Source organism: Microcaecilia unicolor, unplaced genomic scaffold (genome assembly GCF_901765095.1).
Source record: "Microcaecilia unicolor unplaced genomic scaffold, aMicUni1.1, whole genome shotgun sequence".
Taxonomy (NCBI): Eukaryota; Metazoa; Chordata; class Amphibia; order Gymnophiona; family Siphonopidae; genus Microcaecilia; species Microcaecilia unicolor.
Genome location: NW_021963605.1, coordinates 6,708 through 72,281, shown reverse-complemented (window position 1 = coordinate 72,281; position 65,574 = coordinate 6,708). Strand labels below are relative to the sequence as shown.

Here is a 65,574-nt window from a genome sequence, read left to right as displayed (position 1 = left end):
AATGATAAACACCATGGGTACTGAACAAACGAATAGGAGTTGAGAGTTAAAAGCAGCTTCAAAAAGGTGGGCTTATAGCCTAGATTTGAAGACAGCCAGAGCTGGAGCTTGATGTACTGACTCAGGAAGCCTTTTCCAGGCCCACGGTGCAGTAAGATAAAAGGACTGGAGGTGGCAGTGGAGGAGAAGGTTACAGATAAGAGATTTACCCGTTGAACAGAGTTCCTGGTGGAGTGTAGGGAGAAATAAGAGTGTAATCATACCAGATTTATGTAACGTGGCAACATAGTAAATGACAGCAGATAAAGACCTGAAGTATAGACTTACTCCAAACCCTTCTCCCCTCTTTGTTGTATTAGTTGCAAGCTTGACGTAAACAGGAAATTGTCACTCCTTGTCATGCTACGCTTATCTAATTGGTACGCTTGATAATCAAACGAACCTTCCAACACCCGTTTCACTAGGAATATGCGTTCATGGTGTACATTTGGTTTGTTTAGGCACTTTCAAAAAAAGCTTGTGCAAAATCAGTTCTACATGCATAAACCACCAATGAAAACATCTACCATCAATTTGCATATATAAAAAAGTTCTTACCTACCTAAATTTAGCGCCTAAATATAAGTGTTATTTGCACTAAAATTACAGAAGACTAGCGTGAATGTTATACTTTTTCTTTTTGTTACATTTGTATCCCCGCCTCCCACCACCGGCTCTGGCAAAGACCGTATAAGTCTGCCCAGCACTATCCCTGCCTCCCAACCTCCAGTCCCGCCTCCCACCACTGGCTCTGGCACAGACCGTATAAGTCTGCCCCGCACTATCCTCGCCTCCCAACCTCCAGCCCCGCCTCCCACTACCGGCTCTGCTATCCAATCTCAGTTAAGGAATGGATCCTCAGGAGCTTAACCGAGATTGGATAGCAGAGCCGGTAGTGGGAGGCGGGGCTGGAGGTTGGGAGGCGGGGATAGTGCGGGGCAGACTTATACGATCTGTGCCAGAACCGGTGGTGGGAGGCGGGGATAGTGCTGGGCAGACTTATATGGTGTGTGCCAGAGCCGGTGGTTGGGAGGCAGGTCTGGTGGTTGGGAGGCGGGGATAGTGCTGGGCAGACTTATACAGTCTGTGTCCTGAAGAGCATAGGTACAAATCAAAGTAGGGTATACACAAAAAGTACCACACATGAGTTGTCTTGTTGGGCAGACTGGATGGACCGTGCAGGTCTTTTTCTGCCGTCAACTGCTATGTTACCCCGCACTTTCCCACTCATGGCAGGCTCAATGCGGCTTACATGGGGCAATGGAGGGTTAAGTGACTTGCCCAGAGTCACAAGGAGCTGCCTGTGCCTGAAGTGGGAATCGAACTCAGTTCCTCAGTTCCCCAGGACCAAAGTCCACCACCCTAACCACTAGGCCACTCCTACTTATGTGCTTAATTGATATATGGTCACTAAGTGCAATTCTATAACGGACATACCACTATTACAAAAACCTTTGGTCATAGTGGTTTACAATCAAATCAAATAAAATTGTAAAAGAACGTCATTTAAATACAGGAAAGCACACAATCATACAGGGAAAGAATCTGAGGAGACTGCTTGCTGGAATCCACATGAAAAACAATAGAATTGGGAATCATAAAGCTCTTAATTCAATACTAAAAGCCAAATGAAAAAAATGGGGTTTTAAAAGTAATTTGAATTTGGAAAAAAAATAGTTTCTAAACAAATTTGCAGGGGAAGCTCATGCCACAATTTGGGGGGGCAAGAAAATAAAAAAAACCTGAAGAGCGAGTGGCCTCATAATGAGCCAAACAAGGCGGAGGCATAGGAGCCGACTCTGTGGGTGCTTGAGCACCCCGAATATTGAGAAAATTCCTTGTATGTGTCCAAGGAAGGGCTATTTCCACTGGGCTTAGCACCCCCAATAATTCTGAAAAGTTGGCTCCTATGGGCGGAGGTAAGGTAAGACGGTTAGCATCAAGAGTCCGAAGAGTATAGGGAATAGTCAATGAAGATAGATAAGAAGGAGAGCCCAGATGAAGAGCCTTATGGGTAAGACAAAGTATTTTAAAAGGTGCACAATGTTGAACTGGAAGCCAGTGTAACTGTATTAATAAAGGAGAAGCACGATCAAATCTGCGAGCTCTGAGCAATAATTGAGCGGCTGAACTCTGAAGAGACTGTAAACAGTGAAGAGAAAACTTGAGATACCGCAACAAATGCTATTGCAATAATCTAAGCAAGAAATTAGAAATGCCTGAGTCAAAGTTTGCACGGCAGGAGTAGTTAGGAAAGGATGTGTAGATCGAAGCTTACATAAATTAAGATATCCAAGCTTAATAACTTGCGAAATCTGTAGATCAATTAATAATTTGGAATCAATCAAAATGCCATGATAACAAAAAGTATTTACAGGTGAAATTGGTCTATTAAAGAGCATAGGAATGATAGTTGGCTGAGGATGAAAACCAGATAACTATGATACAACAGTCTTGGATGGATGAATTAAGGACAAGCTGGTGGAAAGCCTGGTGGCCAGGTTATCTAGACAGAATTGGAGCTGTGAGATGGACAGGCTCAAATGGGATGTAGGATAAATTAGCAAAAGATCAGCTGTATAAAAGAAAAATGAATATTATGATCCTGGATGAGTGTAGCTAATGGACTTCAGTAAATGTTAAATGTAAAGGGCCCTGAGGAACCCCAGAAACTAAAGAATGTTATACAGAAAGTGAATTAGAAGTTTTAACAACAATGTGTGATCAGAGAGATAAGTAGCAAACCATACTAGAACAGAATCAGAAAGACTTATTTCAGAAAGACCAGAAAGAAGATCATAGTTCACTAAATCATACACTGCAGATAAGTTTAAAGACACAACTAGGGCAATCTGACCACGATCAAGGATGAAATGAAGTTCACTAAGAAGGGCAGTGACCTATGAAGAGAACAACAACCTGTTCGCCAAGGGTGAAAAATAAAGTGTTGTTCACAGTGATCCAGAAGCTGGTCAAGTAGCATTTCACACAAAGTTTATTAACAAAGGGAAGATTGGAGACCGGTTGAAAATTGGCTGGACACAGCAGAACTAAATTTGACTTTTTTTTTAAATAAATATTTTTATTTTTATTTAACTTTAATCATTGTATAGCAAAGAAAAAAAAAGGCAAAAGAATAGGTAGCAATAATAACAAAACCCCTCCCCCCCCCCCAATCGGTAAACAGCTGAAAACATAGTCACTTTTCAGTGTGTGGCTCACAGTGCTAATACCCACCAGACCTCCTCCAACCCAGGGGCGTAGCCAGACAACAGATGTTGGGTGGGCCTAGGCAAGAAGTGGGTGGGCACCAAGTGTTCTCTTCCCCCCCCCCCCCCCCCCACCAAAAATATATCTCAGCTGGCAGGAAAATGTTTCTTTCCACCATGGCAGTCTGCAGCAGGCATGCCCTAAAAACTGAGCATGCACAGGTGCCGGTATCATGGAGAGTAGCGTTTTCATTAATCAGAGGGAAGTCTTCAACTGGCAGAGCTTGAGATCCCCACCAGCTACCGCTAAATATGTGCTACTGTTGGGTGGGCCTGAGCTCTAAGTGGGTGGGCTCTGGCCCACCCAGGCCCACCTGTGGCTACGCCACTCCTCCAACCCAAAATCTCACCCCCATCTCTCCCTTGCCGGCTTCCAGAAGGAACAAGCCGCACCGGGTCAGGTGGAATCTGTTTGGATTGGGGTAATACAGATCAACTAGGGACACCCATTTGATTAAAGCTGCAAGGCGACCTCTCAAGCCAACCTATGTAAGCCTCCCAAACCTTTTGGAACTGAAGCAGATGGCCGTGAGTTTAGACATCAGATATACTTTTAGTTTATGCTGGACCTGAAGGAGGGATGGTACATCCTGCTGCTTCCAAGCAGATGCCAGCACTAGGCAGCCAGCCGTAAATATCTGATGAGCATAATAGTGACTCCGAACCCGACACTCTGCGGGCCCAAAATTAAGCAAACAACTAGAAATCATTGGGGACAACCTAACCCCCAATATCTCGGACACTCAATCAACTATCTATCCCCAATATTGCTGCACTTTTTGACAATACCACCAAATGTGAAGGTAAGTACTAAATTTGACTTTCTAAGAATCAGAGTGATAATTGGTTTCTTCTAGACAGAAGGAACTTTCCCAGTATTATTTTATTTATTTATTTGTTGCATCCAGTGGTGTGCTGAAGCGGGCTCTCACAGGCTCGCAAGTGCCGTTTGTTAAGTTTTTAAGAATTTTGGGAGCTGGTTGTTTAAAGTAGGCCTCCCCATGGCTATTCTAACAACTGACTCCCAAAATGTAGGCTTGGGCCCCCTCCTGAATTCTCTTTTACTTTGCTGGCAGTGATGCTGGCCCCACCAGCCAAGTAAATAGACTGCTGCTCCCCCCTGCTCCTTGTTTCTGACTCTGAGCATCAGGCTGGGACTTTTCATGCAAGCGCAAGAAGGTTCCATCATGCTGCTCAGAGCCAGAAACAAGCAGCAGAGAATGGTGGCAGTCCATTTATTGGCTGATGGGGCTCGGCAAAGGTATGCTTAGCGTGCCCGCACAAGGGAGGGGAGAGAGAGGCATGTATTCCCCCTCCCCCCAAATTTCAGGGCTGGCTATGTCTGGACAGAGAGCCCGTTGTTAAAAATTTACCAGCACACCCCTGGTTGCATCCCACATTTTCCCACCTATTTGCAGGCTCAATGTGGCTTACAATTTCCGTCATGACATATGCCATATCAGAGTACAGATACAATTGGTAATATATATAGAAACATAAATTATATAATGAACAATTAGGTACAAAAGAGGAGAACATGCAACTGGTATTACATATTGAACATGGAATACATAATAAATTAGGTAGTAGACTATAGAGGGAGAAAATAATCTAATTGTTAAGTATATAGTGGAGAATTTTAGTGTTTCCTACATTCCTTTATTCCTTGCTCAGAATGGCCGCCTTTATAAAATCCACTAAAGATTTAGTTGTTTACATACTTGTCACATTATTAATGAATTAAAAGGAATTCAATGCACTAAATATGTTTGTCTTTCTTCCAATCTAACCAGGTTGATATTCTTGTTATGACGGAGCCCTCTACTGGTAGATGGGTGTATTTCGACACAGAGATAACCAACAGCAGTGGTAGAATCTCCTATAGCATACCAAAAGAGAAGAGGCTTGGAGTCGGTGTATATCCTATTAAAATGGTTGTTAGGTAGTTCACATTTTGTTACCTTTTTGCAATTTGAGATATATATTATGTGAAAGCGAAATCAAAATTTCAAATAGGTTTGAAATTCAAATAGTGAAATGTGTGCATAAAGCTAGACCTTATGCTACACACACAGGTGCCTTGATGCATGGATTTTCAGCGGCGCTATAGTGCACTGAAAATTCTTACAGACCTCCCAGGCACTATCCAGATAATGCCAGGACAAAGTATTACAGAGCATGGGTGTTCAGTTAACTCTATTGATAACTGGCAATATTCAGCAACTATAGAGTAAATTCTGTACAGATCACCTAGAGTTAGCCCACTAGGATGCTGCGTGCTAAGTGTGAATTCTGTATTGGCAATTGCACATGTAATTGACTTTATAGAATAATAGTGCAACTCGGCAGATACGCACCAACATTTTAAGTGCAGCTGCTTACACTGTCAGTGGCTGTTGTAAATGTCCATGCATAAATGTGTTCTGCACATAATTTTCAGTATTCTGTAACTTTAATATGCAACATAGTAGATGACGACAGATAAAGACGTGCATAGTCTATCCAGGGTCTGCCGAATATGATAAATTCATGACATATGGTATGATTTGATATAACATATGCATACGTGGTATTGTTCTGTCCTTGCCATTTTCGGGGCACAGACCATAGAAGTCTGGCCAACACTGGCCTTGTTCCCTAACTACTTGAGTTGCCATTGAAGCCCCACTCCAGTCCATCCAGATTTGTCTACTCATAATCAGGACACAGACCGTAGAAGTCTGGCCTTATTTCCCAACTACTGGAGTTGCCATCTAAGCAGCACTAAGTTGGTTTTGCTTCCATTTTCTTTCCATATAGGGATCTTTTGTGTTTATCCCATGCATGTTTGAATTTCGTTACCATTTTCAACTCCTCCACCTCCGACAGGAGGGCATTCCAGGCATCCACCACTCTTTCCATGAAAAAATACTTCCTCATGTTACTCCTAAGATGACCCCCCCCCCCCAACATTAATTCATGTCCTTTAGTCATACTGCTTTCCTGACTCTGGAAAAGGTTTGCATGTATATTAATACTTTAGTTAAGTAATTTGGTATACTGCCATTCAGGAACTATCAAGGTGGTGGACAGTAAGAGAGGTCAGTAGTGCAAAATGACAAATTGGTAATAATTCACTATCCTTGGACAACAGACCAACAAATAGACCCAAAAGGCAAGGGAAAGTATAATAGCACGAGAGTGATTATTCATAAAACAAACACACAATGGAATACAAGATTGGCAGGAGGAAAAAAAACATTACGCCAAAGAAAAACAAAAAAAAAACATAAGAGCAAAGAGATCTCAAAAACCAATTCAGAAAAGGCCTGATGAAATAGTCAAGTTTTTAAAAGTGTCTTAAATTTTGGTAATGAAGGCTCACAACAAATTTCCACTGGAAGCAAATGCCAAAGGGTGGGACCTATACAACAGAAAACAAAATCCTGAGAAAAGGCAAAAACTAATTATCTCAGTGAAGGAACGCTAGTTGATTGGTACCTGAGGAGCACAAAACTCTTTGTGGTTGATGAGGAGCAAGAAGAGAACTGAGATATAAAGGAAGACCAGAGAAGAGTACTTTATGAACAAAAACACTATTTTGTAATTGATTCTATATTGGATATGCAGCCAATCTTGTTCATATAAAAGGGACAACATGTGATCAAAATTTTTAGCATTATGAATTAATTTTACAGTGGTATTTTGAATTAGTTGAAGTATAGAGGCACATCAATAAGTAAGGCATTGTAGTAGTCTAACCGGTTGAGAATTAATGCGTGAATTAGTGTTTTCATTGCATTGGGTTCTAAAAATGGTTTAAGAGATCTAATTTTCCGTAAGGCCACAAATGATTTCTTCACCATTCAAGACTGAGAAAACAACAAGGCAAGCAGTCCACGAAATCCAATATGGAGAACAAAAGAGGAGCAGAACATATGAAAAACAGTCTTTATTTGCAACTTTCAACGCCCAGGTCTAAACAAGGTCACCTGACATGGCCATATTTTGCCAAATGGCTGCCTCAGGAGCAGATAAATACTGTAAGCATACGCACAGTTGTTAGTAAAAAAATTTAAGGGGGGGGGGAACCTAAAGGACATGCTAGTGCCATCCACATTGCCAAGACCTGTTCAGATGTTGATTTGGAGACCCTCAGGTCACTATAACAGTGGTAATTGTTCATTGTGTCAAAACCTTCATCCATCCAAAGGAGAAAAGTATGAACTTACTAAATTTAACAATTGTAAGAGTACTGAGGTTGTCTATATAGTGATGTGCCCATGAAACCTGTTGTATATGGGCAGGGCTTTTTTTGAGGGGGTACTGAGTACCGGCACCTTTTCTATTGTCTGCTAAAATTGACCCATGGACCCCAAGTTTTAATGAAAGAGGTCAAGTTCTACATACCAATTCTGCCTTGTCATAGATTCTGTGACTGGTTGCAGGGGGCCTGGCTATTGTGGGGTGAGTCCCTCAGTGAACACCCCCACCCTTGAAGGGTGGCTTAGCATTTGAGTACCGGCAACTTTTTTGCTAGAAAAAACACACTGTATATAGGCAAGATGAAGAGGCAGTTCAAGAAAAGAATAATGGAGCAAAATTAAAAGATCTGCAGTAGAACAGAAAAGACATTCCTGTGAGGATTTTAGTTTTTTGTGCTCTGTATTCCACACCCATCTTGGAGAGGAGGTGACTTAGATAAATTAGCTTTTCAAACTGAGCACAGGTTTATTTTTAAATTTGATACCATGATCCCCCTGTGGATTGAATCAAGATATTGACTATTCTGTATTCCTTTGATGATTACTCTAAATGCAGTATAAATTGGTGGTGGGAGTGGCTATTCAAACACTTATCTAAGCAGCACTAAGTTGGTTTTGCTTCCATAAATCACAACTCCCACTGCACTGTAAAAAGGGAATGATGTGCTAGCATGCAGTGTTAGCAAAATCTGTGTCACTCGTGACTGATGGGGGGGGGGGGGGGAAGCCTCAAAGTGCCTGGGTCAAAAACGCTACCACAAGCAACCTGTTGATCCGGTTGACCAATCACTTGGTCTTAAGAGGATCCACTCCTCATCATGAGCAAAAAAAACACCCCAGAGTCACAAATGAACAGCAAAGGAGAAATGGTCATTGGGAAACATCCTCATTGATCCTATTGCTCCTAATATAGGTTGCTGCTATATATCAACCAACTCTTCATCTGCATGAATAAAGCTCAAGATGAAGGGCAAAGTACTTAGCTTATATTAGATGGTCTGTTAATGTCCACGGTTGCCACAGCTTCATTTCCCCCGACCACCTTACAAGCTCTAGCTGCTTCAGGGTCCGAGTGGGGAACAGCTGTGAAAAAATGGACAAGCTTGATAATACTTATCAGATCCATCTACATTGTATACATAATCTGTCTCACTTCTTACATTCACAATAGCGTCTCCAGCTTGGCAACACTGAATGTTCTGAAATAAGCTGTATTTAAACCTTCTCAACTTCTGATGTCAGACGCCTTTGGATGACTGAGCCAATCACAAAAAGTGGCTCCATTCTATCTGTGCATTTAAACCATTAGGCTCCATAGTGTTAAGGTGGATAATCCATCTTTGTTCCTTCTGCAGAAGTAGTCTCCTATAGTCACCCCCTCTTTTCTGTGGAAAGACTCGTTGAATAGCCCAGCACCGAAGATAATCAAATCCATGGTTAAATCTTCTGTATTTTTCGAATGCAGCCTCTTTTCCATTTATTTTGTCAGCCACTCATAAGTACATAAGTAGTGCCATACTGGGAAAGACCAAAGGTCCATCTAGCCCAGCATCCTGTCACCGACAGTGGCCAATCCAGGTCAAGGGCACCTGGCACGCTCCCCAAACGTAAAAACATTCCAGACAAGTTGTACCTAAAAATGAGGAATTTTTCCAGTCCATTTAATAGCGGTCTATGGACTTGTCCTTTAGGAATCTATCTAACCCCTTTTTAAACTCCGTCAAGCTAACCGCCCGTACCACGTTCTCCGGCAATGAATTCCAGAGTCTAATTACACGTTGGGTGAAGAAAAATTTTCTCCGATTCGTTTTAAATTTACCACACTGTAGCTTCAACTCATGCCCTCTAGTCCTAGTATTTTTGGATAGCGTGAACAGTCGCTTCACATCCACCCGATCCATTCCACTCATTATTTTATACACTTCTATCATATCTCCCCTCAGCCGTCTCTTCTCCAAGCTGAAAAGCCCTAGCCTTCTCAGCCTCTCTTCATAGGAAAGTTCTCGTTTAGAGAACTATATTGGTTTCTTGTTTATTTTACTTTTCTTATATAAAGATCTGTTGCCATATTTATAGTTGCTTTCAGCTTTGACCACTGTCTTTCCATTTCTCTTATGCCTACCCAACCCATCAACTGCTTTTCATGTACTTCCCTATTCCACTAAAATCAGTATGTCTGAAATCCAGTACTTTGAGTTTTGTGTGTCTACACTCTGCTTTCTCTTGTTTCAAATCATATTGTGTAATGATTACTATTGCCTAGGTAGGCACCCACCCAGTTGTTAGAAACAAGTTTCTCCATTTGTGAGCACTAGATCCAGCGTCACCCCTTCCCTTGTGGGTTCCATCACCATTTGTCTGAGCAAAGCACTTTGGCGGGTATTCACATCTCTCTGATTCTTTCCTATTCTGCCCCGGAACATTCCAATCCACATCAGACAAGTTGAAATCTCCCAGCAACAGTACCACCTCTTTCATTCCCAGCTTATGGATATCTTCAATCATATCCTTGTCTAGCTTCTCCGTTTCTGTAGATGAAACCCATGTAGATATTGCTTTCTCTTTTCTCCAGGTTCTCTGTATTTCAGCTCACTCCACCACTCCTTCAGCCCTTTCTGCTTCTTAGAAAAGATTTTTAACCATGTTTCTGTAATAGCAACAATATCTAAGTCTGCCTCGAACATCAGGGCTTGTAGATTCTGAGATTTTTTTACGTAGACTGTGAGCATTTGAGCTCATTGATTTCAGTTTATTGCTCATGAATGAGTTGCTTTGATGGCTTTTTCTATTTTCTTTAACTTCCCCACTGCTGTCTGGTTTTTACTGGGCACACACCTGACCCGCTCATGCCCTTCCCACATCCACACACCCCTGCAGTTGCGTGCTGTAGAAATTATGCATTAACTTTGTAGAATATCAACTAAATGCAGTCACATGTGAATCTATAAATTATTGCCAATTAATTCCAACTTTCACCAATTATTGGTTATTAGTGCCAATTAGAAGCTAATTTGTCAATTAACTTAAACGCTAAACTGTAGTTATTTTATAACCTAAGTGCACAATTTTCTATGCTATGTATAAAATTCTGTATGCAAGATTTAAAAATGAGGGATATCTGTATAGCTGTACAGTTTAATTTAGGACACTTAAATGGCTGTCTGACATTAAACCGCATAGGTATAGAAGAGTGGCTAAATACTGCCGTATTCTATATGCCTGGTACCAGTCAGCAAGTCTGTACATGTAGCTATGTGGTTTAATTTAGGACAGGAAAATTTTACCTCTTACATTATTACAAAGTGGTCAGTCATGAGACTGGAGTGGCAAGATGTTTGTAGTTGGCTTAAATACATAAGTATGTAAGTACTACTACTACTACTATTTGACATTTCTAAAGCGCTACTAGGGTTACGCAGCGCTGTACAAGTTAACATAGAGGGACAGTCCCTGCTCAAAGAGCTTACAATCTAATGGACAAATGTACAGTCAGTCCAGTAGGGGCAGTCAAATTGGGGCAGTATATATTTCCTGAAAGGTATAAAGGTTAGGTGCCAAAGGCAACATTGAAGAGGTGGGCTTTAAGCAAGGATTTGAAGATGGGTAGGGAGAGGGCTAGGCGTAGGGGCTCAGGAAGTTGATTCCACGCATAGGGTGAGGCAAGGCGGAATGGGCGGAGCCTGGAGTTGGCGGTGGTTGAGAAGGGTACTGAGAGGAGGGATTTGTCCTGAGAGCGGAGGTTCCGGGCGGGAACGTAGGGGGAGATGAGGGTGGAGAGGTAATGAGGGGCTGCAGACTGAGTGCATTTGTAGGTGAGAAGGAGAAGCTTGAACTGTATGCGATATCTGATCGGAAGCCAGTGAAGCGACCTGAGGAGAGGGGTGATATGAGTATATCGGTTCAGGCGGAATATAAGACGTGCAGCAGAGTTCTGAATGGATTGAAGGGGGGATAGATGGCTAAGTGGGAGGCCAGTAAGAATTGCCATACTGGGACAAGACCAAAGGTCCATCAAGCCCAGCATCCTGTTTCCAACAGTGGCCAATCCAGGTTACAAGTACCTGGCAAGATCCCAAAACAGTACAATGCGTTTTATACTGTTTATCCTAGAAAGAAGCAGTGGATTTTCCCCATCTCAATAATGTCTTATGGACTTTTCTTTTAGGAAGCTATCCAAAACTTTTGTAAACCATGCTAACTGCTTTTACCACATTCTCTGGCAACAAATTCCAGAGTTTAATTACAAGTTGAGTGAAGAAATATTTTCTCCGACTTGTTTTAAATTTACTACTTTGTAGCTTCATTATGTGCCCCCTAGTCCTAGTATTTTTGGAAAGAGTAAACAATTCACGTCTACTCATTCCACTCCACTCAGTATTTTATAGACCCCTATCATATCTCCCCTCAGCCATCTTTTCTCCACGCTAAAGAGCCCTAGTCGCTTTAGCCTTTCCTCATAGAGAAGTTGTCCCATCCCCTGTATAATTTTCGTCGCCGTTCTCTGTACCTTTTCTAATTCCAGTGGTCAGAGCACCTTTTTGTATCCTGGATGTGACTGAAACAGGTCTATCTTAGGACTTCCTTCTTTTTAGGCGTGGATGTTTCGACCTGTTTGGTAATTGTTGTTGGATGTCCCAATTTTGGGCCCTACCTAGTCCTTCCTACAACACACCTCCTTGCTATTTGGCCGTACTGCAGTGTTGGACGTCCCTTTTCTGACCTTGCAAAATCGGGATTTGGATGTTCAAGCATATGGACATCCATTTGGACAGCTTGAGGCATCCATGGTATTTCAGAGAAAGTGCATCATCTGCAAAATGCTAATAGCAATTGATTAACTGACGTCCTACATGAATGAACGCATTGATTTACCTCCACGCAATGCTTCCGTGTCATCCAGAGAGTATCTCATTTTACATTTCCCCAGTTACAGAAATGTATCTTACAAAACAATCCACAGTGCTAACTTTTCTTATCAATGCACCAAAATCTGAAATTCTCTTCCTAAACCAATTTGATATTCTAGTGATTAATGGGTTATTTTGTACTTTATTGAAAACTTACTTTTAACTCAAGCTTCAACAATGTTAGAACTCAGTGCTGAATATTATTTATTTTCTTATATTTCACTTCTTCTTGATGCCTCACTGAATTTGCCCCTATCTCTTCCTATAGTCTATTAGATTGTAAGCTCTTTGAGCAGGGACTGTCTTTCTTCTATGTTTGTGCAGCGCTGCGTACGCCTTGTAGCGCTATAGAAATGCTAAATAGTAGTAATAGTAACTCTTTATTTCTTTCTTTTATGTTTATATTATAAGCCACATTGAACCTGAGTTCCACTTGGGCTAATGTGGGACAGAAATGCCATAAATAAAACAAATAAAAGCATGATGCATAGAAAGTGAAATATTTTTGTACTGGTAATCACAAGAAAGAGTTTGTCCTTAGCTGTCTTGTTTCTTGTGCAACATTTGGTGCTAGAAATCAGAAAATGGAAAAATTATTTGTAAGCAGGCTGAGTTCTACCTTGCTTCTTGCATTGTCTACCGTGCCCTTCTAAAAGTCTACTATTCTTTGTCTGACCTCTAGCAGCAGACATGAATCACAGCTTGGCACAATTCTCACAGGCATTTTCAGGTCATGATTAATTCCTTTAGTCAACATGACTTGCAGTATACATTTCAGGTGAAACTATTGAAAAAGGGAAAACAATACCACTGGTATTAAAGCTTCGCTACAAATGTTTTGAAAATGTTGAATTCTACAGAGATTATACTATTAAAAGTGACATGAAATATCTTAGACAGTAGAGCTCATGCTTTTTCTGGATCTTCTTTCCAATCCCACTGTATTGCTGCTGGTACTGCAAAAAGTTTTTAAAGGGGATAACTGCCAGCAGCTTAGACCCTTCCACCACCACCCCCTCCCCCCGGTTGGGTGCCAAGCCTGGCAACATAATAAATCCTGAGGTCTACTTTGAAGGGAACATTATGTCCAGTCAGGTCTGAGTTGTTATCAGTTTAGATGAGGATTTGAAAACAAAAATTTTAAAAATAGATTGGCACCTTAGGAGAAATATCTTAAGCTAGCGCAGATCCACTTTTGTCCAGCAGCAGGAATGCTAATGTATGGCCAGTCACCCATAAAATAGTGGAGGAGACTAGCTAATGTTAAGGAGAGCAGCCCCTGCTGGGCATAAAGAGGGCAATTCTATAACAGGACACCTATTCTAGAAAAAAAAGTAGGTGCCTACTTTCCTTTTATAGATACTAGCATAACAGGTAACATATGCCTATAAATTAGGTGTGAACACATAATTGTACAGCTGGTATAAATTGCCAACACACACAGGTTATAGTATTCCATAATTTACATGCATAACTGTGCACCCTGCTTATGTGTACACCCACCTTCAAGCCACATACCATTGCATTTAAGCACCTTTTTATAGAATAGTGCATAGCTGGAATTTTTGGGGGCAAACATATGTGTGTGTACTAGAGAGTTGCACGGGGACAGAAATCTTACCCATCCCCGCCCGTCCCTGCTGGAATCTTACCCGTCCCCACCCATCCCCACTGGAATCTTACCCATCCCCACCCATCCCCGCAAAAATTTAAACCATCCCAACCCATCCCCACCCGTCCCCACAAGAATTTAACCCATCCCCACCCATCCCCGTAAGAATTTAACCCATCCCCACCCATCCCCGTAAGAATTTAATAGTACATAAAAGAAAGTTCCAGTCAGCTCCCTCAGTCTCTCTCTGGATTTGAGCCACAGCACTGTAGGCAAGGAAGGAACGGAAGTTGGAACTTGGAACACTCTGGTGCGCACATGTAAGATTTGTCTCTGATTCACTGGCAGTGTGTGCTGAGAGGTCGCCACATGCACGCGCCAGTAGGTCAGGTGACATCTGATTCTCGTGCCTGTGTCAGAGCTGAGGTCTGTGCACCAGCCTGGGAGCAAAGAGGATTAATAGTAACATAGTAAGTGACAGCAAATAGACCTGAACGGTCCATCCACTCTGCCCAATAGTCACACTCATGATCAATTCATCATTAAATCAACGAGTGTGATATTATATACTTGATTATGGTCTTTCTTTCGTGTTTCTGGAACAAAGACCACAGAAGTCTATCTGGCCCCAACCTTATGTTCCAACTGCTGGAGTTGCCATCGAAGCCCACTCCAGCCTATTCATGTTCTCATTTGTGGGACACAGACCATAAAAGTCTGTCCAGCACTGTCTTCATGTTCCAGCCACTGAAGTTGCTGTCTAAGCCCTTTCCAACCCATCCTACACCAGATTGCCATGTATGAGACACAGACCATACAAGTCTGCCAGGTATCAGCTCTAGTTCATCACAGCCAGAGTCGCCATCTAAGTGTCACTTGAAATATCCACACACATGCAGCCATTTAAGGTTAGCACGCCTTTTTGAATTCCGTCATCATTTGTGACTCTACCACCTCCTTAATGGAAGACTTTCCACATTTATGCTAGTAAAGCAAGGAAGAAGAGGAGGAGGAGGAGGAGACAGCACTCAAATAAATTGGTATTCGGTAGATGAGAGGCTGGTGCAGGTGCAGCTTACACTTCCACGGGAAGCCCACAGAACTGGTTCCATCCCCGCGGGAACCCCGCAGGAACTGCCTCCGTCCCCACGGGAACCCCGCAGAACAGCTTCCATCCCCGCGGGAACCCCGCAGGAACTGCCTCCGTCCCCGCGGGAATCCCGCGGGTTCCGCGGGATTCCCGCGGGGACGGAAGCCGTGCAGCTCTCTAGTGTGTACCCCAGTATTCTCATGGATGTTGGGAGAAAGGTGGCAAAAAGGAGCATTTCTCTCTTTCATCTCTCCCTCCCCCACACACACACATTTGATAACTGCTTATTGCTGCCTGCTACTGCTGTGATTCCACTCCACCCCCAGATCTAGCACCTCTTTCCCTGACACTGCTCCTCCTGTTTACCAGACTGAGAAGACAACAATACAGTCTACAACAAACAGGAATGTGTATGCCGCATGACCCACTACAGAACCTCTTCCAGCCCTGAGAGCAGTTGAAGTCTGGCATATCCAGCTCCCTCTAATGTAGGGGGCTGGACACATCAGAGAGGGTTTTGTGTGGTGACATTATTTTGTGTGGTGAGTTTTAAGGGGAATTGAAAGCCTATTGATGCTTTTAACGGTTCCTCACATAGATCTACTCAAGCATTCTGAAACATTCTATCCCAGCAGTTTCCAAACCTGGCCTTGGAGGCACCCCAGCTACTCAGGTTTTCAGGATATACACAGTGAATATTCATGAGAGATCTTGCATGCAGATCTCTATATTCACTGTGGATATCCTGAAAACCTGACTGGCTGGGGTGCCTCCAGGACCAGGTTTGGGAACCACTGTTCTATCCTATCTAAGGCAGTTGTCGATGGTGTCACCCTCCCTATTACTACCTGCGCCACAGAAGGAAGAACTCTGTTGGGTAATGCAAAAGAATTACTTCCTCCCTATACCCATGAGTATTCTGGCCATTTACGTGCATACTTGGCACATAAATGTTGGCACCCACTTCATCGAATGAACCTCAAAATGGATAGATTCAGCAACAGAGGAGTTAATGGTTATTTTACCGTTCATTGGCTGGACTCTTACATCTCCCTTTTCACAAGATACAAATGTTGTACCTTAAAATTTGCAATAAAGGTGATAATTTCTTGATGGCTGAATTAACTGTTAGTGGCCAATTTTTAAACCTTGTACAGGACGTCAAGCTTCACCGACCACTGAAACGGGTCTCCGTTCCCATTTGTAGAAATTTTCAGATGGAATTTTTCTACACTTAAACCACTGTTTACCTGTGGAAACCCAGAAACTGTTCTCTTGTTTTAAAGGGGGAATTCCATAGATCATACTCAAAAATAGGCCCCGGGAAAGATCAGCGCTAAGCGATATTCTATAAAGGGCGTGAGGCCTTTATAGAATAGCGCTTGGTGCCGGTTTCTGCATCCAAGTTGGTTGCCGAAACCCAATATTCTTTAACACTGCACTCAACATTTTGGAATGTCCATGACCCTTCCGTGGCCACAGCCCCTGTTGGGTTGTGCACGCACTACATTACAGAATAGTGCGCCTCCAGATGCGCACACAAAACCTAACTGGTATTAATTAACATCAAAAATTAGTAGTTAGCATCCAGTTATTGATGATTAACAACTTGTTAGCCAATTACATTGTGCGCATATCTCGGAAGTCTACCCATAACTTCAAATTGAACAGGGAGCATGATAAGCACAAGAGCCAGAGAGCGTACATTTTAACAAATTCTGTTTCATGTCCTTAAAAGACATAAAAGAGCATCAAGACCTCAGTGAAGTTGGAGGCAGCTGAGAACTTAAATGAGTAGTTCCAGGTACTTGCTTTAGAATAAAAAGTTTGTAGCAATTATGCAGCTCAGATGTCTGAAAGATTCAGCTGCATAATTGCTACAAACCTTTTCTGTTCTAAAGCAAGTTGCTGAAACTACTCATTTAAGTGCTCCAGCTGCCTCCAAATTCATTAAGAGCAGATGAACAGATCATAGGGTTTTCAATTCCATGCATGTCCCGAAACAGTAATAGCAATCCCAGAATTCAAAACTCTGTTGTTGGAACAAATGAATAGTAATGTTTGAGGTACTGGTGTAATTAGATTGTAAGCTCTGTCGAACAGGGACTGTTTCTTCATGTTCAAATGTACAGCGCTGCATACGTCTAGTAGCGCTTTAGAAATGATAAGTAGCAGTAGTAGTAATAATCTCTAGTTTACTATCGGCTATATATTCTCGAAGGTTGTTTGGTAAGGTTTGCTTCTTTACCGATGATACCAAAACCTGCAATAGAGTACATATCAGGAGTGTAGCCAGACTTCAGCGGGAGGGGGGTCCAGAGCCCTAGGTGAGGGGGCACATTTTAGCCCCCCCCCCACCACCATTGCCGCCGCCACCACCAACAACAACAACTTTGCCCCCCCCCCCCGACCCTCTCGACCCCCCCCTTCCACTGCCGCCTCTGTTGCCTACTTTTGTTGGCGGGGGACCCCAACCCCCGCCAGACAAGGTCCTCTTCTTCCTTCGTTCTGTTTCTGTGTCTGACGTTCTGCACGTTGTACGTGCAGGACGTCAGACTCACAGAAACAGAAAAAAGCCTTGCACCGGAAGAAGAGGACCTTGGCTGGTGGGGTTTGGGGTCCCCTGCCAGCAAAGGTAGGCGGGGGAGGGTTGGTGGGGGGAGGGGGGTCGAGAGGGGTGTCAGCAGTGAGTCCAGGGTCAAATCTACGGGGGCCCAGGCCCCGTACGCCACTGGTACATATCCCTAATGGTGTGAATAACGTGTTGCTTTAGGAATGGTCTGGAATTTGGCAACATAAGATCTAGTGCTAAAAAATGCAGGGTCATGCATTTAGGCTGCAAAAACCCGAGCAAACACTACAGTTTAAGGAGTGAAGAACTTTTATGTACGAAAGAGGAGCGGGACTTGAGTGTGATCATATGTGGTGATGTTAAGGTGGCTAAACAGGTAGAAAAGGTGACAGCGAAAGCTAGAAGGATGTTTGGGTGCACAGGGAGATGAAGATGCCCCTGTATAAGACTCTGGTGAGATCTCATTTAGAATATTATATAAATTTCTAGAGATTGCACCTTCAAAAGGATGTAAACAGGATGGAGTCAGTCCAGAAGTTAGCTATTAAAATGGTAAGTAGTCTTCGTCATAAAGTGTATGTTTGCATATATATGTGTGTGTGTGCATTTCTGTGTGTGAATTTGGTAGGCGGTGCTCACAAGGCAAGGTAATGGAAACATTTTGCTCACGTCAACTCAGTCCGTAGAGGGAACATTGGCACTAACTGCCCCTAAACTGTCCAGTTAGTGATGGGGGTGGTCTGAGGGCAGTGCTTGGGCAGAGCCAGTATTTAATCAGTTAGCGGCAATATTCAGACCAATAACTAGTTAAGTGGTTAAAATTAGGCCCAGTGGGAACCAAGGAGGTTGGGCCAGGGTTCTCATTGTTGGGGAGTGGGATTGGGACTGCGGCTCTCTGTCTTCGGGAGGCTGGGGGGTCAGGGACCAGGCACTTGTCAATATTCAGACTGGTACTCAATTAGATCGGTGGCAAAAGTTAGGACAGCCTACTTGCCAAGCTAACTGGACAAAAGTCTGAATATTAATAAGTGCCCAGTCCCTGACCTCCCTCCTCCAGGCCCCATCCCCCTTCCCCTCCACAACAATGAGAGCCCCAATCGGGCTTATCTGTCATCCTTGGTGGTCTAGAGGATCCTAAGGGCAGGAGTGATGCACAGTCTCTCCTGCCTTTTGTGGCTCCTTTCTCCAAATGGCCATCAGGGATGATCAAGGTAGGACTGGGAGGGAAGGCCTGTGGAGGTTGGGGTTCAGGACCGGGGCACTCATCTTCAGGGGTGGAGAATTGGAAAGGCTATATATATGCAGGTCCCAGCAGATATTCAGCTAGTCCCCCCTCAGCTATCTCTCTAGTCAGGACCTCTGTTCTGGTCTCTGAATCTGCAATTTAGAGGACAATGTTGTATCCAATAAGACTTCCAAGTTCTGAATATCAAACAGTGATTAAAAATTCATATTTCAAATATGTCTATTGAGTACATTGCAACTTATCTCTCTATATAAAAGGCAAAACCAACGTTCTATGAAGCCTCCAGCCGGAAGTGTGAAGGGGGCGAGATATCCGGTTTCCCTATGAGTGTTTGCCCCGCCCTCTCTGTAACACAGTCAGTGAAGGAAATCGCTGGCTCTGTAACAGTGAAGGACTCAGAGGGGGGAGGGGAGAGAGGCCAGAGGGCAGGGACACACACACTCCCACATGCACACAGAAGAAAACATTGCTAGCCCCCGTTTCATTTGCATCAGAAACGGGGCTTTTTTACTAGTGTTAAATAAGGAGAATTTTCAAAAGGTGATAGAAGCTATGCTTCTTTGGACTATTGTAATATTTTCTATCTGGGCTTGCCAGTTTTAGGTATACAGACAGTGCAGAACTCTGCTGCCTGTTTGTTGTACAGATTATCGAAATTTGAATATGCATCACCTTTGTTGCAGCATCTGCATTGGCTTCCAGTTGCTCAAAGGATTAATTTAAACCAATGGTTCCCTAACCTGGTCCTGGAGCCAGCCAGTCAGGTTTTCAGGATATCCACAATAAATATTAATGAGAGAGATTTGCATACCAGAGAGACAGTGCATGCAAATCTCTCATGAATATTCATTGTGGATATCCTGAAAATCTGACTGGCTGGGGTGCCTCCAGGACCAGGTTTGGGAATCATTAATTTAAACTATTGTTATAGTTCATCTGGGATTGTATCACGATTCCTCTTATTTGTGGAATGTATTACTATGATATATACTATCAAGGGCGCTGAGGTCAGCCAGCACTTGTGCGATTGTTATACCGAATCTTAAGCACCTGTGTTTGCATAAGACAAGAATTGGTACCTTTTCTGTAGCTGGTCCATTGGAGTGGAATAAGCTGCCTTTAGCACTGAAGTCACAGCACAATGTTACATTGTTTAAGAAGAGTTATCTGTTGGGTTCAACCTGTGGCCTGCAATGATTTTCCTTTCTTTTATTGACTTGATGGTTCCACTGTATTTGTTTATTGGATGTGTGTTGATTTGATTTTAAATTGTGTATGTAGCTTTGTTACCCACCTTGAATAAAGGCGGGCTATAAATATTTAAAACATAAATATAAGTGTCTTATGGAGGTCCTGCGTGGACATTGGTTGGGACCCGCATTATTTATTTAGATTTTGCTCACACCTTTTTCAATAGTAGCTCCAGTTCTATTCAGGTACACTAGGTAGTTCCCTGTCCGGGGTGGGGGCTCACAATCTAACTTTGTACCTGAGGCAATGGAGGGTTAAGTGACTTGCCCAAGGTCACAAGGAGCAGCAGTGGGATTTTAACCAGCCTCCTTTGGCTGTCAAGACCCATGCTCTAAGCACTAGGCCACTCCTCCACTGACAGCTCTGACAGCCAGCATATGCCGAATTAGCCTTGGATATTCAGTGCCGGTGGCCAGATATTGAATATCCAGGGATAATTCTGCCTATGGCAGTCAGTATTTAAAAAACAAACAAACCTCCGATTTCTTGCGGGTTGAATATTGACCAGTCAAAGTTTAAATGATCAAGCGCTTTTAAATAAATTGAAGGAAATTTAATAGGCCCATTAGTTTTCTCGCCCATTACAAGACATGATCCTATTGTAATTGTGAAGTTTGCTCCCTCAGCTTTCTTGCCTTTCTGCAAACATATCAAACTCCACTGGAGTACAGCCTCTAATTTCCTTGTAGATTCTGGCAATACAATCCATAGCTCATTTTGCATTTACCTTGAAGCTGCACAGCTCTGGAAAGCTAGTTAGTTTTGTGTAGCTACATCTGTCACATTCTTAGACATACTTCACACTTGATGACATACAACACGTATTTTGAAGTAATACATTTTCAGCTTTAGCTGATGCCTTTCAGATAGCTATACCAGTTACTTAAAAATAAAAAAAGAACCTTTTTCGTGCAGTTTGGATGAGTTGTAGTGTTTCCTGACTTCATTACTTTTCTCCGTTTTCAACCTGATAAATATTGAATCCCTTATTCTGTTGGGAGGATCAATTGCATTAGAAAGCAGAGAATATTTTGCTCAAATTGAAGTGTTGATTAGAACTAGTGAGGATATTTTCCCCCAGTTGTAAAGCCTGGGTTTTAACAATTCTGTTTTTCTTCCTCAGAGGAGACCAGAGCTATGCGATGAGTTATCTCACTGTGCTTCCTCGTGGGATGGAGTGTGTGGTCTTCAGTATTGATGGGTCGTTTGCAGCGAGCGTATCCATAATGGGTAGTGATCCTAAAGTGCGGGCTGGAGCAGTTGATGTGGTCAGGTAAGAAAGGGCGGTGATGAATTATACAGTGCACTTTAAGATGACTTACTGTTTAGTAGGGATTTCCCCCCTCTCTTCACAATTTTTGAGTGTTTTTGCTGGGTTTAGCTCACACCTTTTCAGTATTTCAAGGTACATTAACATTCAGGTACAAAAGGGTACTTTCTGTTTAGCATGTACCCACGCACCTCAAAAAAGATATGAAGGAATTGGAGAAGGTGCAGAGAAGGGTGACGAAAATGGTAAAAGGGGTGGGAGGACTTCCCTATGAGGAAAGGCTAAGACTGTTAGGGCTCTTCAGCTTGGATAAGAGGCGGCTGAGGGGTGATATGATAGAGGTCTACAAGATAATGAGCGGAGTAGAGCAGACAGATGTGAAGTGTTTGTTTACACTTTCAAACAGTAATAGAACCAGGGGACACAAGATGAAGCTAGAATATGGTAGATTTAAAACAAATAGGAGAAAGTTTTTCTTTACTCAGTGCATAGTTAGACTCTGGAACTCATTACCGGAGAATGTAGTGACAGCAGCTGGCCTTGCTGAGTTTAAAAGGGGTTTGGACAGATTCCTGAAGGAAAAGTCCATTGAACATTATTAATGTAAATTTTTGTTCTCTTTTTGGGTTTTTGCCAGGTTCTTGAGGCCTGGATTGGCCACTGTTGGAGACAGGATGCTGGGCTTGATGGACCCTTGGTCTTTTCCCAGTATGGTGGTGCTTTTGTTATGTTCCCGGAAGGCTTAGTCTAAATTGGTACATTAGGCAATGGAGGGTTAAATGACTTATTCAAGGTCGCAGAAAGTGTCAGTGGGATTTGAACCCAGGCTTCCTTGGGTCTTAATCCACCATCCTAACCACTAGTCTACTTCTCCACTCAAAAAACCTCTTAAGTTACAACCAGTAATGGAAGGAGTCTGCATCAGGGTCTCCCAAGATTCCCCCAGACCTGGCCTCTAAGGGGGGCCCAGCGCTGGCAAGGCTTTCGGTGGCAGTCAGGCAAGCACACAGGCAGAGGATTCTGTCCCCTCAGTCTGTCACTCTCCTGCTCCTGTGTTCCGGGACCTGGGTTATAGTGTTAATGCTCTAACTATGCTTTGCCACCACAGGTCCTTGCTGCCTCCTGTGTGGAGTACTTCCTGTTTCAACATAGGTGGGAAGGTAAGGGGCAGGAAGAAGGACCTGTGGTGGCAGATCTGCATTAATACAATAACCTGGGTCCCAGCACACGGGAGCGGGAGAGTTGGGGAGGGGCCAGCCCTGCACAAGTGTATTAGCATCAGCGGCGTTACCAAGGGCGGGGCGGTCCGCCCTGGGTGCACGCCGCTGGAGGGGTGCAGAGAGCAGCCGCGCGCCTGTCTGCTCCACTGGTTCCCTGCTCCCTCTGCCCCGGAACAGGTTACTTCCTGTTCCGGGGCAGAGGGAGCAGGGAGCCAGCAGAGCCGAGAACCGTGTGGCTGCTCCTAGCAGCTAAGTATGCACCTGTGGGGGGGGGGGGGTCATTGCGCCGGGGGGGTGAGCTGCACCCAGGGGGGGTCATTGCGCTGGGGAGGGGTGTCGTGCTGCACCCGGGGGGGGGTGAGCATTGGCGATCTGCCCCGGGTGGCAGTCGACCTAGGATCGTCACTGATTAGCATGTACCCATATAAGGAGGCATACACATGAGCAGGACATGGGCATGTCTCCCATTTATGCACACATTGCATGTGTCATGTATCACATAGGTACACCCAGTTACATCTACCGTTGACTTGGCATGAGTGCTCCAAACTCTATGCACACAAATGCGGGTTTATGGCACTCCACATCTATGCGCACAGCTGCCATTATAGAATTGGCGATCAGCACACTGTATCAGGGTGCTTAACATGTGGTACCCAGTTATAGAACTGCCCCCTTACACAGTAACTGACTTAAGAATAAAAGGGCCTATTTAGTAAAACGCAGTGAGGATTTGCAGTTAACAACACATAGACATAAAATCAACCATACCAATCACAACAAACAGACATCATTATACTAATCTCCAGAATCTTTGCAAATTCTCTTCACATCCATTACATCAGATTATAAACAGCTTTAATTGCCAGTTTCAATTTCATACTCCTTCGTAAGCTTGCACAAACAGAAATGTTTTGAGTTCTTTCTTAAATTCGTTTAAACTTTGAATTTCTCTCAATTTCAGAGGAAGTGCATTCCAGAGCACAGGACCAGCTATATGAAAAATCATGTTCTTTTCCTCCAACCATATCATTTGATAAGCAGGCACATCTAATAAAAATTTACTTACAGACCTCAGGAAACGTCTAGATTGATAAATGAGAAGATTAGTTGCCAATAGGATTGATGCCTGACCTGTCAGTACCTTAAAAATTATACAAGGAATTTTACATTTTACTCTATAATCATTTGGAAGCCAATGAAGTTTCTTTAAAACTGGAGAAATATGATCATAGCAGTTCCTACCCATTAAAATTCTAGCAACAGCATTCCATGCCACTTGTAATGCCCTAAGCTGGTTCTTCCTTATCCCAACTATTAAGCCATTGCAATAATCAATGCAAAGTATAATAATGCTTTGAATAACCTTTCTAAGGTAACCACATTTTAACAGATCTTTTATCCTTCTTAATAAATGTAACTTGAAAAAAAGTCCTTAATAATCTTCTGAATCTGTCATGGCAACATGCAGATACCGCAGCGAGTGTATCCATACTGTACAGTAACTTTTGAGGGCTTTCCATGGAAGCAATTTTCTTAACATGTATTAGCTGCACTGCAGACAGCTTGGGTACTTAACTGCAGTGGCGTACCTAGGGTAGTTGACACCCGGGGCCGGTCATTTTTGAACACCCCCCCCCCCCCCCAAATCCAGTACTAGGCATGCCGAGAATACAAAACACTCAGGACCTATAGAGCAATTCTACCATACCATAAGCAGTCATTTCTACGAGTCACACAAGGAAAAGGAAAGCATCTTAAACACTACAGTGAGCACTAGAACATCAATTCACCTATTGTAAAACGAAACCAGACAGAATAGTACAGATCGTAGATCCTGCACAGTCAATGCCAACTGAAAGCCATGTCTTTTTCACAAACACAGATACACCCTAATCCACTATAGAATAAGTAATCATAAACTTTCTATTTAGACAAAAATTAAACTGAACCCCCAATGCCAGACTCTGCATACAATGCAACACCACAGAAACAGAAACTGTCCCCTAGTACTGTGCAAAATATAAAGACAGCAGATGTAAATTTGAAAAAACTAACAAGTACCAATCACCACTTTACAAATTAACAAATAGAAATAAAACAAATATAGAAAGTAAAATAATACCATTTTATTGGACTAATACATTTAGCTTTCAGAGGCCAAAACCTCCGTCCTCGGGTCAGTACAGTATAGTGCTGTTACAGTATCCTATCCTGACCTGAGGAAGGGGGTTTTGTTCTCCAAACGTTAGTCAAAATGTATTAAAATTAGTCCAATAAAAAGATTACCTTATTTACATGTTCTATTATAAACATTTAACACATCTACAATACTTTATCCTAAAGCAAAAAAAATATATTTTATTTACAGTTTGTTGTCTCTGGTTTCTGCTTTCCTCATCTTCTTTTCACCGTCTTCCTTCCATCCAGCATCTGTCTTCACTCTCTCTCTCTCTGCCATTCAGTGTCTGCCCTCTCTGCCATCCCTTCCATCCACTGCCTGCCCTTTCTCTCTGCCCCTTCAACCCACCATTTGCCCTCCGTCTCCCATCCATCCAGGGTCTGCCCTCCCTCTCGCTCCCCCTTCCATCTAGGATCTGTCCCCTTTCTCTCTCTCTGCCCCTTTTTTCAGCCCCCAGTTCCAGCCCCCCTCTCCCCTCTGAACACCCCCACCCCAGTCCCCTTCTCCCCTCCCCTGTCTGAGACCCCCACCCCAGTCCCCTTCTCTCCTCTGAACACCCCATCCCAGTCCCCTTCTCCCCTCCCCTTCTCCCCTCTGAGATCCCCACCCCAGTCCCCTTCTCCCCTCCCCTTTTCCCCTCTGAGACCCCCACCCCAGTCCCCTTCTCCCCTCTGAACACCACCACCCCCCCACCCCAGTCCCCTTCTCCCCTCCCCTGTCTGAGACCCCACCCCAGTCCCCTTCTCCCCTCTGAACACCCCCACCCGAGTCCCTTTCGCCCCTCTCCTTCCCCACCTCAGTCCCGTTAAAACCGGCGAAGCAGCGTCGCAGGCAGCGCCTCGTGCCCTGCTTGTAAAAAAAAAAATCAAATCTCCTTCCTTCTCCTCGTCTTGACGTCGACTCGGGCCTTCCAAATTGATTGGAAGGCCCGAGTCGACGTCAAGACGAGGAGGAGAAGGAGGAAGGAGATTTGATATTTTTTTTTTTACAAGCAGGGCACGAGGCGCTGCCTGCGACGCTGCTTCGCCGGTTTTTTAAATGTGCGGCGCCGCGGGAATGGTCACGGGAGGCGGCGGGAGCGGAGCACCCCCCACCCACTGGCACCCGGGGCGGACCACCCCCACCGCCCCCCCCTTGGTACGCCACTGCTTAACTGCACCTATTGGCGATGGGAATGGTGCTACATTAACACAATGTGGTGACCATCTCCATAACTGCACGATGCAGTCCCCTCACATTCTCTCACTCTTTCCATGTTAGCTGTTAATTCAGAGCTTAGCCTGTCTTAACTATTAGCTATCAACATAGTAAATGAGGGCAAAGTGATGCATGTGGGTAAGAGGAACCCGAATTATAGCTACGTCTTGCAAGGTTCCGCGTTAGGAGTTACGGATCAAGAAAGGGATCTGGGTGTCGTCGTCGATGATACGCTGAAACCTTCTGCTCAGTGTGCTGCTGCGGCTAGGAAAGCGAATAGAATGTTGGGTGTTATTAGGAAGGGTATGGAGTCCAGGTGTGCGGATGTTATAATGCCGTTGTATCGCTCCATGGTGCGACCGCACCTGGAGTATTGTGTTCAGTACTGGTCTCCGTATCTCAAAAAAGATATAGTAGAATTGGAAAAGGTACAGCGAAGGGCGACGAAAATGATAGTGGGGATGGGACGACTTTCCTATGAAGAGAGGCTGAGAAGGCTAGGGCTTTTCAGCTTGGAGAAGAGACGGCTGAGGGGAGATATGATAGAAGTGTATAAAATAATGAGTGGAATGGATCGGGTGGATGTGAAGCGACTGTTCACGCTATCCAAAAATACTAGGACTAGAGGGCATGAGTTGAAGCTACAGTGTGGTAAATTTAAAACGAATCGGAGAAAATTTTTCTTCACCCAACGTGTAATTAGACTCTGGAATTCGTTGCCGGAGAACGTGGTACGGGCGGTTAGCTTGATGGAGTTTAAAAAGGGGTTAGATAGATTCCTAAAGGACAAGTCCATAGACCGCTATTAAATGGACTTGGAAAAATTCCGCATTTTTAGGTATAACTTGTCTGGAATGTTTTTACGTTTGGGGAGCGTGCCAGGTGCCCTTGACCTGGATTGGCCACTGTCGGTGACAGGATGCTGGGCTAGATGGACCTTTGGTCTTTCCCAGTATGGCACTACTTATGTACTTATGTACTTATGTACCTGTATGCTATTAATGCATGTTAACTAACAAAGCTTAGTAAATACATCCCAACGTGATATATTGAACTACCTAGACTATTTACTAATCTATATCTTGATTAATACACAGTAGATGTGTGGTTTACCAGGTTCTATAATGTTAAAATTCAAGAAATGTTGATCAGTTATTGGAACAGTCTTTCTGCATTACGCTTAAGTAGAGAGGTGTGGTAGCCGTGTTAGTCCACTCTTAAAGGTTATCAAAAGAAATCAAACAAAATAAAACGAGGAAAAGAAAATAAGATGATACCTTTTTTATTGGACATAACTTAATACATTTCTTGATTAGCTTTTGAAGGTTGCCCTTCTTCCTCAGATCGGAAATAAGCAAATGTGGTAGCATTATGCTTTTAATTATGTTCACTAATGCATAGTTTTACTTTCTGAAAAGGGGGATACCTTATTTATTACCATATTATTTGCCAAAAACATTAATTTAGTTTTGTTTGTTAAAAGTAGTGTTGCTTTTCTTAAACTCCCACAAATTTCTTTACTGTTTGAATTTTATTTATTACTCTTTGTTTCCTAGTAATAATGGTTAGTGCAGCAGCCTTAGAACCTGGGGAAGTGGGATCAGTTCCCACTGCAGCTCTTTGTGACACAGGGCAAGGCACTTGACCCTCCATCGCCCCAGGTACAAAATAAGAACCTGTATATAATATGTAACCACAGAAAGCAGTATATCAAGTCCCATCCCCTTCCCTATATTGAAAACAAAACCACCAGCACCCAATAAGCAGTGAGTCAGGAACATAGCAAGGTGTGCGTGGCTGGTGCATCTGCACAGAGCAAAAGTGAGGTAGGGACATGAAATGTGCACCATGTCTATTGTTAATTGATTTTCATACATGAGTTGAAGCAGTTCACATAGTTACAATTTAAGAAATGATTAAAAACACAGCTTTTTGTTCAAGCATACTAGTGATATCGTGCGGTTTTGGAAGTTATGTTTTGGATTGTTAGTAATATTTTGTTATATTTCTGTTAATTGATAATGTTTTGTTTTACATTGGTATGTATGTTTTTATGGAAACCGCCTAGTTTAAAATAAATTGAATAAAATTACATAGTACAGAAATAGAATGCCGTAATTTGATAGTACATAAAACACACACACTTATATGGTATAAGCAAAATCATCCGCGCAGAAGTTGTTGGTCACACCGAAATTGTCACCCACATCTCGAGTACAGGATCAGCGATTATCTGAAATAGATATGCTTTCAGTGCAGCCTGGAATGAGGTATAAGAGTTGTCTGAGATACTGTGGTAAAGAGTTCCACAGAGCAGAAGCCAAGAAATATACAGCACTTGCTTTCATTTTGACACCCATTTCGCTTTGGAGAGATGAGGCGGCACAAATCTGTTGTCAGAGAGCACAGAGTACGGCATGGAGGAACGACCAATGACGATAGATAATCAGGTTTATTATTATAGAATATTTTGTGCGTCAATATTTTGAATTTTAAAGTCTCTCAGAAGCCAATGCAATTGTTTCAAAAAGGGTGTGACATGGTTGTGCCACTTGGCTCTACATAAGATCCTAGCTGCAGTATTCTAAAGAGTCTGTGTTTTAAATTAGTCTTGGTGATACCTGCATCATAGAACAAAGAATGTCTATATCTAGGTAATTACGGATCGCTCTACGTTTATGTAAAAAGAAAAATAAACTGCAACACAGAGTGCTTCCCTTTCTCCCTGTCTTCCTCCAGTACAGCATCTCACTGCAGAACCCCACTTGCTGCTTGTGTGATACCCAAAAAAACAAAGCCATGTGTCTGTCAGCCTGTCACTCAAGCACCTTGCAAGACATTACTGGGTCCCACCCCCTTTGGTGCGGGTGGGACCAATGTCCCTTGGCTCTTTTAAGCATCATGAGGAAGGTTTGAAAGGGGGGGATTCTTGAGGGGAGAGGGTGAGATTCTGCACCTTTTGTGTGTGTTGGTGGAGGGGGGAACTGGAGGGAGACAGAGAGGTACTCTGTGCTGAAAAGAGAGATGCTGAGGCAATAGAGAGACAGAAGGAGTGATACTGGACAGGGAGAGCACAGAGGTGGAGCTGCTAGACCATATTGGGAGCAGAGGAAAATATTGGACCATTTGGGGGACAGGATTGGTGCTGGGTGCTGAACTAAGTAATGGCCCCTCAAAACCACTTAAATGCTGTATTGTTTAGCTTATTTCTGTTTTTAAATGTACCAAGAACATAGCACTGCAGAATTATCATAAGCTCCCTCCTTTAAATGATTCTTGCTACTTAAATCTGATGATTTAAAAATATCATCCATCCATGGTTGGCTTGGACATAATGGGGACAATTCTATAAAAGGTGCTAAAAAAGTTAGGTGCCAAAACTCTGCTAAAACAGTGTTGTTATAGGACATCTGGGCGCCCAGATTCCATTCTAGAACAGAGCATAAGTTGGCATTTGGGCACTATCACCTATGTCATGTAAAAGTTTTGCATGTGTGGTACCCAGCGGCGTAGCTACGTGGGGCCACGGGGGCCTGGTCCCCCGTAGATTTGGCCCTAGACCCCCCTGCCGATGACCCTCTCGACCCCCCCTCCTGCCGCCAACCTGCTGTCGCCGTCGCCTACCTTTGCTGGCGGGGGACCCCAACCCCCGCCAGCCGAGGTCCTCTTCTTCTGCCACAAGGCTTCATTCTGTTTCTGAGTCTGACAGTTGGTGGTGGTGGTTGCGACGGTGGGGGGCCGCGGCACTGGGGGGGGGGGCTGAAATGTGCCCTCTCACCTCGGGCTCTGGACCCCCCGCCCGCCGAAGACTGGCTACGCCCCTGGTGGTACCCGCCCCGCATGCCCCCCTTGAAGTTATGTGCTAAAGCATTTAGAATAGCCCCTAAGTACAGTTACACCCATAACTGCCATTTACTCCTGTTTTGGCACTTAACTTCCATTTCAGCACCAAAAGTTACACACCAAATTGGCACCTGACATGTGCTGCACGATATAGAGTTAGGGGGATCTGGGTAATTTAAAGAGAACTGCTACTTCTGTTAGAGCCAAGAGAGTTGCCTCTCCAGATCTTAACATTATTACGTGATGGCAATGTTAACAGAACAAAACATATGCACAGCATTTACCATCTGATTTTCTTTAAAGTTATAAATTACATCATCTGATGAGATCAGAAATCAGAATAGCACAAACTGCATTGTTAGAAATAAGATAGTTTCCTTCTACTGGTTCCTGGACATATTTTGCCTGCCAAATTTAGGGGCCCTTTTACAAAGCAGCGGTAAACCCAACGCGGGTAGTTCCAGCCCTAGCGTGCACCATTTCCCTTGCTGAGGGAAACAGAGTTCAATTGTTTTGCGTGATGGTTACCTGGTGGTAATCAGGCAGAGCCATGTGCTATCCGGTTACCGCGAGAGAACTTACTGCCACCTCAGTGGGTGGTAGCAAGTACTCTCCTTGCTTGGCCATATGATGAGAGCTTAGTAAAAGGACTCCTTAGTTTTTATTAATAAACTAGTAGAAAAGGCCCGTTTCAGGCACAAATGAAACGGGCGCTAGCAAGGTTTTCCTCCCCTTGCCCCAGTTCCAGACCCTCCTCCCTCCCGCTCTCCGAGTTCCAGACCCCACCTCCCTGCCTCCCTCTGATTTGCAGAGCCCACCTCCCTGCCTTCCGATTTGTAGACCCCCCTCCCTCTGATTTCCAGACCCCCCCCCCTCGGAGTTCCTGACCCCTGGACCCCCCTGTCGTGACCCTCTCGAGCCCCCCTTCCCGCCTCCAAACCTCCCCCTCCGCCGTCGCGTACCTGTGCTGGCGAGGGACCCCAACCCCCCCCGCCAGCCAAAGTCTCCTCTTCTCGGCCACACGGCGTGGAAGAATGATGTGATCAAGTTTGAATCAGTTTGTGCTCATGCGTCTGACGCATGCACACAAACAGATTCCAACTTGATCACGTCCCCTGAGTTTTCTGCGTAATGCGTCCAGTGACGTCAGCTAGGGCTTCGGAGCCCAAAGCTACGGACACAGGCAGCCAGGCTCAGAACGTTGGAGGTGAGTATTATTATATAGGATATATTCTTGATATCACTTCTTCTTTATTTGCCCTCATTCAATAGTACTCTGTTCTTCACTTTCTTTGATGCCAGTCATCCACACACCTCCTTCATACTAGGCAAGCCACCTGCAAGCTCTGTGTCCTCTCCTTTCTAGCATCTGTTTGGAATTATCTGCTTTCTGATATCTAAGAAGCCGAGCCCTTGGACGACTTCTAGTAAAGACTAAAATGTCAGCTCTTCAAACTTGCTTAATGCCCTTGATATTGTGCTATTTCCATTCTGCTTTTCTTTATTTAACTCTATTGCTTAACGGTTTCATTCCAATACACTCATGGCAAGGTGACATAAAAAATGCAAAACAAATAGATGATCTTTAAGTCATGTTGCAATAATTATAAAAAGGATAATAGATTTAGCTGTTGCAATGTCTTTCATTATTCTTACTGTGGATAATGCGTGCACTTTGTTTCTTCAGACACTGGCAAGACCTGGGATATCTGATAATCTACATCACAGGACGCCCTGACATGCAGAAGCAACGAGTTGTTTCCTGGCTGTCTCAGCACAACTTCCCCCAGGGAATGATATTTTTCTCAGATGGGCTTGTTCATGACCCCCTTCGCCAGAAAACAATTTTCCTCCGGAATCTCATGCAGGAGGTAGGAAAAGACACACAATGTGACCAGCAGAAGAAAGGGGGTGTTGATGCCCCTGTATAAGTCGTTGGTGAGGCCCCACCTGGAGTATTGTGTTCAGTTTTGGAGGCCGTATCTTGTTAAGGATGTAAAAAGAATTGAAGCTGTGCAAAGAAAAGCTACGAAAATGGTATGGGATTTGCGTTACAAGACGTATGAGGAGAGACTTGCTGAACTAAACATGTATACTCTGGAGGAAAGGAGAAACAGGGGTGATACGATACAGACGTTCAAATATTTGAAAGGTATTAATCCGCAAACGAACCTTTTCCGGAGATGGGAAGGTGGTAGAACGAGAGGACATGAAATGAGATTGAAGGGGGGCAGACTCAAGAAAAATGTCAGGAAGTATTTTTTCACGGAGAGAGTGGTGGATGCTTGGAATGCCCTCCCGCGGGAGGTGGTGGGAATGAAAACGGTAACGGAATTCAAACATGCGTGGGATAGGCATAAAGGAATCCTGTGCCGAAGGAATGGATCCTCAGGAGCTTAGTCAAGATCGGGAGGCGGGGCTGGTGGTAGGGAGGCGGGGATAGTGCTGGGAAGACTTATACGGCCTGTGCCAGAGCCAGTGGTTGGGAGGCGGGGATAGTGCTGGGCAGACTTATACGGTCTGTGCCCTGAAGAGCACAGGTACAAATCAAAGTAGGGTATACACAAAAAGTAGCACATATGAGTTATCTTGTTGGGCAGACTGGATGGACCGCGCAGGTCTTTTTCTGCCGTCATCTACTGTGTTACTATGACACAATTTTTTTAACCATTAGAAACATAAGTTTCTAAGAGGCCCCCCCCCTTTTTTTTTTTTTTTTTTTTTACTAAACTGCTTTAGGCAGTGGCACAGCATAAAATGGTGTACTGAAGGACGCGTTCAGGCATCCTCCAAAATGCCATTTATTGCACGCTAATCCACGTGCTAAAAATGTTTTCTATTTTTTTTGGGAGGGGGGGCTTGTCAGGGGGATGTTCTTGCGCTAACCTATTAGTGCAGCAACATGACCGCATGCTTAACTGGTTTGCGCAGGATTACGTGAGCTCTCACTGCTTAGGTAGCAGTAAGTGCCGAATTTGCTTGAGTTTCTTTCCTATCTTATAAATGGTGTTCTATTCAAGCTCTTAATTTAGCCCTTGCACTGCTTTGTCCTGTGAGTCAGAAAAGCAGTATAGAAAGTTTTAATAGATTATAAATTATAATGGTTTCATGCTGGGCCATTAATGTAAAAAATGGAAAATTGGTCAGTTTACAGCTGTGGGAAAAACCCGCTAAAGGCCTGCTATTGCCACAGCTTAGTAAAAGGCCCCTAAATTCTTTGCCCCCCCCCCCCCCTGTAACTTTCAACAGCCTATATAGTTCCAACATAGATGAGTACATCACTGTAGCTAATTTTCAAAAGGGAAATTGTGCAGACAGTTTTCCTTAAAAACTGCCTACAAGGTACAATCTACTTGCAATATCTGCAAGCAAAAAACCCTTCAAACTTGCAGGCATTGGTTTCACTAGCGGAACACCACCTTTTAATATGGCTAAATATATGTAGCTTGTAAAAGGTCATACGTACTTTTAACTACCTAGAGGCAGGTAATTTACCTGCATGAATAACTTTTGAAAATACTCTCCCCATGTATTTGTATGTAGGGGGGGATGGGATTTGAGATATATATAGATGGATATAGATATATAACACCTATGTATGCAGCAGATTCTACCAAAGTATTTATTAGCCATTTTGAATTTTAGTCTCCAGCAAATGATGAAAAAAGAGCAAAATTCACCCACTCCATGGCATTGAATCAATTTAAGCAAAAAAAAAAAAAACCAGAAACCAAACAAACAAAATAAACCCAATAAAGGTTAATTCCAAATGGAGCAGAACAGGTGAATTTGGCTGTTTTTTTTGCATTAATTTTTCTAGCATGAAAAGATGGCAAAATAGTTGCACAATTTTATAGGGAAAGGGGAAGAGATTTGATATACTGCCTTTCTGCGTTTACAATCAATGCAGTTAACATATTATAAACAAGCACTTCCACCCTACCCAAAAATGGTAGAGACTATTATAAAGAACAAAATTATAGAGCATGTTCAAAGGCATGGATTGATGAGACAAGGCCAACATGGATTCAGTGAAGGGAAATCTTGCCTTACCAATCTACTACATTTCTTTGAAGGGGTGAACAAACACGTGGATAAAGGTGAGCCGGTCAATATTGAGTACCTGGATTTTCAAAAGGCATTTGACAAAGTACCTCATGAAAGACTCTAGAGGAAATTAGAGTCATGGGATAGGAGGTAGTGTTCTATTGTGGATTAAAAACTGGTTAAAGGATAGAAAACAGAGAGTAGGGTTATATGGTCAGTATTCTCAATGGAGAAGGGTAGATAGTGGGGTTCTCCAGGGATCTGTGTTGGGACTGTTGCTTTTAGACATATTTATAAATGATCTAGAAATGTGAATAACTAGTGAGGTAATTAAACTCGCTGACGACACAAAGTTATTCCAAGTTGTTAAATCACAAGAGGATTGTGAAAAATTACAAGAGGACCTTACAAGACTAGGCATCCAAATGGCAGATGATGTTTAATGTGAGCAAGTGCAAAGTGATGTATGTGGGAAAGAGGTACCCAGTGCTTTTTTTGTGCCGGTACGCAACGGTACGGTGTACCGGCACCTTTTTTTGCCCGCCTGCCCCCCCCCCCCCCCCCCCCGCGAAACTACGGGCAAGTCCTGCACTTAGTTTTTTTTTTTTAAGACTCAGAACGTGCGAACGATGCAGCCGGCAGCGATTGAAAGAGGCTGTCTGGGCTGGCGTCGGAGCTTCCCTCACCCTCTGCGAGTCCCGCCTTCGTTGTTACAACTTCCTGTTTCGCGGGACTCGCAGAGGGTGAGGGAAGCTCTGACGCAGACGCCAGCCCAGACAGCCTCTTTCAATCGCTGCCGGCTGCATCGTTCGCACGTTCTGAGTCTTAAAAAAAAACAACTAAGTGCAGGACTCGCCCGGAGTGTCGCCGGGGGGGGGGGGAACGATTGGGGAGAGAAAGAGGGAAACCAACAGAGGGAAGGATTGGGGAAAGAGGGAAACCAACAGAGGGAAAGATTGGGGAGAGAGAGGGAAACCAACAGAGGGAAGGATTGGGGAGAGAGAGAAAGAGGGAAAGCAACAGAGGGAAGGATTGGGGAGAGAGAGAAAGAGGGAAACCAACAGAGGGAAGGATTGGGGAGAGAGAGGGAAACCAACAGAGGGAAGGATTGGGGAGAGAGAGAGAAAGAGGGAAACCAACAGAGGGAAGGATTGGGGAGAGAGAGAAAGAGGGAAACCAACAGAGGGAAGGATTGGGGAGAGAAAGAGGGAAACCAACAGAGGGAAGGATTGGGGAGAGAAAGAGGGAAACCAACAGAGGGAAGGATTGGGGAGAGAGAGAAAGAGGGAAACCAACAGAGGGAAGGATTGGGGAGAGAGAGAAAGAGGGAAAACCAATAGAGGGAAGGATTGGGGAGAGAGGGAAAGAGGGAAACCAACAGAGGGAAGGATTGGGGAGAGAGAGAAAGAGGGAAACCAACAGAGGGAAGGATTGGGGAGAGAGGGAAAGAGGGAAACCAACAGAGGGAAGGATTGGGGAGAGAGAGAAAGAGGGAAACCAACAGAGGGAAGGATTGGGGAGAGAGAGGGAAAACACAGATGGAAGGATTGGGGAGAGAGGGAAAAACAGATGGAAGGATGGGGAGAGAGAGGGAAAACAGATGGAAGGATGGGGAGAGAGAGGGGAAAAACAGATGGAAGGATGGGGAGAGAGAGGGGAAAAACAGATGGAAGGATGGGGAGAGAGAGGGGGAAAACGGAAGGATGGGGAGAGAAAGAGGGAAGACGCTGGATGGAAGAATGCAGAAAGAAATAGGGGAGACACTGGCAGGATGGGGAGAGAAAGCAGAGCTGCTGGATGGAAAAGGGGAATAGAGAAAGACTGGAGAATAAGAGGAAGGGGCATGGGGAGAACAAGGGTGAGGAAAAGATGAAAAGCCACAGGTAGATGAAGGAAATTAAAGAATGGATAGTGAGAATGAATTAAATCTGGACAGAGAGAGAGAGCCTGAAAAATATTGAAGAAAGCAAAGAAAAAGGAGACAAAAATGACAAATGGCACAGAAGAGTTAAGCGAAAAGAAAGGAAAGCAGAATCACAGACTGGGACCAATATGGAAAGAAAAACAGTCACCAGACAACAAAGGTAGAAAAAAATCATTTTATTTTCATTTTAGTGTTTGTAATATGTCCAATTTGAGAATTTACATTGGCTGTCTTATTTTGCACTGGGTATACAGGAGCTGTAAGAGCTTACAGAGATTATTTATCATGAAAAAAAATCACGTTATTTTTTTCTCCTATAGTACTATAATATTTTCAATGATGTCTGTTTATATGCGCCATGGCTGGTATAGGGGGTGTGGTTAATGTGGGTGTGGCTATCATAGGGGTGGAGCCATATGTGGTGACCCCGCCCATAATGAGTACCGGCACCTTTTTTTCTACAAAAAAAGCACTGGAGGTACCCAAAATATAGTTACATAATACAAGGTTCCACATTAGGAGTCACCCACCAGGAAAAAGGGATCTAGGTGTCATCGTTGATGATACGTTGAAATCCTCTGTTTGGTGTGCGGCGGTAGCTAAGAAAGCAAGTAGAATGTTAGGTATTATTAGGAAGGAATGGAAAACAAAAATGAGAACGTTATAATGCCTTTATATCGTTCCATGGTGCGACTGCACCACGAATATTGTGTACAATTCTGGTCACCGGATCTCAGAGAAGGGCAACAAAAATGATAAAGGGGATGGGACGACTTCCCTATGAGAAAAGGCTAAAGCAGTTAGGGCTCTTCAGCTTGGAGAAGAGACGGCTGAGGAGAGATATGACAGAGGTCTATAAAATAATGAGTGGAATGGAATGGGTAGACATGAATCAATTGTTTACTCTTTTCAAAAATAGTAGGACTAGGGGGCACGCAATGAAGCCACAAAGTAGTAAATTTAAAACAAAATTGGAGAAAATATTTCTTCACTCAACGTGTAATTAAACTCTGGAATTCGTTGCCAGAGAATGTAGTAAAAGTAGTTAGATTAGTGGGGTTTAAAAAAGGTTTGGATAGCTTCCTAAAAGAAAAGTCCATAAGCCATTATTAAAATGGACTTGGGGAAGATGTATTGTACTATTTTGAGTTGTTGCCAGGTACTTGTGACCTGGGTTGGCCACTGTTGGAAACAGGATGCTGGACTTGATGGAGCTTAGGTCTGTCCCAGTATGGCAATACTTAATGTATTTAATCCTTAAATTCCTACATATACTCCCAATACTCAGCCCAAGTTCTATCATCACCTGGCACTCCTGTTCCATCATCTCTATTAGCCCACTGCCAGTTCCAGTTCCATCAACATTAGCCCTTTTCTAGTGCCAGACACTCATTCAGCCTCTGCATCATTCCCAGTCACTTGAAAATGCTGAGCACAGCAGCAGGAGCTTGTTCCACTGCTCAGCTTGCCTAAAACCATTATTGGGTTGCTTGCACCTGTACATTATTGAAACAGACAAGGCACTTCCTGGTCTTTGAGAAGGCTTTCAGTGTCCTAAAGCTTGGGCGCCCTAAACTAGTGTTTCACTGACCCACCCCTTAATCCAGCTCTGGTGTAGTCAAATCTAGCACCTAGTGTAAGAGAGAATTCTTCTCAAATCAGCACTTTTCCTAATCTAATTACATGATCCTCACCTATACTTTCTTACCCCTCCAGCCAAATAAATGCCCAGATGAATCCAGAGATTTGTGGGTTGTGACCATCTACCAGCAGGTGGGGCTAGAGAGCACAGAACTGAACTGTGCCTTATAGGATGGAATACTCCATGGCCAGCTAGCATTCCGTATCTCCAGTAGGTAGATAGATGGTTTTCCACAGGCTCTTGGCTTCTTCTGACTGCAGCTCCTGTTCTTGTTTTCTAGTTCAGTAGCACTTGGGGCTATTCTGGCGGAATGGTGTCAGCTTTAGGGGGTATGCCTGGTGACACCAGGTCCTCCCCCCCCCCCCCTTTCTGTAGTCGTTTCCCACCTTCTCTTTCCTCACAGAATTGCCACTGCATTAAACAAAAAAAAGGGCAGGCATTCTGCTTTGCTGGGCTCTGGCACGTCCCCAAGTGCTAGAGTGCCAATTCTGGGAGAGGTTGGTTCCAAGTCTGCACACAGCATTGGCTTCTGAGGGGATAGGCTTCAGGCTCTCTTACTGAGGGTACCTTTACATTTTCCCTTTTTTCAGGACACTCGCATTTTTACTCTTTCATTCCTATGGCTGTTGAACAAGTAAAATGCTGCTTCCGCTGTGGGAAGTGGACAGCAGCATCAGGGCTTTATCCTGGGGGGAGGGGGGGTGTTATGGCCCTGAAGCACCGAAGGACATAGGTAGCGAGATTGGCGTGGCAGTTTCCCATGCAAGGGAAGTGCAGCTGTCCTCACTTCCATCTGCAGTTTCAGCAGCCATTTTGCCTTCCTGTGGTGTTGATCCCATAGTATTTACGGCGGTTCTACTGCTCATGTCTGGTGATGGTACCTCTGGAGATGAGTCTGGGGACATTTCAGGGGTTTCCCTCTTTGGGGCTGAGCCATTTTCCCTGTAGTTTGTCTTATTACTTCATTGCGCCCTTTTACTTAAGCATGCAGCTCCGGGGGTCTAGTGCTTCCAGATTTGCCAGCTCCTCTGCTACCACCTCCTCCTAAGCACAGTGCTCCCGAGTCCAAACGGAGGTGCTTGATGAGGAATCGGGGACCCCTCCTGATCCTGACCCCTCTGAAGGAGACATGTCCACAGCCTCATTATCAGCTCACGGTCTGGACAGTTTGGAGGAGGGGGAGATTCTAACAGATGAAGTAGATGATCCCACATAGGTGCAGATCTGTCATAAAGAAGAGCTGTCCGCATGTATCACAAAAGCCATGCAGGCTTTCAATATTTCTTCCCAGGAGGCGCAGTCTGCAGCTTCCTCTAATCCCTAGATGGCTAGCACCAAAAAGCCACCCAAAGCCTTTCCGATTCACAAGGCAATGCAAGAGCTTACCTCTGCGCAGTGGGTTACTCCTGATGCGGGCTTTCGAGTAGCCAAGGCTATGTCTCGCAGGAGGAGCTGGACAAATTACATTTATGGATGCTTCAACTTTTCCGGTTGAAGGGGGGTAGAGCCCTCAAAGATGTGCAAGACCGCAAGCTGGAGTCTGCTCTGAAACTTTCATTCAAGATTTCTGCTGCAGGTAGCTGTCTTCAGTTCTTATGCATCCTGGGCTTGTCTGTTCTGGTTGCAACAGACACTAGTTTCTTTGACTTGGGGCACAGCCTTCGCCCAAGTTTCCAGATGTGGAAATGGATGTGGCCTATTTAGCAGATGCATTGTATGATCTGGTCTGAGCGTTGGCCAAACATATGTCACAGGCCACTGTTTATTATGGTTGCGCCACTCAGCTGTGGACGTGACTTCCAAGCAGCACCTGGTTAAGCTTCCTTTTAAGGGCAAGCTTCTGTTTGGGAAGGAGTTGGAGAAGCTGATCAAGGACCTTGGGGATTCCAAGTCTCAGCATTTTCTAGAGGACAAACCCTGAACCTCCTCTAAATCTGTACTTGTGTGGTCTCAGTTCAGGGATGGTAAGAAGTATCGGGCAGGCCTTCTTTTTTTTTCAAAGTCCAGATATCAGCAGAAACAGTCCTTTTATACAGACAAGCGCACCTCCGGCGCCTCTAACAGGCCTTCCTCTGCTCCTCGCCCCTCCCACTGATGGGATCTTGGCCCACTTATCTCCGATAGGGAGATGGCTATCACACTTCTACAAAGAGTGTGCCAAAATTACTACAGACCAGTGAGTCTTGGAACTTATTCAAGATAGCTACAAACTAGAATTCTCCTCTCCCATTGTCAATTTTTTTTCTTGGCCTCCCCGTACACCATGGCCCAAAATCGGGGGGGGGGGGGGGGAGCGGCACTACAGTCTACTCTGCTGCAATTGCAGAAGTTGGGGGCAGTGATTCCTGTGCCTCCACTGGAGCAAGGTCATGGTCGATATTCCATCTATTTTGTGGTGCCGAAGAAAGGAGGCTCCTATCATCCAGTGCTAGACCTGAAAAAGGGCACCTGCTTCCTAAAGATCAGACATTTCTGCAAGGAAACCTTGAGATTGGTCATAGTGGCGGTTCAGCCTAGCGAGTTCCTCATGGCCCTGGATCTCAAAGAGGTTTATTTACACATCCCTGCACCAGCAGTTTCTCTGCTTTGCGATTCTGGGGCAGCATTTTCGGTTCCAAGCGATACTGTTCGGCTTAGCCACAGCGCCGTGCACCTTTTCCAAAGTGATGGTGGTTGTGGCGGCCGCCTTGAGGTAGGAAGGTATCTTCGTTCATCCCTATCTGAACAATTGGCTCATCGGGGCTTTGTCAGAGCAGGAGAGTTTGCAGGCCACTTCCTGGGTACTGGCTCTTTCAGTCCTTGTGCTGGGTCATCAATGTTTCCAACAGCCATCTCGTACCCACACAGAAACTGGAATACCTGGGGGTTCTCTTTGGCACTGGGCACAGCAGAATGGCTCAAGCTGCATGGTCAGATTCGCCTCTTGCGGCATTTGAATCTGAAATTATGTCCAAGTCTTGGGATCCATGGCTGTGGCTTTAGAGGTGGTTACATGGGCTCGGGCTCACATGCGGCCCCTTCAGCAGTCCCTTTTAAGCTGTTCATCTCCGGTGACAGAGGATTGCAGGTGGCATCTGCCGTGGCAGTTGTTAACTCATCACAGTATGGGCTGGTGGTTGCAGGACAGCAATTTGCTCAGTGGTGCTCCTCCCGTGTGGATGGTGGTGATCACCGATGCCAGTCTGTTGGGGGGGGGGGGGGGCGAATGTTGCTCTCAGTATGTGTGTAAGGTCTCTGGTCCATGAGAGGCACAATGATCCATCAACCGGTTGGAGTTTCGAGTGGTTCACAAAGTTCTACTGGCTTTTCGGTCATTAGTGGCAGGGACACCAGTGCGTGTCCTCTCTGACAACATGACGGTTGCTTACATCAACAGGCAGGGAGGCACCCACAGCCCGTGATTTGGCCAGGGAGGTGGACTTGTTTCTCCAGTGGGCGGAGTCTCACCTACCACAGATTTCCAGAGCTCCACATCATGGGGGCGACGAATATTCAGGCAGACTTTCTGAGCAGGAACACCTTGGATCCAGGGGAGTGGGAACTGTCTATATCGGCATTTCGGCTGGTCGTCTGGCAGTGGGGGACTCTGGGGCTGGATATTATGGTGACCTGATGCAATGCCAAAGTTCACAGATTCTTCAGCAGGAAAAAAGCATGGCTCCAACGGCCTAGATGCTGTGCTTCAGCCGTGGCTGAAGTTCATGTTGCTTTGTCTTTCCCTCATGGCCAGTGATAGACCAGGTGATGCATCAAGTTCAGTCTCACCAGATGGCCGTGGTACATGGACTTGATCAGGCTGCTGGTGGAGAAGCCGTTTCGGCTTCCAATTTCTCTTGGTCATCTTTGCCAGGGTCCTCTTCAGATGGAGGATCCCTTCTTCCCCTTTGGTCTTATGGTCGAAGTTGAGAAAGAAAGGTTGTTCAGATCCGGTGATTACTACTTTGCTTCAAGCTAAAAAGTGTTCAACTTCGGCAGTGTATGCTCGAGTTTGGTGGGTTTTGAGTCCTGGTGCTCAGAGAGGGCTATTTCTCTGTTCAAGTCTTGCTTTACTGCAGATTTTGGCCTTTTAGCAGAATGGGTTGCAGAAAGGGTTGGCAGTCACTCCCTTCAGGTGCAGGTCACAGTTCTCACCTGTTATCAGGGTCGAGTCTCTCGCTCCTCTCTGTCCTCACAACCAGAAATAGTTGGTTTCCTCAAGGGTGTGCCACACATTAAACCATTGTTTTTTGGACTGGAGTCTTAATTTGCTCCTCCGGTTACTGCAGACCACTCTTAAGGATCTCACACTCAAGTTGGTGTTTCTTGTTGCTATTTTGTCAGCATGGAGGGCCTCCAAGCTGCAGGCCCTATCTTGCATGAATCCTTTCCTCCATTTCTCAGAGGTGGGGGTCCCAATCCGCACAGTTCTGTCGTTTCTTCCAAAAGTGGTCTTCGCCTTTCATCTTAACCAGCCGTTGTTTCTGCCATCCTTTTGTGAGGACCAGTATCCGTCGGATTTTCGGCTGTTGAGCTTCCTTGATGTTAAGCGAGCTCTTATGCAATATTTGGCTGCTGCTGTCATTTAGATCATCTGTTCATGCTTTTTTTCTGGACCTCAGAAAGGGAAGGCGGCCTCAAAGCCACCATTGCACGCTGGATTACGGACGCTATATCTTCAGCATATATCCTTTCTGGTCAATAGACTCCGGACCAGCTTCGTACACATGCTCTGTGGGCTCTTGTGACTTCCTAGGCAGAGGCCTATATTGTCTCTATTGAGGAAATTTGTCTGGCACCTGCTCGTCAGTCCACACCTTTGTCAGACACTATCACTTGAACTTGGCAGCTCAGGAGTAGGCATCCTTCAGTTCTTGCCACAGGGGTTTTGACTTCCCACCTTATTTCCTCTGGATTCATCTGCTGCTGATGATAAAGAATGATTATCTTACCTGATAATTTTCTTTCTTTAGTCGCAGCAGATGAATCCAGAGTCCCAACCTGCTCTTTATAGTCTCAGTGGCCCGGATGGCTTCATCCTGAGGAAGATTTTGCTGCATTATCTGTTTTGTTCTTTTTTTTATTCTAGGAATTCATTATTGGATGTTTTGAAAAAGATGTGGATTTCTGTAAGGAAGGGGCAATGTTTTTTCACTGTATTTTCCTTCTGCTTTGTTACGAGATATGCTGGCAGGCCGAGGAGCATTCCATCCTATAAGGCATAGTTAAGTCAGTGCTCTCTATCTCTACCTGTTGGTAGACAGTCACAACCCACAAATCTCTGGATTCATCTGCTGTGACTAACGGGAAGAAAATTATCAGGTAAGATGTAATTTTTCATTTTCATTTGAAATTTAGTGTTGTGACAATTTAGTATATACAGGGACCTGTTGACTGAAGTGTAGTAAGATTTTCACAGGCCAAAATTAACGTGTGGCAAGTGCAAAGGCTGTGTGGTAATTGTTGGGGGCATTTCCAGCATGTCCCCTACAGCAGTTACCACACAAAGTTCCTTAATCCTTATCATAGATTAATTTGGCATTTAGCAGATTCACTTAATGACATCTCTTGAGGTTTTAGGTGCACCTGTGTTCACTGCACAAGTGACCTCAAGCACTAATTAATGTGCTATGACTACAATGAACAGTTTTATGCACAATGTCTGACCATACCCCACACTAAGCAGTTAACATGGGATTTTTAGTACATGGTAGCTACTGGCAGAGGTTAGCACATATTCTAGTAAACATGCGCCTTACTGCATTAGATTAAGGGGGTGTATGGCTTTCTGAGTACATCATTTAGGCCACTGTTTTCCAGGTCCAGACTTGGAGTACCCCTTGCCATATAATGGAGGCAGTATATGCAAATCACGTTCATGCTATCCAGGACTGGACTTGGGAAACAATGATTTAGGCATGCACATACCACAAAATGAACACTCACGATTTGATGCTTCTTATTTCAGTGTCACATTAAAATCTGTGCTGCTTATGGCTCAATGAAGGATATCTCTGTGTACAATGTCCTGGGACTCTCTTCTTCTCAGATCTATATTGTTGGACGACCAGCAAAAAAGTACCAGAATCAGTGTCAGGTGAGCTCATTTTTGCTGTGCATTTAAATATACAAAGTGTTTTCTTCTATAATAAGAATTTTAATTAGTGATGTAGTATCTTAGGGGAGAAGAGGGATTCACATTTACTGTTCCATTTAGTAACTCTCTAGTACCAAATCTTTAATCAACCAACATTAGTTAGCGGGGGGGGAGTGGAATAAGAATGATCACTCCATGCAAAATCCCTATGCAATTTTGCCTTTCTTTATATCCACTCTAGAGAGTTGCATGGGGACAGAAATTTCACCCATCCCTGCTGGAATCTCCTCCACCACTGCCCATCCCTGTCTGTACTCATAAAAAAAAAAAGAACTACTTATGAAGGTTTAGTTTTTATTGAGTTTTAATGAAAATATAAACACAAACATCCACCAAACCAATACCCCTTCCCCAACCTCAAATCAGAGGCTCACCACCAAGAGAGAGAACAATAACGTCAGTGTCCTGCTACAACTTAATATCTCACGTCCCAGTTGGATAAAAACTGTTCAAGGTTCTAACTTGCAAAGCATGGGAAATGCCATGGAATGCCTTAACACAGGCCATATGAGCCAGTGAAAGTGAATCCATAAAAATGCAATCTTTTGAGAATTATGCTTTAAAACATTTTTTCCCCTTGCACCTACATAGAGCGCATAGTTTTTTTTCTTCCCCCTAAAACTTAACTATATTTTTGAGTCATTTGTATAAATGGAAGATACTTACCAACAATTCTCCTGACCACATTACTGCGCAGAATATATCTCTATCAGGAATGTAGGCTGCTCCTCCAAGTCTTCTATCATGTGCAGCTCCAAGGCAGTTTCCTACTGTGTGCAGCTCTGACTCCAGTCTTCTGTTCTTCTGTGTGCACTCCCAGAAAAAGGAGTTGTATTGTGCTGTATCAGGTGGGACTAGTAGGCCGCCCAACTGTCACACGCACCTGTAGATCAGGTGACCCGATGCTGCAGGCCCATGAATGCGCACTGATCAGGGAGGAGGAGGCACCAGTGACCGTGGCATAAGGCATCCCGGAGGAATTGTACACCACGGGATTTCCGCAGACCTGGTGGGGATTCCCATGAACCTGGGAGGCTTCCCACAGAGTTTCCAGGTAGCTGTCTAATCCACTCCCAGTTATTTTGGTCCAATCACCATGGCCTTGGGCTTTGGCCAGGGGCCACAGAGGGGGGTAATTATTTACATCTTTCTCTATAAATAAATCCACTTTTATACAATATGTGAACAAAGGCTTTTATAACATTGCTCATCCACATACACACAATCTGTACCTAAGCAATAGTGTAGAATGAACAGAAGTGGAATTGCAGTGTACATGTGTATTTTATATAAATCTTTAAACCTACAGGATAGTGTAAAATTTGTCATCAGCTTTTGTGTGCCGTTTGGGCTGGATCTAGAATACAGCCTGACAAAATTTCAGTTATGGTGCTGAAACTGGTCCAAAAAACTTTTTCTGCTCAGTTTCAGTCAAAATTGATTGTGTTTTCTGCGGAAGCTGAAAATTTGTTATTTCTCCTGTTTGTCTCCCTCCCTCTTCCCCCCCCCCTCTCCTCCGAACAGGAGTTGCCCCTCCACCCTGGCCACTTGTAGGTGGCCCCTTGGACCTATCTTACAATATCTGGAGGTCTAGGAATGTAGTCAGGGCAGTCGCTCTTTCCCATGCAGGCTCTGCTCTCAAAAATGGCTGGCAAGACCTCTTTTGGCAATCTCATAAGACTGCCGCTACAGGTCACGGCACCCATTTTGAGAGTACAGCTAACACGGGCAAGAGCAAGTGGGAATCACTCATGTCCTGAATATACCACTAGACCACCAGGGATTGGGGGGCTGCTATTTGCATTCTTTTTTGTGTGTGTGTAATGCAATTGCAAGTAATGCAGTTATGTACTTGCATAGTAGTAAATATGGTCCCAAAAAACAATCCACAAAATATCTTCTAGTAGTTTATATGTTAAATAGAGTGATTTTGATACAAAAGTTTAAAAGGAATTTAAGTATATGAATTTGAGATAAGCTCCTTAGGAATTAGCCTCTCTATAAAGACATGAACCAGTTGTCACTCCAAATGTAAAAAACACTGTGGCTTTAAGGGGCCCTTTTACAAAGTGGAAGTAGAAAATAATTTGAGAAATGTGTTGCTCTTGATTGTGATTTTTCAGAACATATGGTCCTTGCTACCGCTACTGTTGGGTGGGCCTGAGCCCTAAGTGGATGGGCCCTGGCCCACCTGCCACTGGATGTTACCCACATATGAGAACGTATGAGAAAACATGTTTTACATGCAGAGAACAGAGGAGTAGCCTAGTGGTTAGCACAGCGGACTTTGATCCTGGGGGGGTGGGTTTGATTCCCACTGCAGCTCCTTGTGACTCATTGCCCCAGGTACAAATAAATACCAGTATTTACTATGTAAACCGCTTTGCATGTAGTTCCAAAACCACAGAAAGGTGGTATATCTTATTATTAATTGCATTTATGTAGACACATTGCACTCTCTTGTACATTATTTTACACACAGATGTTGCTGGGGTGTAGTTTGGATGCAGAGGCGGTAGCTTTGCAAAACATAAACATACTTTGCTTGTTATGCATATGTGTGTATTTGATAAACACTTTTTTTTAATCAAAGGCAGGGAAACTATAGAACAAGGAGGTAAGCTTAAAATCTGGTGGAGTTAGTTGAAGAAAAACAGTGACAGAATTCAAATAGGAGTGGGATAAACAAAAAGGATGGGATGAAAGCAAAACAAAGGAGAAAAGGGTTAACTTGCCTGGCGCAGCAGGAATAAGCTTAAACAAAGGCAGAGAGGAGGTAACCTACATCTTCTGTAGTGCAGCAGATACAACTTTAGCCATCTTATTGGGGTGCTAGTCCTTATCTGCCATTTGTTACTAGGCTATTACATTACCTGCCTCAAAGCTATAAATTTTAAGCATGCTACTACAGATAGTTCTGGAAGCCTATTTTATAAAGGCACAGAGACACTTGTACTGCCTTTATAAAATAGGCACCCAGTTATAAAATTGACCCCCTTTTCCCTCCCACACACAGACCCCATTTTAGCTACATAATGTATGGGTTCTGTTGAAACCTGTTATTAGAGATAACACTCCCTCTTCCCTTTGGGCGTAAGACCTATTTTCCCCATATGGTCATGCTGCCGCTGGCACACTAAGCTTGCCACTCTAATTACTTTTCCAAGTATCTGATTGCAGAAATAACCTACTGTATGGCTTTCATACACATACCTTTAAAACAACAGTGAAAGCCCATTTACTGTCACCTGCATTCACAGGAGATCAAAAAATATATCACATTAGTCTTAACGTAAGTAATCTCAAGACAGTGAGCTGGTTTCACTCCTAGATCAGGTAGGCCAGAAGTGCTAATACTGGAACTAGGCTTGGGCCTAGATGTTCCTGCATCCATTCCAGGATTAAAATGTGAACACAGATGGAAAGTAGTTCAGAAAACAGGGAGAAAACCCAGATCTGAATGCATTAGAAGGGTTTATACATACACATTGGAGGGGTGGGGGCAGAACTCTGGGCCTGCTTTTGAAAATTTGGGTCAGGACTCTGTAATCTGCTCCCATTTCCCCCTAACATTCAGGGATTTAAAATGCAATCCCTATTTACTTTTCCTCCCCTACTTTAATGCCACAGGGGTGGGGGGAGAAGACAGGTCCTTTCTGTATGGATAACAGAAAGTACCGATTCTCAAGTTTAAACCTGCAGTGGTTCCAGCAGCCGTGCAGACAAAAGAAAAAGGACCAGCAGCAAGAGGAAAACACGCGCTTTCCCAATAAGGATAAACCAGTTTGTCACCTGGCTCATGCTTTAAACCAGTGTTCAGAAAATTGCCCTCAAAAACAAATTACTTTTGCCCTTCAAGTCCACACCAGCGTTTCATGCAACATGATCTTAATCTCAGCATTTTATGCCCTAAAAACTAAGCCCTGTCATTTGTTGTGGCCCTTTATTGCAACCCCTTATCTAAGAAAAAACAAGTAATCCAGAACAGATTATTATTTTTTGCTGACCTAGTATGTGTTTCTCCTTCATTGCCTTCTGTTTCAGTTTATCAGCGAGGGTTATGCAGCACACTTGGCAACACTGGAATTTGGTCATCACTCACGTTCCAAAAAGAACAACTCGTGGATGATCCTGCGGAAAGGCAGCTTTGGCCTGCACACTCAGCCTGAATTCCTCAGGAAAAGGAACCACTTACGCAGGACTATGTCTGTCCAGCAGCCAGACCCACCTTCATCTAACCCGAAACCTGAACGTGCCCAAAGCCAACCAGAATCAGACAAAGACCACGATAGACACTTGCCTCCCATGTCTTGGGTTAGAAGCGGAGTTTACAAATTTGAGCCTTGCCCATAAAAAAAGTGTTTGGCTACGTGTTAAGCTTGCAAGTGTAATTTGGAAGATGATATAGAGGTAGGTTTACAAATCTGCAGTCTGAAACGAAAAAGGAATTTTGTGTTCCTGCGTGAAAGAAAATCCCTAAATACAAAAGCTTGCAAGGCCATGTAGAATATTGAATTGATTGCCAAATTTGCTTCTTTTTTTAAGCTGTGATAAGTTTCTCAGAATTTTAACCAAAATGGATATTTTGTTCACACAAAAGTGAACAGGAATTTAAAAAAATATGAAATTATTTTTCTACAATATAAAATACATATGGAAAAAAGAGCTTGGATAAGCCGCCTATACAAAAGGGTAATTATAAGCTGCTCTTGATAGTCTAACTTTTTTTTTTTTAAGGGAGAAAAGGGGCAAACAACGGACAAGCAGGCAACTGTGGTAGTTGTATCAGTTCTTGGTATAAACCATCCTGTTGGAAGTAAAAGAGAGGAATATAGGACCTGATATTCAGAGCGAGTTAAGTGGGCAGGAGAGGCTCCAGCCCACTTAAATCACGGTGAGCCGCCCAACCACCAATATCAGCAGCGCTGTTGAATATCATCTCTGACCACCCACGTTAAAAGTGGGCAGGTCAACGGCAGTAACAACGGGTTACACTGGGGAGGAGCGGGCAGTTATGCAGGTGCTACCAATACTCAGTGCCAGGACCTGCATAAGCTAAGTGGGTGGATTTAGGATAGCTCAAAAGCTGTCGTAACTTCACCCACTTAGCTATTCAGGCCATGGCATCGAATATCGCCCAGGACCCCATATAGTTCATTTTTAATTAAGTGTCCCTGATCTCCCTCTTTATCATCCCCCAGCCCACGAGACTGAACATCCTCCTCCTTCACCCCGGAACTGCCCCCCCCCACCCACAGTCTAGGTCAGCCCCCGGACCTAGATTTGTTTCCTGGTGGCCCTAGTAGAGGCATGAGCAAAGCCCCCTCACTCCTGCCCCAGCCATTCTTCACAGGCAGCCACAGGACACAAGAGCCAAGGGGGCTTTGCTCCTGCCCCAATACCCCCACTAGATCTACCAGGGAGCAAATGTAAACCCAAGTGGGGGGAGCTACATAGACCGCAGATGGGGGAAGGAGGATGTTGAGTTTCACAGGCTGAGTGAAGGGGGGTAGGAATGAGTGGGGGCTTTTGAGGAGGCAAGGAGGGAGATTAGGGGACTTAAAAATTTAAAATAAGTTATCTGAGTCCCGGACGATATTTAGCACTGGAAGTGGGGGGGGGGGGGGATCAAGGATCGCAAATTTTTAAATAGAGTTATGTGTGTCCCAGCCAATATTCACTCAGAGCCTGCATAACTGTCTTATGCAGGACCAGTTGAATAGTGGCCGGGACTCGCCTAAGCTCCCGCTTAGGCCTGCCCTCAGGATTTAGCCCCTGATATTTTGTGCCCCCAGCATTGAATATCTGCAGCTAATCTAGCTGACCGCTGCTGGCTGAATATTGCCTGGATAGTGTTTCTGAGGTGAACAGAACTCCTCTTTGGTGCTAAAGTCGTAGAAGTATTATATTTCCTTCACCCAACAGAACTAGAATCTTGTTTTACCACTTATTCAGGATGCTTATGAAACCTCCATGCTTCCTGTCAAACATGAACAAGTATCTACTTCAGTTTAATGGGGGCATACGATATCAGATTAGGCTAGTGTACAGAAAGTGAACTGATCTTAGGAAAACTCGTAGAAATCTGTTGGGATGGGCATTTTCACAATTAAGCATTTACTCTTCATTACTAGATTTTTACAATGTTACATGTAATGGATAATTTAAAACAGATTTTGTTATATGTATAAGAACACGCTGAGTCAGACCAAAGCCAGGTCTGGGACCCTGTCTCCAACAGTGGTCAATCTAGGTCACTATAAAGTACACAACAAATCCCAAAGAACAGATCCATTCCTTGCAGCTCCATCCTAGAAATGTGTCATGACTTTTTCCTCTAGAAATTTATCTAAAGCCCTTTCAATCTCTGCTAAGTTAAATGCTTTGGCCATGTCCTTGGGCAACAAATTCTACTGTTTGATAGTTCGAAAAAAAATACATTCCCCAATTTGTTTTAAATCTACAACATGTTTATTTCATGTAGTGTCCCCTAATCCTAGTACAGTTTGAATATATAACATATTAACCTGTTATACTCTATTCAGGATTTTAGACGCTTCTTATTCCTTCTGAGCTGTTTCTTCTTTAACCTCAAAATCCCTAATTCTTTAATTTAAATTTATTAGGATTTAATAACTGCCTTTATAAAGAATTTCACCAAAAGTGATGTACACCTTGATATAAAAACTTAATTTTGTTAACAGCATAACAATAGTAAAATGAGCAAATATAAGCATGAATACAAGCTTAGGTAAACCTGGAGACAGCAAACTGAGGGACCCTTTTACAGAGTGGCGGTAAGCCCAAAGCAGGCTTACCGGTGGTAGTCCCACCCCTAGTGCGCGCCATTTCCGGGGGGGGGGGGGGCTGGAAATGGCTTCTGCAGCAATAAGTTAGCGGTAATCGGGCATCACTGTGTGATGCCGTTACCGCCGGGTTAGCACGGGAGCCCTTATTGCCACTTCAATGGGTGGTGGTAAGGGCTCCTCGTCACATGGCCATGCTGTAACAGCTCTCTTACCGAATGGTCATGTGTGTCCGGGGGCTTTTTTTACCCACTGCTCTAAAATGGCTCCCACAGCTTGGTAAAAGGACCCCTGAATCCTAATATGAAACAGTAGCAGAAATATAAACATACAACAGAAATATGATTCCATAGCAGGCAGCGTGGAGGAACATTCATATGACACATCTTAATCGGTAGCTGAGGGGACAAGTGCAGTTGATATATGTAGACAGAACAAGATGGGCTAGTAAAAAGGCTTTGGAATAAATAGACAAGTGGCTAAACTGAATGTAAATTATATGTATACTAGTAAAACAGGCCCATTTCTGACACAAATGAAACGGGTGCTAGCAAGATTTTTCTCGGAGTGTGTATGTTTGAGTGTGCGTGAGAGTGAATGTGCGAGTGTGTGTGTGACAGAGAGTGAGACCGCTGGGTGCGAGTGTCTCGTCTGTCCCCTGCACCCCCCTCCAGCCACCCGATTCTCCTCTCTCCCCTGCCCCCCTGCAGCCACCCAGCATGTCTCCTCTGTCCCCTGCTCCCCCTCCAGCCACCCAGCAATTCTCGTCGCTCCCCTGCCCCCCTCCAGCCACCCAGCGATTCTCCTGTCTCCCCTGCCCCCCAGCGATTCTCTCCTCTCCCCTACCCCCCTCCAGGCACCCATCGATTCTCCTCGCTCCCCTGCCCCCCATCGATTCTCATTCCTCTGTTTACCTCCGTCAAAGCGGCTGTGTCTTTGAAAGCCCTGCCCGTCTGTAGCCTTCCCTTCGACTTCGTTCCCTGAGTCCCGCCTGCTGATGTCATTTCCTCTTTCCACGAGGGCAGAACTCTGAGGGAACAAACTCGAAGAGAAGGCTATAGACATTGAGGTTGTGCCTCATGCTGCTATCCTGTGGTTGGTCAGTGCTGTTTGTGACTAACCCGGAAGTATGTGACGTCAAATCAGGAGATGGATACACAGTGTTAGAGGCAGCACGAACCCTTCAACCTTTCACTGCCACGGAGTCAGCTTCAGAACATTGGAGGGGCTTTTTATTATATAGGATGAGGAACTGGTCTAAGTTACAGGGTATGCAACAAGCTAGTCCAAGTGCAAAAGTGAGTGTATTTGAGGCTGGGAAGAAGAATCAGGCTTTTACCTGCTTCCTGAAGTATGGATAGTCTTGAGTTCAGAGTGCTACTCCTGAGAAGGTTGCTGGCACATTGGATGAAGATAGTGATGCTTCTTAAGAGGACCTTAGACCTCAAAAGTGTGTAGAAAGTTAACTTATTCTTTAGGTTTTCTGACCCATTTTGTCTGAGGCCCCTGAAAATCAAATATACTTTTAAATTCGGCCCTGTTAGCCAGTGTAGTCTTTGCAGAAAGGGTGTGATGCAGTCATACCGCTTGCAGCCCTCTTATCAAGTAGTTGGATCTGCTGCAGACTTTTTTGGTTTGGCCAATGTACTGTGCATTACAGTGTGGTCAGGTTCATCTTTTTTAATATATGGGGGGAGAGATTGCATAGTTGCCACAGCTGATAGTTTTTAAAGTTTGAATTTGCAGGATCACAGATCTAGCAGAATCTCAGGTTCTGTGACTTAGGGGGGTGTTTGTTGATTTGTCTTAGGAACCCACAGAATCTCAGTTTTGCTTGAGTTCAGGCAGTTTGTTGCTTTTGCCCATGCTTAACTTGCTGTTAGACAGCAGTCAATTTATTCAAAGCTCTGGGTAGATCTGGTTTAATGGGTATGAGTAGTTGCACATCAGTCTTAACATAAGGAAGCCGTTACATCCCCTTTGTCATTTTTGAGATAAGTTAGAACTGCACCACAGATCAATAGAGGCACTACATCAGAAATATAAGAACATAAGCATTGCCATACTGGGACAGACCGTAGGTCCATCAAGCCCAGTATCCTGTTTCCAACACTAGCCAATCCAGGTGTCAAGTACCTGGCAAGATCACAGAACAAAACAGATTTTATGCTGCTTATCCTAGAATATGCTGTAGATTTTCACAAGTCCATCTTAATAATGGCTTAATGGCCTTTTCTTTTAGAAAATAATCCGAGCCTTTTTTAAACCCTGCAAGTTTTAAACCTCAAAGGCTGCAAAAAGCCACATTTTTAGGATATCCCTCAACAACATGTGAGAGAGATCTGCATACAATGGATGTAGTAGGCGTGCAATCTTTTCATGCATATTCATTAGGGATAGTTTGAAATATGATCTACTTACAGCCCTTGAGGACTGAACTTGGCTGCTACCGCACACTAAAGATTTCAGAGTATTGTCTAAATGACTCTGATACTTTTCCTGGAAAAGGGAATTGCCTCTCAAATTGACTTTGTTTTACCAGCTATTTTACCACCGCTACTCTGTGTTAGCAAGCACTCTATTTTACGCGTGGGAGTAAACTCCACCTGTGCTTTCCTTTCCAACTTGCCCGCTCAACATCCGATGTAAGACGTCTTGGGGATTTAAACCGCAACACCTAGCAGCATTGAGCTGCTCAGTGCCACGCCTAAGGTGCAAGTCAAAGGTGTGCACCTTAGCGTGCGCCTTTATGTGGCACCTGAAGTGTGACTTATTTATTAAGCATCTGAATGAGTTCAAATATATATTGAAAAGATTATACCCTGAAAAATGGACGTTTTTGGCTGACAGGTGCAGTATTTTTTAATTATGGGTTGTTTAATGAAAAATTATTCTTATGGGATGCCTATTTTACCAATTAATACTTACGTTTAGTAGACTTTTGATAAAAGGCCGACCAATGGTGTGCTTTGTTCATCCTATATTGTCAAATGGCATAATACTTTAGGAACGCTGTTCATATAAGTATTATACTGAAAATTCAAAGCAAATTTCCTATAGAAAAAGCTGCCATCTACTGTAGATGACTATATTATTCTGAAACTGTTCCAATTAATTTTTTTTAATGTTAATGTTCGCTCCTTGAAACAAAACAAATATTATAAATTGACTATGTGAGACCAACCTGGATTTGTCTGTTTTCACTGAACTATGGTTAACATCAGATGATCCATTTTAACAATCTTTATCCAATAGGCTATAAATTCTTTTATCATCTGTTTCCCATCAAGGAAAAAAGGAGAGGAGATTTGGATTCTTTTAAAGTCAGGATACAGGAATCATTTTGTTATCAGATCCTTCATTAGTAGGTTCCCTTAATTGTATTCTGTTCTACTGTCTGCCAGGGAAATGGCATGATACCAAAGATGATTTTTATGAATTTGTGGGTAATAATATTTTAAATCTATCTCCAAATCTACTAATAGGTGATATAAGTTTACACTTGGAAATAACAACTAATAAGAATGTAAGTGAATTATGGCATTTTTTAATAGTTTGGATTACATTACCACGATCTAATCCAACACATGAAAAAGTACATCAACTTGATTTATTTACCTACTCTAATACTACTGAGGAGATAATATTTTCCAGTCCAGTTTGGAATAAATTTAAAATTGTATGGACAGATCACACGATAAATCTGTATCTTCTAGTTTGAGCTTAACAACAAAGTTGTGCAGGCCACAGATTGATCAAACTCAATTCTGACAATCCATCATGTTATAACAAATGGTTTACGAACGATCTATTAATAATGAAACACAATTGTAGAAAACTCGAGAGAATATGGAAAAGGATATCTTTAATAAGGAAACTTGGCGTAGAGCGATAAATGCTTACAAGAAAGCTACTGCTAAGATAAAACATTTTTTAGAGTTAATAAATAGATATTGCTAATGTGAGAAAGCTCTTTAATATTGTAAATTCTCTCACAGATACAACAAAGGTTAATGAAAATTCAGGTGAATTATTACCAAACGCTGATAAACTACCCTCTTTTTCTCAAACAAAAATTAGATCCTTATTTGTATTGTTGCATGCATATGAGAACTGCCTGGCAGATTGTATCTGGAGTAAATTTTATAAGATTTCCATCGAAGATTTAGATTCTATAATACACAAAATTTTAAAATCTCATTGTTGTTATTGGATAGACCAATCCATCTCAATAATGGAATATTCCCCACTAATTATTCCAACATTGTTTTGACACCTGTATTAATTGTTTCAGTGTCAAAAGGAGATCTTACTATTATAGCCCAGTGACATCTATTCCATATTATGATAAAATAATGGAAGCACAGGTGACCTATTTGATTTATTACATGATACTCAATCAGGCTTTCATATTCCGTTGTTAATTTCACTATTAGATTATATAAGAACACTTCAAGGTAAGAAACGAGGGGCCCTTATTATGAATTAGATCTATCTAGTGCTTTTGATTTGGTGGCCCACTGTAGTTCTGTTGGGAATTTTGGATAAGTTTGGTGTAAAGGGCAATGGTTTGAGGGGTTTTTGACTGCTACAACTTACCGTGTTAAATTTCTGGGAAACTTATCTGCCTACCGGTCATCACCCCTGTCACCGATTATGTTTAATTTTCTGATGTCATCGTTAGGGGGACTTTTAGAGAAAAGAAGGATATAAAAGCTAGATATATATATATGTGGATGATATTACTATCGTATTTCCCATTTTTATTGACTTACAAGATGTCTATATTACAATATCTCGTTGCCTTTCCAATGGATGACTTCCCATTATTTGAAATTAATAAGATAAAACTAAGTATTTGTTAATTAAAACTAATGTAACTCAGGAATTTAATCTAATTTGGTCATTGATGGGGAAAGTTTCATTCTTGATCAATCTATAAAGATTCTGGGTATTAATTTAGATAATAGTCTGACCTTGGAGTCCCAGATAAATTCTACTGTCAAGAATTTTCTACATTATGAGAAAATTAAGGGCTGCTATTAAATTTTTATCAGTTGATCAGTTCAGACTTGTAGTTCATTCACTAATTCTTAGTAGACAGGACTACTGTAACATTATTTGCTTGGGTTTGCCAAAATACTTACTGAAAAAATTATGAACAATTCAGAATGTAGCAGTTCGTTTCATTTACTCACTTAGAAAATCAGACCAGAATCACAGTTTATTATGGCAAATTGGCTCCCGGTTGAGGTCCAGATATCCTTTAAATAAGGATGTATGTTATGGGAAAATTGTTCAAGGATCAGTTCCACAATATCTAATTTCTCCTGTACATTATGCGTAGGAAGAAAACTATATAATACTCAAATTTTCTTTTGTTTGATTTTCTGAATCCTAAAGGTATCTCTGGGAAGAAACGTTTTATATAAGTTTGGGAAATTTTTGCCTACAAAATTACAGTTTTTATTATCTTATGACATTACTCTTTTCTCAATACATGGAAAGGGATAGTGTGTGTTAATTTTGTTATATTCTTTTTGAAAGACACAGTGGTCCCTTTTACTAAGCGGAGGTACTTCCCACCCCTAGAATGTCATCATATCTAGCGCTACAAAAATATGTGGTAGTTTGGGTCTATTTTGAGGACGTTCCGGAGCAGAGTCAATACTTAGCCAGTTAAGTGCGGATATTTGCTACCCATTTGGAACTTTTGATGATTAAGCAAGCTACAAATCCTGGAATTTAGTTTAATTAGTATGCAAGACCTGTAACAAAATTCTTGCTGAAAGTGGTGGTTCCTGAGTGGCACTCAGAAGTTCTGAGAGAAGAGGACAATTTCTCTGATAAGTGAACATTATTTTGCTCTTAAAGATTGGGGTTTAAAGGAGGAACTGTATAGGTTATCAAGAGACAGAATTAAAAAAAAAAAAGTTTATTAACTAGTCTTCATACCCTTTCCCCCCCTAGCTTTAAACTTTCTCGTCTTTGGCTGCTGGAGAGAGGTAGCACTACTATTGACCTGAATTAGGTGTTTAGGGTGTGAGAAAGTAGAATACTTGCAAAGGTTACTAAGGGAAATATGATTACTGAGTTAACGTCAAAGGGTCTGTTTGAAGCAGTCACAACTATATAAAGAGGAAAGGTCCCACTTAACTTTCTTTCTGAGAAGTTCTGAGAGAAGAGGACATTTCTCTGATAAGTGAACATTATTTTGCTCTGTGCTTTGGGAACTTAAAGATTGGGGTTTAAAGGAGGAACTGTATAGGTTATCAAGAGACAGAATTAAAAAAAAAAAAAAGTTTATTAACTAGTCTTCATACCCTTTCCCCCCCTAGCTTTAAAACTTTCTCGTCTTTGGCTGCTGGAGAGAGGTAGCACTACTATTGACCTAAATTACGGTGTTTAGGGTGTGAGAAAGTAGAATACTTGCAAAGGTTACTAAGGGAAATATGATTACTGAGTTAACGTCAAAGGGTCTGTTTGAAACAGTCACAACTATATAAAGAGGAAAGTCCCACTTAACTTTCTTTCTGAGAGTTCTGAGAGAAGAGGGCATTGCTCTGGTACGGAGCCAAATTGACAAGTTAAAGAGTAGCACCTGGACTGGCTGGTATATACCCCAGGATACTGAAAGAACTCAAACATTAAATTGCTGATCTGCTGCTAGTTATCTGTAACCTGTTGTTAAAGTTGTCTGTAGTACCTGAGAACTGGAGGGTGGCCAATATGACACCAATTTTTTAAAAGGGTTTCAGGGGTGATCCAAATAATTACAGACCAGTAAGCCTGAATTCAGTGTTGGTCAAAATAGTAGAAACTATTATAAAGAATAAAATTACAGAACACGTAGGTAAACATGGTTTAATAGGACAGAGTCAGAATAGATTCAGCCATGTGAGGTCTTGCGTCACCAATTTGCTTATTTCCTTTGAAGGTGTGAATAAACATGTGGATAAAGTTGAGCTGGGGATGGTAGTGTTATCTAGATGTTTCAGAAAGCTTTTGACAAAGATACTCATGAGACTCCTGAGAAAATTAAAGAGTCATGGCATAGGAGGCAATGTTCTGTTGTGGATTAGGCACTGGTAATTCTGGTGTATGGACACTACATATTACAGGGAAACTATACTTTATGGTAATTAGTATTGTTAAGTATATTATTAATGATGTCTGAATATCTATATTAAGATTAATTCCTTAATGAAAATGGACGAATTTTCCAAACACCATCAGCTTTTGCACTTCAAAAACAATTCTTGATCTTCAGTTATAGTATAGGTCAAACTAGAATGCTCTGACTTACCTAAGATAGAAATTCACTAAGAACTGTATTTTTCAGCAAGACACTTGGGACAAATTTAGAAAAAAAAAATAGGCAATCTTACCTGAGACAAGGAAAATGTTAAGAAAACACTGTAGACATTCAGATGTAACTAATATATTTAACAGTTAACTTACATAAAGTATAGTTTCCCTGTAATAGGTATTTTCCATAGACAGCAGCATCAATTGGGTACAGAAGTGGATGACTGCATGATGGTAGGATAAAACAGTTGTCACACGAAGTGTAAGGGTCTGAAAATATAGTCTCCTCAGGCTCTCAGTTCTGTTGAGCTGAAGGAGGAATACAACACTTAGGGGCCCTCATACTAAAGGGTTGCTACTTGGCAACCCGAACCAACCACAGGCCCAACGGAGGTAGCGTGCACCATTCCTGGCACTGGCAGGGTGTGTTAGCTGCCAGGTAGTGTGGCACCTTTACTGCCACCTCAATGGGTGGCAGTAAGTGCATCCCCCCCCCCCCCCAAAAAAAAAAAATGGCTGTATGGCAAGTTTGAACTTACAGCACTGCCATTTCATTTTTGACTACTTCCACCCAATGTGATAAAAGGGGCCCTAGTGTGGCAAAAACAGCCACTAGCGCAGGGCCCCTTAGGGAGGTAGGAGTGTGTACCTAATAAATCCTGCTGAATACAGGAACTACATGTTACAGGTAAGCAAAGTTGCCATTTTCTATCAACAAGCAGAATTAATTCGAGCACACAACTGGCTGACTCCCAGTTCAGGACCATTTAAAGTTAGAGATTTTTATCCATTGTCCAGCGCTATGTGAGACTTGCAAATTTAAAACAGGTTGATAAAACAGCTCAATTGACAAAAAGACCCTGACTGAAGATGAGCCCAAACAGTAGGCAGAGAAGGACACTTTAGTTAATGTTATAAAGCGCTTTTTTTTTTACTTCCAGAAAATGTTTATAAAATGGTCTACCTGATCTAGACCATGTACTCGAACTGGACACAACTTAACTCTTCCACGATTCCCCAATGTGCCTGTCACACATAAACCTTACCACAATATCACTCTGTATTTGTCATACCGGAATTGGTGATCGCCATTACGGTATTATGTAAGCCACATTGAGCTTGCAAATAGGTGTGAAAATGTGGGCTACAAATGCAACAAAGTAAGTACTCACCTATAGCTACAACCACATATTCCTACATACATGTACCTCATTCTACCATAATATCATCTTGTATTTGTTTCAAACTGGAATCGTCTAATGCCGTTAACAGTACTAGTAAGCCACATTGAGCCTGCAAAAAGGTGGGAAAATGTGGGATACAACAATGTAACAAATATTCATGTTCCTAATTTGGGGAAGGAGGAGGGGGAAATATAGTTTGAGTGTTGCAGGGGCAGAACTGCAAGCTACCCCAAGTATTTTATAAAATACACAAATGCTTCAGAGCACTAGTGGGACTAGTTCTGGAAGTCCTAGTTTCTAAAGGTTAAAAAAAAAAAAACCAACCTTTTTTGGAATCCTCAGTAGATATCCTATAAAATCAGATCCATAAAGGCTAATGATGCAAACAGGGAACTACATTGGCTACACTGTCCATTTTCAGCAAAGAAATAAAAAGCCTTTTTTTTTTTTTTTTTTTTTACAGGCGTGCTAAAAAAAAATGGATTGTCGCACACCCAAAGCCTATGCCTACATGACCGCCAAGCCATTTTTCAGCACGCTTTTGTAAAAGGACCCTAAGGCTATTGAGGGTCCAGATTTCTGTATAGGCAATTTCATTTGAAGGCCAATTGGCATTATGGAGATAGAAGTCTACCAAGGAGAAGAGCTAGGTAATCCTGATCCTCAACCCAGTCAGGTTGTTAGGATTTCCCCATGAATATGCATACAAATTAGATCTCACGCATAACTCCTGAAAACCCAGCTGGTTGCAGCCTCACAGACCAATGTTATCAGCCCCTGACCCAGAGCGCCATGCTAGGTTAAGAGTGCATTGAAATGTTACTTGGATGTAGCACGTTAGCATCCAAGGTGATAACGATGATAAAAGTATAATAATTGGAGGACACCAAACAGCATTATAACTTGATAAATACCAGATGTAAAAACAGCCCCTGCAGGCTGCCAATTAATGTAGGTAGGGACAGTACTACCCGTCTATACAGGTTACCCCTACCTTACACCATTTTAGAATTCTAAAACTCATTTCATACTACTTTTCAGATGAAGCGATCAATGCCTTAGGTATTTGTTTTGAAGTACACTTCTGAAATATTACTTGGTGAGTAAAGTCACAGGATTTCCTTTGTAGTGTTTAATCATGGCCAACACAGATGTAACTTTTAATATGGCTTTCAGAGAAATTTGTAAACCCAATATAAGATTAACTTGTTCTATTTTGTGGTCATGTTAGATATGCTAATGAAAGATATAGAAATGATTAGTTTATAGAGTTTAATCTACATTAGATAATGAAATACTTCAGTAGCAAAGTGTTAAACAAAGCTTGTTTTTCCTTTAGTAATGGCACTGAGCAAATTATATCTTATTCCTTTACCAAAGTTTTTTTTTTATTTTTATTCATTGTTTTGACTACCCAGCATACTGTTATCCTGAGTGTGTGAACAAGTGATCCTTATTCAACCACAGAGTCATAGTGCTCCTCACTTTTGAGTGTGGCATAAAGCAGCTAAAAAAAGGAAGCCACACAAAATGTGGAGGTGCACTTAATCCCCACGAAAACAATTACAGGAAGAAAAAAAGAGATGAGTGGGGGAAGATAGGCTCTTTCCAATCAATAAGGAGACGTATATTTGAAAAAAGTATAATGTTTATTATAACAGGTCGACTCGTTTCGGCGATGTAGCGCCTTCTTCAGGAGTCTACAAAGCCAAATATAAAACATAAATATGACTGTAAACTAACAACAATGATCATAAAAGAATATTATAGATATATTAACGTAGAAGACATCAATTATAATTACAAAAAGACATCAAATAAATTTATAAGTACAAAAATGCATGAAATGTTTCCACAAAAGTAATTACAAATTAAACAAAATTAAAAACAATTAAAAACAAAACCAAATAAGATGTAGTGTTGCAAATGAAAACTTAAATTCCTAAAATGCGCAGGGAGGTAGGAATTAACTGTAAAAGTATATTCATGGAACATCGTACACCTCAATATTTGTTCCATTGTCATATCCTTTATTTACATATAAGCATTTTCTCCTTGTTCCACATCATTAGAAGTACATGTACATTGCCTACAGTTGATAAATGTTTGCACCATTTTGTGCTTTGTTTTACAAACGTGTTAACCATGTCACTGTTTTTCCCGTTTTTTAAAAAATTCCTTGCTTAGAGTTTATATATGATATTGATGTGTCATTCCTACCTCCCTGCGCATTTTAGGAATTTAAGTTTTCATTTGCAACACTACATCTTATTTGGTTTTGTTTTTAATTGTTTTTAATTTTGTTTAATTTGTAATTACTTTTTGTGGAAACATTTCATGCATTTTTGTACTTATAAATTTATTTGATGTCTTTTTGTAATTATAATTCGATGTCTTCTACGTTAATATATCTATAATATTCTTTTATGATCATTGTTGTTGTTTACAGTCATATTTGTTTTATATTTGGCTTTGTAGACTCCTGAAGAAGGCGCTGTGTCGAGTCGACCTGTTATAATAAACATTATACTTTTTTCAAATATACGTCTCCCTTATTGATTGGAAAGAGCCTATCTTCCCCCACTCATCTCTTTTTTTTTTTCTTCCTGGCATAAAGCAGCACCTTTTTCCACTAGCATGAAGAGGAACAGAAAGAGATGTTTGTAAGGCAGTAAAACACACAGAGCCTCACAGATAATGTTTCTTCATACTTTTAAACAATTTAAAACTGATTTACAATGTGTTCTTAAACAACTACTTACAGGTGAGCACAATTAGAATTTTATTTTGTAACTATGGCTGACTGCTATCAGAAGATGGACAGAAGAGACGGCTGAGGGGAGACATGATAGAGGTATATAAAATAATGAGTGGAGTGGAACAGGTGGATGTGAAGCGTCTGTTCACGCTTTCCAAAAATACCAGGACTAGGGGGCATGCGATGAAACTACAGTGTAGTAAATTTAAAACAAATTGGAGAAAAATTTTCTTCACCCAACGCGTAATTAAACTCTGGAATTCGTTGCCGGAGAACGTGGTGGAGGCGGTTAGCTTGGCAGAGGTTAAAAAGGGGTTAGATGGTTTCCTAAAGGACAAGTCCATAAACCGCTACTAAATGGACTTGAGAAAAATCCACAATTCCAGGAATAACATGTATAGAATGTTTGTACGTTTGGGAAGCTTGCCAGGTGCCCTTGGCCTGGATTGGCTGCTGTCATGGATAGGATGCTGGGCTCGATGGACCCTTGGTCTTTTCCCAGTGTGGCATTACTTATGTACATGTTTAAAAGATAAGTTTTCAGGCTGCCTTTCTCCAATATCAATGGTGTGTGTGCTTTTTACTGTTTATAATCAGTTTTCACCACACTTCTCTGCCTCTTACATGCAATTATGGGAAAAGAAAATGCTAAGTCAGTTTAATAGTCACCTGTTAGAAAAGAAAAACACTACTTTGTGTTGTCATTCAGCTTTAGCTCAACTTACGAAGAGAGGGGTAGAAAGTGTGATATTCTAGACCTCAGCTACAATGTGCCACGTATTTCTTTTTGAAAGTGCTAGCTTTGTTCCCCCACCCCCAAACCAACATGAGCAAGTTAGATGCTCCCCTCTTCCCACACAGTGTGAGACAGCTGGTCTATCCATTTGAAGTTGGATGGAGAATATATAATAAAAACACACATTTACACATTTCACCATCTCATGAGCGTTTCTGTTCTATTGAACTAAAGCTAAGAAAAAAAGAAAAGTAAGGTAGCTTAGCAGATCTGAAAGTTAAAAAAAAAAACAACCTCTTACCTTTGTTTTGCCAGGGCTCCCAATTTAGGTATTTGGTCTCTTTCAAATTCTTTCAAAATAATAATACATGTTTACAATAGAACTGAACTCTTTTTCCTTTACATTTTTGTCTTTTCCTGTTCCAAGGTGTGCTGTCTTGGAATTTGTTAAATAAATCTTATATTTAAAAAAATGAATAACTAGATGCAATTTTGAGAACATAGTAACATAGTAGATGACGGCAGAAAAAGACCTGCACGGTCCATCCAGTCTGCCCAACAAGATAACTCATATTTGCTGCTTTTTGTGTATACCCTACTTTGATTTGTACCTTGCTCTTCAGGGCACAGACCGTATAAGTCTGCCAGCACTATCCCCACCTCCCAACCACTGGCTCAGACCGTATAAGTCTGCCCAGCACTATCCCCGCCTCCACCAACCACCGGCTCTGGCACAGGCACAGACCGTATAAGTCTGCCCAGCACTATCCTCACCCCACACCACCTGCCTCCCAACCACCGCTTACATCCATATAAGGATCTTACTAATTTCAGAATTCACCTCTCTACCATTCCTTATTACCAGGTAAGAAAGAAAGCCACAAAAATATAGAAAAAAAACTGCATACAACCTTCAAAAACGCTTGTTTGGCTGTTGAAATCTTCCTCCTTCAGCAACTGCCTGGTGCCCATTTTGGTCCAAAACTAATTGCCCAGCACTTTCAGCTGCAATTATGAAGTCTTTTTTTTTTTTTTTTAAATCTTGCAGCACAAGTTCACCTGGTTAGTTCCAGACTGCACCATTCCTTATATTAGTGAAGTTAATGGCAAGCTCAGGTCTCTGCCTCCATCTGCTGTTAGGGTGATATCTGTGTGCTTTTGTAAGCCACCTTGGATAAAGGTGGGTTGAAAATAATAAATCCAATCCAATAATCCACCAGACTGGACTGGTTGAACAGACTAAAAAGGAATCTGTTTTGGATGTCATCAGGTACAACCCAAGTCTTGACCTTCAACTGCTCTAGATTAGGCATTATTAACTACTAATAAAATATTCATACTTTTTAAAAAATATAATCATCTTAAACCCAAGTCCAAATTCTTTTCAGTACAGCAAAAAGTCAGAAAGTGGATACAACAGAGTGGCTCTGAAGTTGTATTATACATCATCTAATTCAGCGTTCTGGGGGAAACTCCAAGGTAATCAGGTTTTTAGGATATCCACAACGAATATTCATAAGAAAGATTTGCATGCAGTTGAGAAGGTGCATGCACATCTCTATGATGAAGATTCACTGTGGATATCTTGAAAACCTGAATGCAAGGGGTAACCCCAGGACAGGTTTGAAAATCACTGTTCTAATTACATACGAATAAAAATATAGGGGTCCTTTTACTAAGCTGTGTGTCTATGTGCGCCAAAATGGAGTTACCGCCCGTAATTTTAATTTTGGTGCACATCCGAAGAAGAATTTTTATTATCGGACGCGTGTCAAGAGGCATTTGATGTGCGTAGGTCGTTACCACATGGTTACCGCACAAGACTTTACTGATAGGTCAATGGCTGGCGGTAAGGTCTCAGACCCTAAATGGACACGCACCCATTTTGGGGGGGAAAAAAAAAGGCTTTTTTATAGGTGCGCTGAAAAATGGACCTGCACACCCCAAACCCACGCATACACTACCACAGACCGTTTTTTCAGCGCACCTCAGTAAAAAGACCCCTCAATTCACAATTATTTCCTCTGCTATGCAGCATATTCTGAGCATGGTTTCCTTATGCTTTGGGATACCTCAACAAGCAGCAGGGGTCTCTATCACAGATAGGTTCTAGAACCAAAACAGTTTGGGTGGAATTGCTATCACCTGTAAGTCTTGACCCCATCATGTTTCTAATTTTAATTCATATTTATGGCCTGTTAGCCTAGCACATGGTCTTTAGGAAAACAGAATTCCAGAAACTAGATTATTTTGACTGATGTTTATCATGTTCCTTGCTAGATTTTGATAGGTGGGCTATAAATAATTTTAAATAAGAAAACGAAATGGCTAATTAGAAACCAGTAAGTTCTATTTTAATTATGGTCGTCAAGCTTTCCTCTCTGTGCATCACACCATTGCTTGGAAAGGGCTTTAATATAATGGAAACTCAATTGGCCAATCACACCTTCTAAACTGAAAACATACTTAAAGCAGAAAACTGAGCCATGATTCCAAAAATAACCAAAAACAGATTAATTGGCCCAAGTTAGAACCTTAATAAAACATAATAATTCCAGAGTATCTTAAGAGGTTGCAATTGTATGTACCATAAGATGCTAGTTTGAGAGTTCATTTTATGATTATTATTATTTCACTCTTCTATAAACACCACAGTTATTCTTAGACTTCACTAAGCACACACGACAGGTCAAGGGTTCAACTACATGAGACTCCGCTTCTCTCAGACCTCATCTGGAAAACCAAATTGTAGTCTTTAAGAATTCGATTACAATACATTATCGCAGGCTCATGCTATGGTTCTCAAGTTGTTTTCTATATGTGAAGAAAGTTGTTTTAATTCTGTGAATATCTGTGAGAACTAAAGTTGTACAAGGTTTTTAGTCTACAGTTTTATTATGTGTATGTTTAAACAAAAGTTTGCTTGTCAGTGAGAGCCTGTTATGGTGACAAAATGTTTATATTTCCTATTGATACCTTGTAATATATACTTAATTATACGATTTATGCATTTCTTAAAACATGAAGGAGGAAGATTTTTACAATTGGTATAGATTTTGATGTGAGCTTGTTTTTAACCTACAAAAATAGTCAC

At 42.6% G+C, this 65,574-nt stretch overlaps 1 protein-coding gene across 1 annotated transcript; it reads left to right on the top strand.

Moving 5' to 3' along the window:
• Nucleotides 1–5,116: 5,116 nt before the first annotated feature.
• Nucleotides 5,117–48,002, top strand: LOC115459502 (membrane-associated phosphatidylinositol transfer protein 3-like; the record flags this gene model as incomplete). The annotated part of the gene is made up of 5 exons (XM_030189307.1): nucleotides 5,117–5,250; nucleotides 21,354–21,503; nucleotides 31,630–31,813; nucleotides 43,500–43,628; nucleotides 47,733–48,002. Coding segments are annotated over exons 1-5 (867 nt in total), but the record flags the coding sequence as incomplete, so codon positions are not given.
• Nucleotides 48,003–65,574: the final 17,572 nt, after the last annotated feature.